Source organism: Sus scrofa, chromosome X, assembly GCF_000003025.6.
Source record: "Sus scrofa isolate TJ Tabasco breed Duroc chromosome X, Sscrofa11.1, whole genome shotgun sequence".
Taxonomy (NCBI): Eukaryota; Metazoa; Chordata; class Mammalia; order Artiodactyla; family Suidae; genus Sus; species Sus scrofa.
In genome coordinates this window covers 89,934,063-90,006,151 of record NC_010461.5, presented here as the reverse complement: position 1 = coordinate 90,006,151, position 72,089 = coordinate 89,934,063, and the positions used below count along the sequence as shown (strand labels likewise).

Below are 72,089 nucleotides of genomic sequence, written 5' to 3'. Positions count from 1 at the left end.
GTTCCTAGTCAGATTCGTATCCGCTGCACCACAAGGCGAACTCCAAAAAGTAATATTTCTGACAAAAGGCCTAAACAATAATATGACAAACACACAGGTACCCAAAACCCAGCTTCACTTTTTTTTTTTTTTTTAACACCTGGCATCAAAATTCTTCTGATGACAAAACCTAACCTGGAGTGACCTCAGGCTATTTCATAATCATGTAGTCCACTAAATGTGACTCATCATATGTGTCACTGCAGAAATAGTAATATGTCGAGTTCCCAACGTGGCTCATGGGAAACGCATCTGGCTGGTATCCTTGAGGACGCAGGTTTGATCCCTGGCCTCGCTCCATGGGTTAAGGATCCAGCCTTGCCAGGGAACTGTGGTGTAGGACACAGATGCAGCTCAGATCCGGTGTGGCTGTGGCTGTGGCTGTGGCTGTGGTGTAGGCCTGTGAGTACAGCTCCGATTGGACCCCTAGCCTGGGAACCTCCATGTGCCGTGGGTGTGGCCCTATAAAGACAAAAAAGAAAAGAAATAATAATATGTTTGATTATGAGGTGTTGCCCCAAGTGATTATCTTACTTTAACGTCAGGTACGTACTTGTGTTATGTTTCTAACATCCACACAATTCTAGATCCCTGAACACACTTGGTCACGGGGCATGTGGGCAGGGCAGGGTAAGTTTGTGGTCTATCGGGCCACAACTTGGGCCTTGGTTACTGAACAGTGTTTCTCCGAGTTCTCCAAAGGAGGGAAGAAGGGAGGGGGTGATGGAATCCAGGTGGGCAGCCCAGAGCGTCTGGTACTGGGCTCATCATGCTCCTCAGCCCCTCAGCCCCCACACACACCTCTTCCGTAGGCTCCCCTTTTCTTTCAGCCTCTGACTTGCCTATAACTCAGCATCGGCCTCACCTTTTGGCTGTTCTTGTTGTTCTGTGGCTGCACCTGCGGCATATGGAAGTTCCCAGACTAGGGGTCGAATTAGAGCTGTAGTTGAAGCCTACACCTCAGCCACAGCAACACCGGATCTGAGCTGCATCTGCCGCCGACAGCATAGCTTGAGGCAATGCTGGATCCTTAATTCACTGAGCGAGGCCAGGGATCGAACCTGCATCATCTCAGAGACAATGTCGGGTTCTTAACCTGCCAAGCCACAATGGGAATTCCAGCCTCATCTTCTATAAACTTCTTATACCAACATTTCTGTATTATCTTAGCTCCTCCCCACCTGCCAGGTTCTATGCATTTGTCTCCCTATCTCTTGCCCAGCTTGTCCCTTCGCTTTTTTTTTTTTTTTTTTTTTTTTTTTTTTTGCTTCTAGGGCTGCACCCACGGTGTACGGAGGTTCCCAGGCTAGGGGTCGAATCAGAGCTACAGCTGCTGTGGCACAGCCACAGCAACGCAGGATCTGACCATCTGACCTGTGCGGTGCCTTTGACCCACACCATAGCTCACGGCAACACCAGATTCTTAACTCACTGAGCGAGGCCAGGGATTGAACCCACAACCTCATGGTTCCTAGTCAGATTCGCTAACCATTGAGCCACGATGGGCACTCCCAAAGAAAACAACTTTAAAAGTGTACAGTACTATGCTGTGATATAGCTAAAATTCGTGATTGCAATACTCAAATAATTGTGGGAAACTTGTTCAATAAACCTTTTTCCAAAGGAAGGATTTTTTTTTTTTTTTTTTTTTTTTTTTTTGAGCGATGGGCCATCTAGTGGCACATGGAGGATGACAATCTTGTTCTGAGAAAATACAGTGGATCTTCAAATGAAAAGCTGGTTTCCACCCTCAACCACGCCAACAGGTACTGCAAAAATATGTGTTATAGGCCAGGTCAAGTCCCAGCTGGAACATAGCTGGGTGTGAGGTATGGCTTTCGTTTGGCATTTTTGAAGAATATAATATGTATGCATGAATGTGTGCTCACATATATGTATATGTTTACGTATATGCATCTCAGATGACTTGATGGCCAAATTTAGAAACTCCCCAAATGCTCTCTATGGGCACCTTAAAGACCCTTGCCCTAGGACAATGTATGTGACTGCCTCGTATCAAACCTTTATTCTGGAAAGTCATATTAAAGAGAATTAGTGCTGTGCAAGAGAGGAAATTGCCATCGGAGAAGAGATGGCTTTCAAATCATATCTCCCAATTTCATAATTCAAGTCTCCAAAGGACCCAGGTCAAGACAGTTTGAGTGGTGGTTAGTTATTCATCCAGCTAACCTTTACTGAGCTAACAAATAGCATCACAAGACCGCTCCAGTCCTGTTAACATCCACCCGCATGTTTATAAAAAGAAATGTATCACTGAATCAAGAAATATATTCAGCAGGGAGTTCCCTTCGTGGCTCAGCAGTTAATGAGCCTGACTAGGATCCATGAGGATGCAGGTTCAATCTCTGGCCTTGCTCAGTGGGTTAAGGATCTGGCATTGCTGTGAGCTGTGCTATAGGTCATAGTCGTGGCTCAGATCCCGTGTTGCAGTGGCTGTGGGGTAGGCCTGCAGCTGCAACTCCAATTAGACCCCTGGCCTGGGAACTTCCATATGCCACCGGTGTGGCCCTAAAAAGCAAAAAAAAAAAAAAAAAAAAAAGAAAGAAAAAAGAAAAAAGAAAAGAAAAGAAAAGAAAGAACAAAAGAGAAATATATACAGTAGAACTGGACACATGCCAGATTCAGGGAATTCAGGGAGCCTAGAAATGAGTTCCATCCCATGTGCTTCTCTCCAAGTTGCCCAAGTTAGAAGTTTTAGCTAGAGTGGCTAATAGATATGCAGACTCTCAGATACCCATCAGTGATTATTCCTGGTTGAATTAGTAAAGTCTCTGAGGCTTGTGATTTACTGTTTACCAGTAAAAATAATGTGTGTAAATAAGCACTTGAGGAGCTCCAATAAGGTCTGCCTTTAGAGTGACTGACTGTTGCGATTTTCCCAAGATTGTCTTGGTTTTAGCACTGAAAGTCATGCATCCACGAAAACCTCTCAGTCCTGGGCAAACGGGTACAGTTGGTCACTCCTTTAGATTCTTCAGAGGACTGAGCCTGAGCAAAGGATCCACCATCCAAACAACCCTGAAAAAGAGGAATAATTTAAGCTGCTTTTGAGTGGTTGCTAAATGGTCCCAAGTCATTGATTAAGGGGAATGTGGAGTTATCAATGATTTCGATATTTTTTAAAACATCTTAGCAGCAAACCTTCAAGAGCTTGGAAGTTTAGACAAGTATTTTTCCAAGTGTGGTTTTTCATCTGATTTTTCATTTGATTCTGAATCACCTTAGGTGCCTACTTAAAAAAGAAATAATGCAGAGGAAAAGAATTTGAGGAGTTCTCTTGTGGCCCAGCCAGGTAATGATCCAGAATTGTCACTGCAGTGGCTCGGGTCGCTGCTGTGATGAGGGTTTAATCCCTGGCCTGGGAATTTCCACATGCCACAGGTGTGGCCAAAAAATCTGAAAAAGGGTGGATATATGTATAACTGAATCACTCTGTCGTGCACCTGAAACTAACAAAACGTTGTTAATAAATAGTACTCCAATATAAAATAAAAATTTTAAAAGAAAAATTTAAAAAGAAAATAAGGAGTTCCCATGGTGGTGCAGTGGAAACGAATCCGACTAGGAACCTTGAGGTTGTGGGTTCGATCCTTGGCCTCGCTCAGTGGGTTAAGGCTCCAGCATTGCCAGGAGCTGTGGTGTAGGTTGCAGATGCAGCTTGGATCCTGTGTTGCTGTGGTGTAGGCCAGTGGCTGTAGCTTCGATTCGACCCCTAGCCTGGGAACCTCCACATGCTGCTAGTGAGGCCCTAAAAAGCAAGAGAAAAAAAAAAAGGCTAAAATAATGAATTTAATGCTCTGTGTTTTTTACCACAATAAATAAGAAAGAAAAGCACAGTTCTGAGTCCCATCCCAGAGCTACTGAATCAAGGGTTGGGGCTGTGACTGTGCATTTTTTAACAAGTTCCCCATGTGATTTTTATCTCCTCTAAATTTTGAGAACCCCTGACAAAAATGTATAGTAAATCCTCTCTCCACTGCAACAAATTTGATAGCATGATCTCAGCCTCCCCCTTTCCCCCGGAATATTTATGTGTGCTTTCAGCTGTTGCCAGCTAGTGTGCTTAGCAAATGTAAATCCATTTTATTATTAGCTAAAGCAGAAAAGAATCCAAAAGGCAATGTGCTGCAGAAGAAAGGCATCCAGTCTATTTCCAAGCCAAACAGGGATGACTTTGGATCCGGCACAGTTTTTGATTACCCGTGACTCTGATCTTGTCCATTAGAGTGAGTAATTGGAAGCTGGCTCTGTGTATGCTTACAGAAATTATTATTTCAAATTGTTCACGTTAGATAAATCTCAGCTTCTGGTGCTGACTGTAAGAAAAGGTGGGAAGCATATTAATGAGCACTTTCCCTAGGATGAGACTTTGTAACTTCTAAGCAACCATGAAGGTTCCTGTTTTCATGGTCACTAATTAGGGAGCTGCTTGTGAAGGGGCTTGTTTATCTGAAGTCAGTGTCAGGCAAGGGATAAGAAATTTAGTTCGGGGTTCCCGTCATGGCGCAGTGGTTAACGAATCCGACTAGAAACCATGAGGTTGCCTTGCTCAGTGAGTTAAGGATCCGGCGTTGCCGTGAGCTGTGGTGTAGGTCGCAGACGCGGCTCGGATCCCGCGTTGCTGTGGCTCTGGCTTAGGCCGGCGGCTACAGCTCCGATTCGACCCCTAGCCTGGGAACCTCCATATGCCGTGGGAGCGGCCCAAGAAATGGCAAAAAGACAAAAAAAAAAAAAAAAAAGAAATTTAGTTCGTATTTATGGGGGGCTTACCATGTGCTGGGCACTGGACTCAAATCTTTCCATAGAGGATCTCATTCTATCTTTTTTTTTTTTTTTTTTTTTTTTGTCTTTTTGCCTTTTCTGGGGCCACTCCCTCGGCATATGGAGGTTCCCAGGCTAGGGGTCCAATCGGAGCTACAGCTGCTGGCCTACACCAGAGCCACAGCAACTCAGGATCCAAGCTGCGTCTGCGACCTACGCCACAGCTCACGGCCACGCCGGATCCTTAACCCACTGAGCAAGGGCAGGGACCGAACCCGCAACCTCATGGTTCCCAGTCGGATTCGTTAACCACTGAGCCACAACGGGAACTCCTCATTCTATCCTTAATCTAGGTGTTATTATTGTCTTCTTCTTTGCAAAAATGGGGGCACAGAGAGTCTTAGCAATTTTCTGAAGACTATACAGCATGGAAGACACAGGACTTTCTGGGAATAAACAAGATCCTACTGTATAACCCAGAGAATTATAGTCAATGTCCTATGATAAACCATAATGGAAAATATTTTTTTAAAGTGTGTGTTGGGAGTTCCCATCGTGGCGCAGTGGTTAACGAATCCGACTAGGAACCATGAGGTTGCGGGTTCGATCCCTGGCCTTGCTCAGTGGGTTAAGGATCCGGCTTTGCCATGAGCTGTGGTGTAGGTTGCAGACGCGACTCGGATCCCGCGTTGCTGTGGCTCTGGCGTAGGCTGGTGGCTACAGCTCCAATTGGACCCCTAGCCTGGGAATCTCCATATGCCGCGGGAGCAGCCCAAGACCAAGAAATAGCAAAAAGACCAAAAAAAAAAAATAATAATAATAATAATAATAAAAAATAATAAAATAAAAAAATAAAGTGTGTGTTGGGAGGTCCCTTCGTGCCTCAGCCATTAACGAACCCAACTAGGATCCATGAGGATGTGGGTTTGATCCCTGGCCTTATTCAGTGGGTTAAAGATCCGGCATTGCCATGAGCTGTGGTATAGTTTGCAGACACAGCTTGGATCCCGTGTTGCTGTGGCTGTGGTCTAGGCCGGCAGCTGTAGCTCTGATTCGATCCCTAGCCTGGGAATGTCCATATGTGGCGGGTGCGGCCCTAAAAAGCAAAAAATAAAAAAAATAAACTGTGTGTGTATATATACATATGTGTGTGTGTATATATATGTAAAAGTATATGAATCACTTTGCTGTATAGCAGAAATTAACACAACATTATAATTCAACTATCCTTCAATAAAAAGTTCGAATTATGTCAGATTTTTTTTTTTTTTTGGTCTTTTTGCCTTTTCTAGGGCTGCACCTGTGGCATATGAAGGTTCCTAGACTAGGGGTCTAATTGGAACTGTAGCCACCGGCCTATGCCACAGCCATAGCAACGCCAGATCCTTAACCCACTTAGTGAGGCCAGGGATCAAACCCGCAGCCTCATGGTTCCTAGTCAGATTTGTTTCCACGACGGGAACTCCAAGACCTGGACACTTTCTGCTGCCCTTAGCATGTTCCACACATACCCCAAGCTAGTCTTACAGGACTAGTGATTTTCAGAAAAGGGGGGTGGTGCTCCTATAGGTTGGATACATGCTGACTGCATGGCCGTCATGTAGGGCTGGTGGTAGCCTCTATGGTACTTTTAGAAATGAGAGATCTCAGGCGACATGGGGCTTTCTAAATTAGGATTAGTAAAAGATGACCCCTTCGGGCAGACAAAGTAGAGAAAAAGATCAACCTCCTGGCGGATGCAGCCCTTTGCAGGGCATAACGCTTGGTGGGGAGAGGACGGGCTGAATTTCAGGCTCACTTCACCTTGGCCTAGCACATTTATGCCCTGCTGCCATTGCTAGCAGAAGCTGTCCTGCCTGCTGTTGTTGCTACCTTGTGGACACCAGGGGGCAGCCAAGTACATAAGTTGCATCTTCCCCTGGGCCCCCATGGCAGGACCTGATGTGCCCAGCCGATGTGGGACAGCCTTCACATCCAGATAAAATCTGTTAGCTCCCAGGAGCGCCTGGGCTCAGCTGATCTGGGTAATTCACTGCACATTGATAATTTGAGACTTTGAAGAATTGGGCTGCCAGTTCATTTTGCCCCACTGGGGGTACCTAGTGCTTCAGGAAGCCACACTAACTCTGTTTCCCACAGACTTGATTATGTCTTAACAGGTGGAGCCACAGAATGTTTCTTTGAGCAGTTTGGAAATCTGAAAAATTCTAGCCTAGGCCACATCGTACAACCAAAATTCCAATATATTTTCTGTTTGCTAAAAAAGGTCTTACCGTATGGCCTTTCTGTCAATAAGGAGACAAAGAATATATATATATATAGTGTGTATGTGTGTGTGTGTGTGTGTGTGTGTGTGTGTGTGTATGTATATAGATATATATTTTTTTGGTAGCACCTACAGCACATGGAAGTCCCCAGGCCAAGGATCAAACCTGTGCCACAGCAGTAACCAGAGCCACAGTAGTGACAACAACCAGATCCTTAACCCCACTGTGCCATGAGGGAACTCCCTGAATATGATTTATGCAGTGTTCCCTTAGAACTTTTAGAACCCAGTGTTTCCAGTCATAATAGCATCTGAGAAGTCTGGGATTTTTTTTTTTTTTGTCTTTTGTCTTTTTAGGGCCACACACGCGGCATATGGAGGTTCCCAGGCTAGGGGTCTAATCACAGCTGTAGCTGCTGTACGCCAGAGCCACAGTAATGCCGGATCCTTAACCCACTGAGCAAGGCCAGGGATCGAACCCACAACCTCATTGTTCCTAGTCGGATTCGTTAACCACTGAACCACCACAGGAACTCCTTGAGAAGTCTGAGTCTAGTGGGTTCCCTTGTTAATCTGAGGTGGTGGCCCCAATGGTGGCGAGCGGAGAGTATAAGCAGTGCTTCTGAGTGGGGACTAGGTGGTCTCTGGCATCTCCAGCCTTAGGGAGCAGGTCAGCTCTGTCTAAGGGGATGGGCAGAAGGTGAGTGTGTGAGGCTGTGGGGAAACTAAGAGAATTTGAGAGCGCTTGCCGACATCCAGATGGGGGGACCTGGCCAAAATGGGGGGTGGAAGCAGGAGCCAACCTGTTGAGTCAATCTGGTCATAGAGAACTAAGGTGGGTGCCAATAAGATTGCTGCAGTGGAGCTGAAAGAGGCAAATAAGAACTCAGGTTGCACTTCCCATTGTGGCTCAGAGGGTAAAGAACCTAGTGTCCCTGAGGATGAGGGTTTGATGCCTGGCCCTGCTCAGCAGATTAAGGATCTGGCGTTGCCACAAGCTGCAGCATGGGTCACAGATGTGGCTCGGGTCCCGCGTTGCTGTGACTGTGGTGTAGACCGGCAGCTGCAGCTCCAATGCAGCCCTTAGCCTGGGAACCTCCATATGCCACGGGTACAGCTCTAAAAAAAGAGAAAAAAAGAAAAAGAAAGAAAGGGAGCATCCAGTACCCCAGCTGGGCTGTTAACACTTATATTCCAATGGACAGACTAAGCCTAGTTAATGGGACCAGGGTGGGGTGAATAACAACGCGTCCTGTACTTTCCCTCCAGGCTGTAATAGGACTCTCTGTCCTGTGTGGAGGGGGTAGCGGACTTGCTCTGCCTTGTGCCCTGACAAGATGTTCTGCACGTTCTACCCCCCAGGATAAATGTCCATGGGTGGGTAGCCTGGCACTCCGAATTGTTCTTATTAAGAACGTGTGTAGGAGTTCCCGTTGTGGCTCAGTGGTTAACGAATCCGACCAGGAACCATGAGGTTGCGGGTTCGATCCCTGGCCTTGCTCAGTGGGTTAAGGATCTGGTGTTGCTGTGAGCTGTGGTGTAGGTCACAGTCGCATCTCGGATCCTGCGTTGCTGTGACTCTGGTGTCGGCCGGTGGCTATAGCCCCGATTCGACCCCTAGCCTGGGAACCTCTCTATGCCACGGGAGCGGCCCTAGAAAAGTCAAAAAGACAAAAAAAAGACCAAAAAAAAAAAAAAAAAAAAAAAGAACGTGTGTAATGGGCTTCAAACCATGAAGACACAAAGGTTTTCTCTGGCTGTGCAGCCTCTGATGAGGTCTGACTTTCCAATAAAGGGCAGCAGCCGCTGGTCATATTTCTCCATCCTGGAAATTCTAGTGACAGTTTTAGGGAAATTTAGGGTGTGGAGGTTGTGGTCCAGGAAGTGAGAAGGAGGGTGGATTTCCTGTTGTGTCACCCCCTCTTACAGCATCATGGTGTATCTGGGGACTTGGCTAGCATTGAGTATTTCTTTGCTCCATTGATTGCAGCGCAAAGCTATAGCGGGTCCAAAGAGGATGAAGGGGACTTGGGCTTCCTTTCCAAAGAAACTTGGGTAAAAGAGTGATCTGCTTCTGCAGGAAGAGTAGCTCCCAAGATTGCTTGTGGTGTGGGTTTGTTTTCCCTCGGTGTGTGAAAACACTGGCTTTATCTATGTTTACTGCCCTCCACCCACCGAAAACGTTCTATCTCAATATGAACTCGTCTTCCTTCCCCTTTCCAAGGAGGCTCTTCTCAAGTTCCCCTCTCAGCAGCTGTCTCACTTCCTTTTAGATGTTCCCACCCAGCAGTGGCCACATTGCACTTTGATGAAAGAAAGAATGGGTAACCTTAACTGACCTCCTCATTGGGGCTCAAAGCTGCCTGGGCCCCCTCCCCCACCAAGGTCAATCAGCAATGTCACCAGGACCTATGTGTCTGCAACTGATGGGAACCCTTGGAGAGAGACTTGCCCAGAACATGGTTCCCTTTTGCACCTGAGAACCCTGACGAGTCTCAACCCCTTGCTGATGACATGACGATGAGCAAGAAGCAGATGTGGTATTTGAACAGAGGTCTTTTGATCAAAAATCTAGGGCTTGTTCTGTGACACTGGAGGCTTTATGAACAAGAGGCACTCAATTAATATTCCTTGAGAGGCAGTATATATAACGCAGTGGTTAAGATCCCCGCTTCTGACAACTGTTTTTATCCTAATGTGTGATAAAATGTACACAATATAAAATTTGCTATTTTAGGGAGTTCCCGTTGTGGCTCAGCGGTGACGAACCTGACTAGTATCCATGAGGACGCGGGTTCTATCCCTGGCTTTACTCAGTGGGTTAAGGATCCAGCTTTGCGGTGAGCTGTGGTGTTGGTCACAGACGTGGCTCGGATCTGGGGTTGCTGTGGCTGTGGGGTAGGCTGGCAGCTGCAGCTCACAATGGACCCCTAGCCTGGGAACTTCCATATGCTGTGGGTGTGGCCCTAAAAGGTTAAAAAAAAATTTGCTATTTTAACCATTTGCAAGTATACAATTCAGTGACATTAAGCATATTTGCAATGCTGTGCAACAATCATGAGGAGCCATTTCCAGAACTTTTCCACCATCCCAGCAGGATCTCTGTACTGCCAACTGGTTTCGAACTTAGGTTCTGCCACTTGGCAACTGTACAAGTTGGTAAACTTGTACCAATTCCTCAGGTGACGTCAATTTCCTCATCTATAAGATGAGGGTAATAATAACGCTTCTTCAAAGTACTGTCGTGTGTGTGTTCGTGTGTGTGTGTGTGTGTAAGACAAATACACATCGTAGTCATCATTGAGATGAATTGGTAATGTCGCTTGAATGGTTAATTCATTCATGTTTATTTCATATTTCTTAGTGGCTTGAGCCACCAGGCGGCAGGGCTAAGACTCAGACTCAAGTTAGCTTGACTTCAGGGCTTCTGTCTCTACTGCTCGTACTGTGAGGATTAACCGAGATAAGGCGGGTTCAGTGCCTGCCACGTCGCAGTGCCTCAACCAGCGGCAGCTATTTTATTGTTATCAGTATTATCTTTACTGTTAATCAAACGGAGATCGAAACTCATGCCTCCTTTACCTCTAAGGTGATGGAAATCTTCCAAACAGCAATAAAATTTTTTCTACCCTGGAGCAGAAGAAAGAGGCGGAGAGCCTCTTTGATATGTATGTACGACTAACCACATACGCCTGCCACCTAGCAACTGTCACCCTGGAGGATGCCCGTTTCCTGCTCCATTTGTCCTGCATGGCAGGCCCAGGGCCTGGAGCCTGGCAGGGTGGGCGGTGACAAGGACCAGCTGCCAACAGATGAAGGAGAATGAAGGGGGAATCCCGTTCAACCACTGCCTCCTGCAGCTGCTCTCGACTCTCCTTGCAGGATCCCCCAACCCCTCCCAACAGTACAGGGCGGTGGACACGTGGCCTTGAAAGAGAGGACAGAGAACCCTATCCTACTCCGCCAGTCCTGCTGGCCCTGGAGTTCCCTCCCCCTCCCCCTCTGGCTGATTCAGGCTTAGTCTCCCAGGCTGGCCGGGGCTGAGGGGACGGAAAGGGGAGAAGGGAGTCAGGATGGGAGAAAGTAGGGGGACTCTGGGCTCAGTTTCTTTCTTCTTGCTCATTTCCCAGCCCTCATCCAGGGCTTTTCCTCTAAATCCACAAGCCTATTTTCTCCCTTAAAATATATTCTTTCTTTCTTTCTTTCTGCCTTTCTTTCTTTCCTTCTTTCTTTCTGCCTTTCTTTCTTTCTTTCTTTCTTTCTGCCTTTCTTTCTTTCTTTCTTTCTTTCTTTCTGCCTTTCTTTCTTTCTTTCTTTCTTTCTTTCTTTCTTTCTGCCTTTCTTTCTGCCTTTCTTTCTTTCTGCCTTCCTTCCTTCCTTCCTTCCTTCCTTCCTTCCTTCCTCCTTCCTTCCTTCCTTCCTTCCTTCTCTTTCTTTCTTTCTTTCTTTCTTTCTCTCTCTTCCTCTCTTCCTCTCTTTCTCCTTCTCTCTTTCCTTTCTTTCAAATTCCCAAGCCAGGGATCAAACACACACCACAGCAGTGACCCGAGTCACGGCAGTGACAAAGTCAAATCCTTAACCTACTGAGCCACCAGGGAACTCCCAGAAACCTATCCCAGGGTCCTTTCCCCAGCTACTTGCAAACTTTCAACCTGTTGGACTCGCCTCTCCATTTTCACCCCCTCACCTGGCCTCGCCTAGGTCATTGTGCAGCTCCAAGCAGGGGCTGGGAGAAGGAGGTGGTCCCTGGACTTGCTCACAAGGAAGGCCTGGAGTCCTCAAGTGACATGTCTGAATTCTTCCCTAACACTCTGGCTCCACAGGAGGGGTTATTTGCCATTTCTGAGCCACATCTTGTGTATTCCTATTTCCATGCCTTTGTTTCTCTTGTCCCATCTCCTCCACACTCTACCCTCGCTACTGGATCCTTCATCTCAAATGTCAATGCTTTTGTGAACTGGAGTTTGGCCCTTGCCAGCAGCCTCTACATGGATTAAATCTTTTTTTTTTTTTTTTTTTTTTTTTGGTCTTTTTGCCATTTCTTGGGCCGTGCCCGCAGCATATGGAGGTTCCCCGGCTAGGGGTCTAATCGGAGCTGTAGCCGCCGGCCTATGCCAGAGCCACAGCAACTCAGGATCTGAGCCGTGTCTGCAACCTACACCACAGCTCACGGCAATGCCAGATCATTAACCCACTGAGCAAGGGCAGGGAGCAAACCCGCAACCTCATGATTCGTTAACCACTGCGCCACGATGGGAACTCCCAACATGGATTAAATCTTGAGCCACTGCAGCTGCCGACCCTCAGCACCCCCTGAGCAGAGCACAGGGTGGAGAGCAGGAGCAAGGTGCTCTGTTGCTCTGGGAAAACTGGAAGAACAGGTCTTCCGAGAGTCAGATATTTTTAGGAGAAGATTTTGTGCGCCCAACACCTGCATCTCCTCCTAGCTAGAAAAACACTAGAACCCTTCATGGTGTTGTCTGCTCCTTGTGACTAGTAGTAACCTTCACCAGACCAGCAACGAATTTTTGTAAAATGCATGCCTGGGAGTTCCCATTGTGGCACAGTAGAAACGAATCTGACTAGGAACCATGAGGTTGCAGGTTCAATCCCTGGCCTCGCTCAGTGGGTTAAGGATCCGGTGTTGTCGTGAGCTGGGGTGTAGGTCGCAGACGCAGCTCAGATCCTGCGTTGCTGTGGCTGTGGTGTAGGCTGGCAGCTGTAGCTCCGATTCAACTCCTAGCCTGGGAACCTCCATATGCCGCGGGTGCGGCCCTAAAAAGAAAAAACAAACAAACAAAAAAAACCAAAAGAAACGTGTGCCGAGCTGCACACAACTCCCTCTCACGTTTATCTTACACACCAATATTATTTCCCCCCGCCTCTTTGGGGCGGTATTTCACAGTCCTCTGTGAATGCAGCCACCTCCAGGGAGTGAACCGGTGAGCCCTCAGGCTGTGAAAACCCAGTTGCATGTCAAAGGAATGCTTTCCTTGAGCCCAGAAGGCTTTTGTTCCAGCTCCCTGCCCTTCGTTGCAAAAACTCCTGTACATCCTAGCTCCCCCCTCGCCTCCTTGGAGTGGTTTCTCAGGGCTACCTGAGATGCCTTCTGACTGGCTTAAGTCCTAATTTTGTCTCAAATTATTACTATTGGCCAAACCCACGGCATATGAAGGATCCCAGGCTAGGGATCGAATTGGAGCTGTAGCCGCCAGCCTACACCACAGCCACAGCAACGCAGGTTTCGAGCCGAGTCTGCGACCTACACCACAGCTCACGGCAATGCAGGATCCCCAACCCAGCGAGCAAGGCCGGGGCTTGAACCTGCAACCTCATGGATGCTAGTCGGATGTGTTTCCACTGAGCCACCACGAGGAACTCCTCAAATTAAACTTAACTCCCAACTTTCAGGTTGTACATTTTTTTTTAGGTCGACACTTCCCTAAAGCCTCTCCCGGTTTCTCCTCCTCAGCTGGAGTATTTAACTGTGTTCATTAATTCTTCACTCCTCTCTGTGTGTATCCGTCCCCCCGCCCCCTTTTTCTAATAGTCTGTCTCTTTAAGTGGCTCATGTTAATGTCTTATCTCCTCTTACAAGATGACGGAGAGGAAGGACTCTGAATCATATTGGTAGCCCCGCATTTCCTTGCACCTAGGAAACAACTGGGTGAACACTTGATCCTAATTGAAAGTATTTTCCACAGAAGCGTGGGTAGGTTTGATTATGTTATGGATTCGGGGGGGATGACGATAGAGGCTCAACTATGATGTGAAAGCGTGCTTTCGTTTATGGGAAAATGCAGGCAAGCTATAAACAACAGATTTCAACATGCGCACCGTGTTTATAAATTGCATATGGCCCGGATTGATAGCCGGCAAAGAATGCAGTCACGGGTCAGCTGCGAGTTGAGTCTTCCACCAGCAGAGGGCAGCATCGGCGGCACCCCAGCTGCGATAACGTTCAGCCCAACCTCTTTTCCGGTATGGCCATCCTTTCTGTCGGTGGAGGAGACAGGGAATTCTCTGGCAACGGGCACCCTATCAGCTAAGTGGAAATTCAGAGTTGAGCTGGGAGGTGGTTGCAGAAGGAAAAGTATTGGCCCCGGAGTTCCCGCCATGGCTCAGCGGTAACCAACCCGACTGGTAACCATGAGGACGCCGGTTCGATCCCAGGCCTCACCCTGTGGGTTGGGGATCCAGCATTGCCGTGAGCTGTGGGGTAGGTCACAGACGTGGCTCGGATTCCACGTTGCTGTGGCTGTGGCGTCGGCCAGCAGCTGCAGCTCTGATTTGACCCCTACCCTGGGAACTTACATATGCTGTGGGTGTGGCCCTAAAAAGACAAAAACAAAACAAAACAAAACAAAACAAAATGAGAGAGAGAGAGAGAGAGAGAGAGAGAGAGAGAGAGAGAGAAGGATTGGCTCCATATACATTCAATTCCCTCTCACTGGATCTGTAGAGAACAGAATTTGTCACCCCAAAGTAAGTCTCTGGCAGAAGGATTGTATTAGGCTGATTATTTTGAAGAAACAGCAGACACAGGAGAAGCTCAAAACGAAGTAGATATCTTTGTGAAAGACATTTATGTTTTCAAGGGAAATCTCCATTTGTAAGTGTGTTTCTGTGCTGTACCAAGAAGAAGAGGATGACAATCTCTAGAAATTCTTATCAATGCAGAAGGCAAGGACCTAAATTTGCACAACGAACTTACACTTGTTTACTGTGCCTTCGTAACTGCCCATCAATGACTCCCTATTTCAAGCATCTTAGGTCTTTAGCTGAAGAAGGTACCTGAGGTGATGGCTTCGGAGAGTTACTCCGTTTGCCTGAGTCTCCCATGTACACGTGCTACTAAACTTTGGTTTTTCTCCTGTTAATCTGTCTTAGGGCAATTTAATTATTAGTCCGACCAAAGAACCTAGAAGAGGAGAGGGGAGCATTTTCCTCCCCTGCAGTTGGCAAGATACTTCACTGGATGAACTCCCCCTTCTCCAGGGCTGTGGCAGCTGAGAGGTCCCGGGACATTTGACGAAAAGCTGCAGAAGGTAAGATTTCGAAACACCTCAGTCCCCTAGATCTCTGCCTGCAGGGTTTAATGGAAGTAAGAGTGGTAAGAATTCTTTTTTTTCCCCCTGGCTTTCGATTAGGAAGAGAAAGTATTTGTGGAAATAGTTCCCGGAGTTCCCGTTGTGGCTCAGCGGTACTGAACCCGACTAGAATCCATGAGGATGAGGGTTCAATCCCTGGCCTCGCTCAATGGGTTAAGGATCTGGCGTTGCCATGAGTTGTGGTGTAGGTTGCAGATGGGGCTGGGATATGGGGTTGCTGTGGCTGTGATGTAGGCTGGCAGCTGCAGCTCCAATTCAACCCCTAGCCTGGGAACTTCTATATGCCGAGGGTACAGCCCTAAAAAGACAAAAAAAAAAAAAAAAAAAAAAAAAGAAAAAGAAAAAGAAATAGTTCCTTAGGCACAAAAATTCTGGTAAAAAATTGGTAAATGAGTACTTTGGGTTTCATCAATTCTTTTCCTCCCAGAGGCAGTCACTTTTTCTCCCCCCCCCCCCCGCCCCGTTGTATCATTGTCATTCCTCTTGCTCTTCATTTCAAAAGCTTGGCTTTATGACCAGCGAGAATATGAGAATATTCTTTCTGGTCTCTGCCAAGCAGAGGCCACAGGTACTGACATGTTATCTGATGGGCAGCCCAACAGACCGTGGATCCGATAGATAGCATAATTTGTCCAGATGTGCCAGCTCTCAGGAGAGTTTGTCACATGGAATCTCAGTCCATAAGGGAACTTTGTTTTCTCAACCTTCATTGTCTCCCCCCACCCCTTGGCCTTGCCCACTGCATGTGCAAGGTCTTGGGCCAGGGATCACCCCCAGACCACTGCAATGATATGAGCCACAGCACTGACAATGCTGGATCCTTGACCCACTAGGCCACCGGGGAGCTCCTCATTGTCTCTTTAGTGCTGAGAAATTCTCATTCTAGAGGCAGCTGTCCGGTGTCACAGTTTAGCACGTCTCTGACTGGAGGCATCTCAAGTTCTCATGGGAAACCAGATACATGTTTTTGCACTTCATCATTCTTATTGCTTGTGACAATGAAAGGCCTTTGCTCTCAGCTATTGCCTTCTCGTTTGTCTCATTTTGGGTCCTGGGAGCTTGACTTGACCACCATCAGATTGGGGGCCCCCCCAAATGTGGACAGAAGGAAACATGTATTGCACCCCATTACAGCTAAATAAGTCTTTCTATTGGTAATCTTTGGGAGCTGGGACAAAAGCAACGCTGTCTCATGGGTCTTACAGATGCTAATAAAAATATAGGGTTATTTAATAAGAGAACGGGAAGAGACCAAGAGTCATAGGACTCTTTCCAACAGAGTGGAAATCTATAGATGGTTCTTAAGAAATGGGGGATGAATAGGAGTTCCTGTTGGGGCTCAGCGGAAACAACCTGACTCATATCCATAGGGACTAGGGTTCGATGCCTGGCCTTCAACAGTGAGTTAGGGATCCAGCGTTGCCATGAGCTGTGGTGTAGGTCGCAGACACAGCCAGTGTCTGTGGCTGTGGCGTAGGCCAGCAGCTACAGCTCCAATTCGAGCCCTAGCCTGGGAACTTATGTATGCTGCATGTACGGCCCTAAAAAGACAAAGGAAAAGGAATAAAACAGACACTGGAAGCTCCCGTCTGGCACAGCCAGTTAAGGAACCAGCATTGCCACAGCTGTGGCTCAGGCCGAATCTGCAGCAGGGTTCAATCCCTGATCTGGGAACTTCTACAGGCAGCAGGTGCAGCAAAAAAAAAAAAAAAAAAAAAAAAACCAAAAACCAAAACCAGACATTAAACAGACATTGATGGGCTTAAAACCCAAGGTTTTAATGCAGCACTACCAAAGGTTGGGCGGGCCAATGAGACCTCCTTCTACTCCTCCAGCATTAAAGGGCCCCTAACAAGTCGCTCTGTTTACCCTGTGAACTGGAGTTTGGCCGAACTGGAGTTTGGCCCTTGCCATCAGCTTCTACATGGATTAAATCTTGAGCCACTACAGCTGCCAACTCCCAGCACCCCCTGAGCAGAGCGCAGGGTGGAGGGCAGGAGCGAGGCACTTTGCGGTCTGGGAAAACTGGAAGAACAGGTCTTCCGAGAGTCAGATATTTTTAGGAGAAGATTTTCTGTGCCCAACACCTGCATCTCCTCCTAGCTAGAAAAACACTCGAACCCTCCATGGTGTTGTCTGCTCCTTGTGACTAGTAGTAACCTTCACCAGACCAGCAACGAATTTTTGTAAAATGCGTGCCTGGGAGTTCCCGTTGTGGCGCAGCAGAAACGAATCTGACTAGGAACCATGAGGTTGCAGGTTCGATCCCTGGCCTCGCTCAGTGGGTTAAGGATCCGGTGTTGTCGTGAGCTGTGGTGTAGGTCAAAGATGCGGCTCCGATCTGGCATTGCTGTGGCTGTGGTGTAGGCCGGCAGCTGCAGCTCCAATTAGACCCCTAGCCTGGGAACCTCCATATGCCGCGGGTGCGGCCCTAAAAAGAAAAAAAGTGTGCCTGGCTGCATGCGCCTCCCCCTCACGTTTATCTTACACACCAATATTATCTCCCCCCCGCCTCTTTGGGGCGGTATTTCACAGTCCTCTGTGAATGCAGCCACCTCCAGGGAGCGAACCGGTGAGCCCTCAGGCTGTGAAAACCCAGTTGCATGTCAAAGGAATGCTTTCCTTGAGCCCAGAAGGCTTTTGTTCCCGCTCCCTGCCCTTCGTTGCAAAAACTCCTCTATATCCTAGCTCCCCCCTCGCCTCCTTGGAGCGGTTTCTCAGGGCTATCTGAGATGCTGTCTGCTGGGCTTCTTAATTTTGCCCCAAAGAGAACTTAACTCTCAACTTCCAGGTGGTGCTTTTTTTTTTTTTTTTTTAAGTCGACAACCCCTATCTGGAAAAATTTAAAAGGCCAGGAAGTGAGTTTATCAAAAGCACCTGAGATGAGTGGTAAGGCTCGCTTTGCTGTCCTTTATAACGCCTCCTGCTTTCCAAGGGCTCTGCAATCTGGCTCTGCTAAATTCAGGGCTTACTAATGCAATGCCCTTTGGGATGTATCCTGAACCTCCATACAAAGAATTCAGTTCTTCGGACAGCATCTGGCCCTTGATGTTCCGGCGGCCACCCAATTCCTTGAAGAATTGGAAGCAACTGTCTTTGTCTTGCAAATCTCTGCGAGGCCAGAGGTGTAGCCCTAGAGGCAACTCCAAGAGCTACCGAGCCCCAAACCTCCCCTATTCATCCCAAAATGCCTTTAGGTGGAATGTTGGAAACAAAATTGTCTTATGCTTAAGAAAAAGAAAAAAAATTATTTTGAATAGTAATTATCCTAGATCTCTGCTAAGAGGCAAATGTGCTCGCAAGACTCCCTCTTGGAGAAAACTTGGATACTTTCTCTGTGCCTTTGTAATGTGGGTTTTTTAACCCATTTGTGCTCTCTAGGACCCAAGAGCCATTCTTTGAAATGCAAACTTTAGGGAGATGCTTCTCAACTAAAGGAAAAAAAAAAAAGGGAACAGTATTTGGAAAATGGGCTAAATGTGTGTTTGTGTGCATGTGTCTATATCTGTATTCTGTAGATGTGTGATATTTTTTTCTACCTCTGAGTGGTATTACCAAAATTAATTTGTAAAAGAGCTCTATTTTGTGGGTTTAAAGGCAAGTGATTGTAAGGATTGGGTACTCTTGAAACTCTCAGGGGCTTGGGGTTAATAGATGCAGACTGTTGCCTTTGGAATGGATTATCAACGAGATCCTGCTGTGTAGCACTGGGAACTATGTCTAGTTACTTATAATGGAGCATGATAATGCAAGAAGAAAGAATGTATGCATGTATGTGTGACTGGGTCACCATGCCGTACAGCAGAAAATTGACAGAACACTGTAAACCAGCTGTAATGGAAAAATAAAAATCATTATATTAAAAATAGAGAAACTAACTCAAATACTTTTTAAAGTTCTCGTGATCTAGGATAACTTTGGTAAATAAAAGCTGGTGGGTTTTTTTTTTTTCTTTTCTTTTCTTCTTTTTAGGGCTGCACCCACGGCATATGGAAGTTCCCAGGCTCGGGGTCGAATCAGAGCTACAGCTGCCAGCCAACACCAGAGCTACAGCAATGCAGGATCTGAGCCAAATCTGCAACCTACACCAAGGCTCATAGCAACGCCTGATCCCCGGCTGACCAAGGCCAGGGATTGAACCCACATCCTCATGGATACTAGTCAGATTCGTTTCTGCAGCACCACAAGGAGAAATCCCTCAAAGCTAGTTTAAGTTTGTTGGTTTAATTAAAATCGGTATGTCTTTAGAGTTGTTGTAACCGAGCAGAGCCCAGCGGGGCTCCCAGGCACACCTGCCTTTCTCTGTCCTCCATTTCTTGTGTTTAGGGAATGAGCCTCAGCCTCTGAGACCGTCCCTGAGTTCCAAAGGGCAGTTGCTCATCAGGGAAGGGAGGGGATGCAGAGACCGGGGAGGAGCAATCAAGAGACAAAGTGCAGCCTCGGGGCAGGATCCTGGTTCCTTCTCAAGGATTATACCTAACAACGTCTTTGGAGCCTCTCTCTGCAAAACTAAAACCCCCAGCAAAAGGAGGATGTTAACTACTCGATGAAGCCTTCTTCATTCTGGGAAGAAGGACGACTGTCAGAACCAGTCCTGGGGGGCCACTAAACACCGGCTTCGAAAGACGATGCAAGCTTGCCTCTGCCCCGACCCTTACCTGCAGCCCTATTTTTCCACTCCCCAAATTATAAAACCACCTCCTAATCTCTCCCAAGGCGGGCACAGTCTTTAAGGCCTTAGGCTGCTGTGGCCTCCTTTGCCTGGCAATGCAATAAAGCTAGCTTTTTTCTCCTTCACGCAAAACTCTGTCTCTGAGTTTCTATTCGCCAATGGCATGCAGAGGCCGAGTTTCGGCAACATTATTAACACGGAATATAACGCAGACGTACAACTTGTATTTCACCTGGGTTTGTTCATCAAATAAGTTCATATTATCTGTTATAAAATTTGGCAGCAAGAAAATTCGCTCGAGATGATTGCTGACTTTGTCTGATGTCTCGTGAAGTTTTCCTGAGTAGTCTAAACATAATTGTTGGGAGCAAATTATTTGATAGGTATAGGTGGGATAAGAGTTTTGTAAGCATTATGTTTCATGGTATGCATAGCTAAAATAAGCTTTAAAATCGATAGGGTACTTACACAAAACTAAAATTTAATTTTCTTTCATCTACTAAAAAGAATATTTTTCTGCTCTTGATAAGATATAATGAAAGAGTTTTTTCTTTTCCTTTTAAGTAGTATCTGCTTCGAAAGCAAATATTTTGTGTTTTATGAAAATAATTTCCTATGCTTTATCAGGCTTTTGGTTTTGCTCATCACTTTGTAGCCTTATGTGTTTGCCTTTGAAAAGTTTGGTGGTTGTTTGCCGAGGCTCGGCCTCTATTCTAGTGCTGAATACAAACACGGAGGCAGAGTTTTGGGTGAAGGAGAAAAAGATAGCTTTGTTGCTTTGCCAGGCAAAGGGGGCCACAGCAGGCAAAGATTATTGCGCCCCCCCCCAAGAGATTGGGAGGTGGTTTTACAGTTTGGCCATTGATAAGGATCAGGGTAAATGAGAGCTTGCATTGCATTTCAAAGCTGGTGTTTAGGTGGTCCCAGGATTGGTTCTGAAGATCCTTCTTTGAGAATGAAGAATGCTCCATCAATTTCTTCCATTTGTTGGGGGTTTCCGTTCTGGGGAAGAACTCAAAGGGATTGTTCTGTACATTCCTTGAGGAGGAACCAGGACCCCAAGGTTGCGCGATTGTCTCTTGACTGCTCCTCCCTGGTCTCTGCAACCCCTCCCTGCCCTGATGAGCAACCTTCTGACCCTGCTTTTTGGAACTCAGGGAGGGTCATGGAGGCTGAAGCCCATTCCTCAAAAACAAGAAATGGGGGGACACAGAAAAGCTTGTGTGCCCAGGAGTCCCGCAGGCCCTGCTTGGTTTCATTATCATTTTGGTTAAATAGATAAACAAGTATTATTTCATAATATGTGATCTTATTCAGTCCAATGTCCAAAATTTTGATATCTTTGTGAAATGTCCCGAAATCGAATTCTAAATGAAGTGCTTTTGACCTCTAGCAAACTTTGTTGTATGCTATGGAAATAACCAAATTTCCTTTTCAATTGCATTGTAATGAATTCTCATTCTAACAATTATCATTTTTAAGTCTTTTGTCATTTACAGTTATTGTTTTACTCTGAGGCTTTTATAAAAGTGCTTCGTCTGGGAGTTCCCATCATGGCTCAGCAGTAATGAACCCGACTAGTATCCATGAGGACACGGGTTCAATCCTTGGTCCGGCTCAGTGGGTTAAGGATCTGGTGTTGCCCTGAGCTGTGGTGTAGGTCACAGACGAGGCTCAAATCTGGTGTTGCTTTGGCTGTGGCATAGGCTGGCAGCTGTAGCTCAGATTCAATCCCTAGCCTGGGAACTTCCATATGCTGCACTCCCTCCCCCACCCCCTTGGTAACCACAAGTCTATTCTCAAAGTCCATGATGTTCTTTCCTGTGGAAAGGTTCATCTGTGCCATATATTAGATTCCAGATATAAGTGATATCATATAGTATTTGACTTTCTCTTTCTGACATAGTTCACTCAGGATGAGAGTCTCTAGTTCCATCCATGTTGCTGCAAATGGCATTACTTCATTCTTTTTTATGGTTGAGTAGTATTCCATTGTGTATATATACCACATCTTCTTAATCCAATCAATTGTCAATGGACAATTTGGGTTTTTTTCATGTCTTGGCTGTTGTGAATAGAGCTGCAATGAACATGCGGGTGCATGTGTCTTTTTCAAGGAAAGTTTTGTCCAGATATATGCCCAAGAGTGGGATTGCTGGGTCATATGGTAGTTCTATGTATAGATTTCTAAGATACCTTCATTCTGTTTTCCACAGTGGTTGTACCAGCTTACATTCCCACCAACAGTGCAGGAGGGTTCCCTTTTCTCCACAGCCCCTCCAGCATTTGTTGTTTGTGGGCTTATGAATGATGGCCATTCTGACTGGTGTGAGGTGGTATCTCATGGTAGTTTTGATTTGCATTTATTTAATAATCAGTGGTGTTGAGCCTTTTTTCATGTGCTTGTTGGCCATCTTTATATCTTCCTTGGAAAAATGTCTATTCAGGTCTTTTGCCTATTTTTCCATTAAATGGTTGGCTTTTTTGCTGTAGAGTTGCTTGCATATTTTAGAGATTAAGCCCTTGTCCATTGCATCATTTGAAACTATTTTCTCCCATTCTGTAAGTTGTCTTTTTGTTTTCTTTTTGGTTTCCTTTGCTGTGCAGAAGCTTGTCAGTTTGTTTAGGTCCCATTGGTTTATTTTTTATTTTTTTATTTTTTGTCTTTTTTTTTTTTTTTTTTTTTTTGCTATTTCTTGGGCCGCTCACACAGCATATGGAGGTTCCCAGGCTAGGGGTTGAATCGGAGCTGTAGCCACCGGCCTACGCCAGAGCCACAGCAACGCTGGATCTGAGCCGCGTCTGCAACCTACACCACAGCTCACGGCAACGCTGGATTGTCAACCCACTGAGCAAGGGCAGGGACTGAACCCGCAACCTCATGGTTCCTAGTCGGATTCGTTAACCACTGCGCCACCACGGGAACTCCCCATTGGTTTATTTTTGCTTTTATTTCTGTTGCTTTGGGAGAATGACCTGAGAAAATATTCATAAGCTTGATGTCAGAGAATGTTTTGCCTATGTTCTCTTCCAGGAGTTTGATGGTGTCTTGTCTTATATTTAAGTCTTTCAGCCATTTTGAGTTTATTTTTGTGCATGGTGTGAGGGTATGTTTTAATTTCACTGATTTGCATGCAGCTGTCCAGGTTTCCCAGCAAGACTTGCTGAAAAGACTGGCTTTTTCCCATTTTATGTTCTTGCCTCCTTTGTCAAAGATTAATTGACCATAAGTGTCTGGATTTATTTCTGGGTTCTCTATTTTGTTCCATTGGTCTGTCTGTCTGTTTTGGTACCAGTACTGCACTGTCTTGATGACTGTGGCTTTGTAATAGTGTCTGAAGCCTGGGAGAGTTATGCCTCCTGCTTGGTTTTTGTTCCTCAGAATTGCTTTGGCAATTCTGGGTCTTTTGTGGTTCCATATAAATTTTTGGATTGTTTGTTCTAGTTTTGTGAAAAATGTTCTGGGTAATTTGATAGGGATTGCATTGAATCTGTAGATTGCTTTGGGTAGTATGGCCATTTTTACAGTATTAATTTTTCCAACCCAGGAGCATGGACTATCTTTCCATTTCTTTACATCTTCTTTAACCTCCTTGATTAATGTTTTATAGTTCATGGCATATAAGGCCTTTACCTCCTTGGTCAGGTGTATTCCTAGGTATTTGATTTTTTGGGGATGCAATTTTATCCTTTTTTTTTTTTTTTTTTTGTCTTTTGTTGTTGTTGTTGCTATTTCTTGGGCCGCTCCTGCGGCATATGGAGGTTCCCAGGCTAGGGGTTGAATCGGAGCTGTAGCCACCGGCCTACGCCAGAGCCACAGCAACGTGGGATCCGAGCCGCGTCTGCAACCTACACCACAGCTCACGGCAACGCCGGATCGTTAACCCACTGAGCAAGGGCAGGGACCGAACCCGCATCCTCATGGTTCTTAGTCAGATTCATTAACCACTGCGCCACGACGGGAACTCCTGGGGGTGCAATTTTAAAAGGTATTTTTGTATTCCTTTTCTAATGTTTCATTGTTAGTATACAGAAGTGCGATCAATTTCTGAATGTTAATATTATATCCTGCCACTTTGCTGAATTGTTGATCAGTTCAAGTAGTTTCTGGGTTGAGTCCTTAGGGTTTTCTATATATAGTATCATGTCATCTGCATACAGTGACAGTTTTACCTCTTCTCTTCCTATTTGGATGCCTTTTATTTCTTTTGTTTGTCTGATTGCTGTGGTTAAGACTTCCAGTACTATGTTAAATAACAGTGGTGAGAGTGGGCATCCTCGTCTTGCTCCAGATTTTAGTGGGAAGGCTTTCAGCTTTTCTCCATTGAGTATTATATTTGCTGTGGGTTTGTCATAAATGGCTTTGATTCTGTTAAGGGATGTTCCCTCTCTACCCACTTTGGTAAGAGTTTTGATCATGAATGGATGTTGCACTTTGTCAAATGCTTTCTCTGCATCTATTGAGATGATCATGTGGTTTTTGACTTTTCTTTTGTTAATGTGGTGTATGACGTTGATTGATTTGTGTATGTTGAACTATCCTTGTGCACCTGGGATGAATCCCACCTGGTCATTATGTATGATCTTTTTGATGTTGTTGGATTCAGATGACTCAAATTTTGTTGAGAATTTTTGCATCTATATTCACCAAAGATATTGGCCTATAGTTTTCTTTTTTGGTGGTATCTTTAGTTTTGGAATTAGGGTGATGGTGGTGTCATAGAATGTCTTTGGGAGTGTTCCTTCTTCTTCAACCTTTTGAAAAAGTTTAGGGAGGATGGGTATAACTTCCTCTTTGTATGTTTGGTAGAATTCACCTGTGAAGCCATCTGATCCTGGACTTTTATTTGTAGGGAGTGTTTTTATGACATATTCAATTTCATTTCTAGTGATTGGTCCATTCAGCTGATCTGTTTGTTCTTGATTCAGTTTTGGCAGGCTGTAAGTCTAGAGAAAGTTGTCCATTTCTTCTAGGTTATCAAATTTGTTGGCATATAATTGTGCATAGTATTCTCTCATGGTTTTTGGTATTTCTGTAGTATCCATTGTGACTTCTTTTCCATTTCTGGTTTTGTTTATTTGGGTTTTTTCTCTCCTCTTCCTGGTGAGTCTAGCCAGAGCTTTGTCAACTTTGTTTACCTTTTCAAAGAACCAGCTCTTTGTTTTATTGATTTCTTCTATTGTTTTTTTAATCTCTATTTTATTGATTTTCTCTTTGATCTTTATGATTTCCTTCCTTCTGCTGACTTTAGGTTTTGTTTGTTCTTCTTTTTCTAATTCATTTAGGTGGTGGGTGAAGTAGTCAGTTTGAGATTTTTCTTCTTTTTTGAGGAAGGCCTGTATTGCTATGAATTTCCCTCTGAGCACTGCTTTTGCAGCATCCCATAGATTTTGAGCGGGTGTGTCTTCATTATCATTTGTCTCGAGGTATTTTTAAATTTCCTTCTTGATTTCCTCATTGACCCATTGGTTTTTTAGTAGCATGTTGTTTAGTCTCCATGTAGTAGGTTTTTTCTCATTTCTTTTCCTGTGGTTGATTTCTAGTTTCATGCCATTGTGGTCAGCGAAAATACTTGAAATATTTCTATATTCTTTTTTTTTTTTTTTGTCTTTTTGTCTTTTGTTGTTGTTGTTGCTATTTCTTGGGCTGCTCCCGCAGCATATGGAGGTTCCCAGGCTAGGGGTGAATCGGAGCTGTAGCCACCGGCCTACGCCAGAGCCACAGCAACACGTGATCCGAGCTGCATCTGCAACCTACACTACAGCTCATGGCAACGCCGGATCCTTAACCCACTGAGCAAGGGCAGGGACCGAACCCGCAACTTCATGGTTCCTAGTCGGATTCGTTAACCACTGCGCCACGACGGGAACTCCCTCTATATTCTTAAATTTGTTGAGGTTAGCTTTGTGCCCCAGTATGTGATCAACTCTTGAGAATGTTCCATGTGCACTTGAGAAGAATGTATGTTCTGATTTTTTTGGATGTAATGTCCTGAAAATGTCAATTAAGTCTAACTTTTCTATTGTGTCCTTTAGGATCTCTGTTGCCTTATTGATTTGCTCTCTAGGGGATCTGTGCATTGTTGTGAGTGGGGTGTTAACATCTCCTACTATGATTGTATTCCCATCAATTTCTCCTTTTATGTCTGTTAGTATTTGTTGTAGGTATCTGGGTGCTCCTATATTAGGGACATATATATTGACGATTGTAATATTATCTTCTTGGATGGATCCTTTAACCATTAAATAGTGTCCTTCTTTGTCTTTCTTTATGGTCTTCATTTTAAAGTCTATTTTGTCTGATATGAGTATTGCAACTCCTGCTTTCCTGTCTTGCCCATTGGCATGAAATATCTTTTCCCATCCCAGTATAATTTTTTTATAACTTTTTGTTTGAAATATTGCTGGTTCTTTAATCTTTCATTTTCCAGATATAAGGAAACCTTTACAGCAAGTTGGTAAATTACACCTTTGTAAGCAAAATTAAAACTTTTTTTTTCCTCCCTACCTGATCCCTCCAGAATTTAGAAAGTCGTAGTGAGTATTCTTTTTTTCATGCAAATACAATTATTTAACTAAGTTCAATAAACATCTGCTCTCCTTGTAACAGGACACAATTGGAAACTGGTTATATTACCAAGGCTCTGACTACAATGTCATATTTGAGAGAGACATACATAGACTCAGATATGGCCAGACAGCTTAAAGAAACTAAGATTGACTTTACGGAGCCAATAAAGACTCTTAGAATTATTGGCCTGGTACCTTGCTTACAGGGTTCCCAATAGCCTAACCAGGTGAGTAAAGGTTACTTCCTGGCAGGTGCAGGAAACTGAGAACATTTGGGGGACCTCCAGAAGAGGGATTCACCCAAATCCATAGGTATTGCAGGTAAAGTCTGATGGTCATTGATTGGCTTGGCTTCCTAGCCTCAAGAGGCTATTAAAAGTTCAATCTTGAGAATCCTTATGACAAGTTCCACCAAAGCAGATTTAAAATAGCCTATATGATTACTCTCTATTTTTGCTTCACTTATGTAAATATTTGGGCTAAGTTTATCGAAATTAGACGTATTTTACAAACAGATTAATTTTGGGAGTTCCTGTTGTGGCTCAGCAGAAATGATCCCTGACCTCACTCCGTGGGTTAACAATCTGGCATTGCTGTGAGCTGTGGTGTAGTTTGAAGATGGGCCTCAGCTCTGGCATTGCTGTGGCTGTGGTGTAGGCCAGCAGCTGTAGCTTTGATTCGACCCCTAGCCTGAGAACTTCTATATGCAGCAAGTGTGGCTCTAAAAAGCAAAAAAAAAAAAAAAAAAAAAAAAAAAAAGCAAGAAAGAAAAAAGTTTAATTTGTCTATATTACTAAATGGACACAGAAGTTTTAGAGAGAAAAATTGTATTTCAGTCATATACTTTGTGAATACATTCTAGTGCTGTTCATTATCATTAAGTTTTCATTTTTCTGAATTCTTCTAGTGTCCTCATGTCTGTCTACAAGTATCCAAACTCACATTTCCGATTTTCTCCTATCCTTTTGACTTGGAATCAGTCATAACTAAATTGCTCTTCTCCCTGAAGCCCTGCAAACTGGGGTTAGACAACTTGATATGAACTGCAGAGAAATTACCACAATAGCTCAGGTTTAGACAATCTTTTTTGTGCCTGTTGCTGTATGGGCCCTTCAGAAAGTTTACCTGATGACCTTTTCAGGGACATTCAAGCTACAAAGCAGGAAAGTTTGTCATATTGCCACTGCTGGTCCTCATTCCATCTGAAGATGTGCCCGGGGGTGGGGGGGAGAGAAATTTTCCTCTGCTTTTCTAGGTTATTCTGGCTGGTCTAAGAATTAAATTGATATGAGACCAATTAACAGGAGAAAATCAAACTAAAGTTTAGTAACAAGTATAAAAGGGAGAGACTTGGGAAAACTGAGGAACTCACCAAAATGGCTGAAATCCTCAGTTTAAATACCATATATAGTTAAAGACACAAGAGGATGTTGAGGATAGGGGTTTGGGACCTCAAAGGGGAAGAAGGCAATTGGCATGGAGATGAAAAAGCAGATGTTTGCTAAATAAATGTTCACTAGGCCAGGTATAGACAATGGGAAACAAAGTGTGCTCTGTGCATACGGGTTGGAAGAAGAATTTTCAAAGCAAGGTGAAGAAAAGACAAGTTTATTGAGGAATTCCCTTCGTGGCACAGTGGTTAACGAATCTGACTAGGAACCATGAGGTTGCACGTTTGATCCCTGGCCTTGCTCAGTGTGTTAACGTTCCGGCATTGCCATGAGCTGTGGTGTAGATTGCAGATGCAGCTGGGATCCTGAGTTGCTGTGGCTGTGGTATAGGCTGGTGGCTATAGCGCCAATTAGACCCCTAGCCTGGGAACCTCCCTATGCCGTGGGAAGCGGCCCTAGAAAAGACAAAAAAAAAAAAAAAGACAAGTTTATTGAGACAAGAGATGCTGTTAACACAGTAGATTGACTTCCTGATAATCCTTGACTTGGAATCAGTAATAATAATCAGTAATAATCAGGGAGAGCCAACCCTGGGCACATTGTCGTGTCTGTTTTTATAGCAAAGACAAAGGAGAGATTTCTTTTTTCTCTGTTTTTGGCCATGCTCACAGCATGCAGACGTTCCTGGCCCAGGGATCAAACCTGCACCATAGCAGTGACCCCAGCTGCTGCAGTGACAATGCAGATCCTTAACCTACTGAGCCACACGGGAACTCCAAAATACCAGATTTCTTGCACTATACAGGCCTAACTTTGGGAGCCCAGATACCTCAGCCACCTTCTGAAACTGACTTGTTCAATGAGATGGAGCAATTTAGCTTCTGGATTGTGAAATTTTATGGGGACTTTTCAAAGATGGGGCTATAGGGGAGCAAAATTTGTTACTCCAGAATATGTCTCTTTGGCATAAGAGTTATTTTAGGCTAATTAGTTTTCAGAAACAGCTGATATGGAAGGAACTCTGAAAACCGACTAAAAGTTAACCCTTTGTAAAAGATATTTTCATTTGTAAGGGAAATCTCCACTTGTAGGTCCCTGCTGTATTAGGAAGGGAGGAATGACTCAATCTCCAGAAACTCTTAGTGCAGAAGGAAAGGACTTAAATTTGCATACACCCTTACACTAATTTACTATACCCTGGTAACTGCCCATAACTGACTTTCTATTTCCAAAATCTCCTGTCTCTAGCTGAAATGGTATGTAAGGTAATGGTGTGATATTTCAGAGAGTTATCAGTCTTCCTGGGTCTTTCCCATCTATAGGTGTTATTGTACTTTTGTTTTTTACCTGTTAATCTTTCTTAAGTCCATTTAATTATTAGGCCAGCCAAAAAAATCTCAAAGAGGAAAAGGAAATTTTTTCCTTCCTTACAGATCCAATTTTTTTTTTTTTTTGTCTTTTTGCCTTTTCTAGGGCCACTTCTGCGGCATATGGAGGTTCCCAGGCTAGGGGTCGAATCGCAGCTATAGCCACTGGCCTACACCACAGCCACAGCAGCGCAGGATCCGAGCCGTGTCTGCAACCTACACCACAGCTCACGGCAACGCTGGATTCTTAACCCACTGAGCGAGGCCAGGGATCGAACCCGCCTCCTCCTCGATGGTAGTTGGGTTCGTTACCACTGAGCCACAACAGGAACTTCTGCATCTCAATTTTTAAAAGTTCTCTACCCTCAAATGGGGGCACATGAGGGCAAATTGAAGTGAGTGAGGAAAACATTTTGCATATAAATCCTGATCTCATTTTTCTATTGAGACCCAAGAGAAAAAACCCTCAGGTAATACCCCTCTCTCCTCTCCAATACTTGTACAATATATTTTATGCAAAATGACTGATGAATAGGTTCAGATCAGGTTTTCATATTCTCTGGCATCCCCAGATAATGATGTAACAGACTAATAATGTCCTTTGAGAAAGGTTTGCAGTTTAGAAACATGTGAGTAGGGCAAAATATGTTTTAATTTTTACTTACGGGTTGAAGGTCCAGGTATTTTGCAGGGTACCTCATTTTGCAAAGGAGAAACACTCAATTTCTCTGCAATGTAGGGCATCTCACTTGTTTTACTCACCAGGATTTCCTTTCCTTCAACACCCGTGTTTATTGCAATCTGAGGGAGCTGCCATTAAAGGCATATGGCTTTGATCCTGCAACTTTTGGGGCAGGGGTAAGGGGCGAGATAGGTACAAATCGAGGCCAAATTATCTATACATTCTTTGCTATAGACACTTCTTCCTCTAATTTTTTTTTTTTTTTAGGGCTGCACCTGCCACATATGGAAGTTCCCAGGCTAGGGGTCAAATCAGAGCTGCAGCTCCCGGCCTATACCATAGCAACAGCAACTCTGGATCCAAGCTGCATCTGTGACCTATGCCGAAGCTCGCAGCAACGCTGGATCCTTAACCCACTGAGGGAGACCAGGGAACAAACCCATATCCTCATGGATACTAGTTGGATTCTTAACTTGCTAAGACCACAACAAGAACTCCCTCTTCCTATAGTTTAAAGGGGTGTCTTTCACTTTTCCCAAAGAAGGATTAAGAAAATAGAAAAGCACTGAAATAGTCATATTAGTAGATTTGTGGATTGGCCCCATAGTGGAAAAAACAGACAAACATTTCTGCCATAGATGCGTTCGTGTCATCAATAAATACTTTTTGCAGTTCCCACGGTGTGCCAATCACTGTCCTGGGTGCCGAAGGAGCTCCGTGGGGTGAGTATTTTAGATGAAGTGGTGTGGAAGGTCAACAAAACACAGAGTTGCCTTATGACTAGGCAAGGTGACTCCTCTATATATAGCTGAGAGAAGTGAAAACGAATGTCCACACAAAAACTCGCACAGATATTCACAGCAGCATTATTGATGAGCGCTGAAAAGGGGACAGTGCCCAAAGTCCATGAGCTGATGAATGCATGAACAAAAGGTGGTCCGTTCATACAAGAGGATACCATTTGACCATAAAGAAGACAGAGGCACTCTTACACCATGATTAAACTCTGGAACTTTTATGCTACTTGAAAGAAGCCAGAGAGTTCCCGTCGTGGCTCAGCAGAGGCAAATCCAACTAGTATCCATGAGGATGCGGGTTCGGTCCCTGGCCTCGCTCAGTGGGTTAAGGATCTGGCATTGCCGTGAGCTGTGGTGTAGGTCGCAGACATGGCTTGGATCCCACATGTCTGTGACTGTGGTGTAGGCCGGCAGCTACAGCTCTGATTCGACCCCTAGCCTGGGAACCTCCATATGCCATGGGTGTGGCCCTAAAAAAATAAAAGGGGAAAAGAAAGAAGCCAGTCAGAAAAGGCCACATGTCATATGATTCTGTTTATATAAAGTGTTCAGAAGAGACAAATTTATGGAGACAGTACATTAATGGTTCCTTACGGTTGGGGAGGAGACGGCACATGGTGGGTAATAGCTAAAGGGTACAGGCTTTCTTTTTGGGGTGATGAAAATGGTATAAAATTAGTGGTAATGGTTGCTCAATTCCGTGAATATACTACAAACCATGGAACTGCATGCATTAAAATGGGTGAATTTTATGGTATGTGAATTATAGCTCATTTTTTTTTTGTCTTTTTAGGGCTACACCCGTGGCATATGGGGGTTCCCAGACTAGGAGTCTAATCAGAGTTGTTGCCGCCGGCCTACACCAGAGCCACAGCAAGCCAGATCCAAGCTGCATCTGCGACCTACACCACAGCTCACAACAATGCTGGATCCTTAACCCCCTGAGCGAGGCCAGGGATCAAACCCGCAACCTCATGGTTCCTAGTCGGATTCGTTTCCGCTGCGCCACGACGGGAACTCTTAGCTCAATTTTTGAAAAGGAATTTGATCACAAGTGCTTGAGAAACAATACTCTGCCCCTCATTTCAACGTCAGAGTAAAACATTTAAAAAGAAGAAAAAAAAGTGAATGAGTGAGTCAGTTACATGGCTTATAAGGAAAAAGGATTTCACATGGAGAGAATAGCAGGTGCAGAGGTTCTAAGAGAGGGGACATGTGGGTTTTTTTGAGGAACAGAAAGAAGGCCATATGGCTGCTGTTTAGCAGGAGAGGAAGAGAGGGACTAGAGATCAGTGGCAGAAGTAGGTAGAAATAAAATAGCTTAGTTTCTTTTTTTTTGTTTTTTTTTTTTGGTCTTTCTGCTATTTCTTGGGCTGCTCCGTTGACATATGGAGGTTCCCAAGCTAGGGGTCCAATCGGAGCTGTACCCACCAGTCTACCCCAGAGCCACAGCAACTCGGGATCTGAGCCTTGTCTGCAACCTACACCACAGCTCACGGCAACGCCGGATCCTTAACCCACTGAGCAAGGCCAGGGATCGAACCCGCAACATCATGGTTCCTAGTCGGATTTGTCAACCATCAAGTCACGACGGGAACTCCTAGCTTAGTTTCTTTTTGCCATTTTCTTGAATTTGGATTTTTTTTTTCCCTTAAACACGATGAGAAAGCATTGGAGGGTTTTAGGCAAGTGAATTACACAATCTGGTTGGAATTTTGCAAAGATGCCTCTGGCTAGCAGATGAATAGTTTGTGAACTGAGCTATGAGGAGAGGCAGGGGGGCAAGTTAGAAGGCCGCTGCCAAGAGTCCAAGTGAGAGGTGATGGTGGTCTGGACTAAGAGAAGATGGAGAGAAGTGGGCAGATTCAGAACGTATTTTGTAGGCAGAAATATCAGGACATACTAATTTAGTGAGTGTAGGGACAAGGAGAGATTAGATATAACTCCTGGATTTTTCATCTGAAATACAACGAAATAATTGTCTTTGTTTCTGATCGCTCTAGAGATCTTTCGGACAATGGGCAAACATATGACTGTATCTAGTTCTAACTCAAAAAAGCCATGTGTGGATCAGTTCTTATTTCCTTGGTCATTCACGCACTATTATATTCAGTTTTCACCCTTTGCTCTTTCAAATAATCCAGCTCCCATCAATAGCTGTGTGATCATAACAGTGAAGACTCTTTGAATTTTACGCTTCGTCGTTGTTATGTTATGACTTCCTCCCACTGTTTCTGCTTACCTCCTACTTCTAAACTTAGACTTTCTAGAACATAAACTTGCTATGGAGGTCGCCCCCTGACCATTTGTATCTGCCAGTGAGGTCACCTCAGGGTTCCAAAGAACTACAGGAGGCCACATTTTTCTTAGGAGTTGCCCATGGAGCTTTGATTTGTCTGTGGTTTTCAATTACATGTACTATTCTTCTTTCCATCAGCATAGCTAATTGAGTTGGCTCTAAGCCTTTGGGGGAAAAGAAGGCTTTATAATGAAGGGTGAATGGCTGGCGGACTGACTTCATGCAATTCAGCTAAAAAGCTCTACAGGAGAAATTTAATAAGGTCACGAGAGTGTTTTCCCCCCCCCCCTTGCATGCATTCAAGTTTTAGAAAAGCTTTGGTTTCTAAAATTGCTTTTTAAATTAATGAAGATTTAGAAATACAATAGACCTCTCACCGAGAAATCAAATAATCGGTATTAACTTAATCTTCAATTTTATTAGCCATACAGAACCTTGCAATTTCTCATTAAGCCACTTGGAAGGCAGTCACCTTTCCGTCAGGAGCTGTTTATCTAATAGAACGTGAAAGAGACACTTTTGCACCCAATACGCCCAAAATGTATCTCATTACTTTTCCCTCAAGCCTGATTTCTCCTGTGTCCCCTGTTCTAATAAACAGCACTGCCATCCAGCCGATCAACTGAGTCAGAAACCTTCCTCATGACTCTCAGTTAATCAGTTACTAAGCCTTGTCCCCTGCCTCCTAAATAACCCCCTCATGGGCCCATCCATCCATCCCTCTCCATCCCTGCTGGAGATGCCATCCACCGCGTTGGCTCAGGCCTCTTTCTCTTTTACCCAGAATATTGTAATGGTGTTCTGAACACTTACCAGTTGTCATCCTTTCCAAGGAATTAACTACTTAATTCTTTTTTTTTTTTTTTGTCTTTTTAGGGCTGCACCCATGGCATATGGAGGTTCCCAGGTGAGGGGTTGAATTGGAGCTGTAGCAGCTGGCCTACACCACAGCCACAGCAATGCGGGATCCGAGCCGTGTTTGCGACCTACACCACAGCTCACAACAACGCCGGATCCTTAACCCACTGAGCGAGGCCAGGGATTGAACTTGCACCCTCATGGATACTAGTTGGATTCATTTCTGCTGCGCCGCAGTGGGAACTCCCTAAATGCCCTCAATGGCTCCCTATAACCTGTTGGATAAAATCCAAACCCTCAGCATGGCATACGGGACCCTTCATCATGTGTCCTCTGATCACTTTTCCAACATCACTTCCAATCCTCTCCCCATGCCCTAGATGTCCCGAGTTACTTATAGGGCCCCTGCTTATGTTGTGAGTTTTATGCCGCATTGATTTTTTTACACGTTGTTTCTCTGCCCAGAATAGTGCTTCCTTACTGTTCCCCCAGCCTACCCCAGCACACTCCTATTCTCCTTCAAGATCTAGCCCCAAATCTAGCCAAATATCTTTTTTTTTTTTTTTTTTTTGCCTTTTCTAGGGCCGCTCCCACGGCATATGGAGGTTCCCAGGCTAGGGGTCGAATCAGAGCTGTAGCCACCGGCCTACACCACAGCCACAGCAACGCAGGATCTGAGCTGTACCTGCGACCTACACCATAGCTCACGGCAACCCCAGATCCTTAACCCACTGAGCGAGGCTAGGGATGGAACCCACAACCTCATGGTTCATAGTCGGATTCGTTTCTGCTGTGCCAAGACGGGAGCTCCACAAATATCTTCTCTATGAAGCTTTCCGAGATGCATTTCTTGGTCCTGGGCCCTGATCGAAAGCGGGTACTTAGTAAATGCGGATGAATGGGTGAGTGCATTGAGTGGAGGACAGGTAGTTCATGGGGCCAAGTGTTGGCAGGGTCAGGAATGAGGACCCTGGAGCATTGACATATGTGAGAAGCTGAGCCGGAGAGGTTGGATTATGGATGAGAAAGGAAGGAAGGTTGCAGAGAATGGAGGGAGAAGCAAAGGCAGATTTGTGGTTTCCCTGGGCCAGGATGACCTTCCTGTACTTAAGCAACTCTTTCATAAGAAGGGAAATTACAGGAGTTCTCCTGTGGTGCAGCAGGTTAAGGATCTGGCACTGTCACTGCAATGGCTTGGATTGCTGCTGTGACTCAGGTTCCATCCCTGGCCTGGAAACGACGTCCAGGTGCTGCCAGTGTTGCAAAAACAAAAAACCTAAAGAAGGGGGGAGGAGGAATACGGTAACTGCTGAAGTGAAGCTGCCTGCAGAGGAAAGGAACTGATATGAGGTTTTGTAGAAAGGGGAAGGGGAATAAGGTCACAGCGAGATACATATTGTTTTTGTTTTTAACCGTTGTTACAAATAGGAGTCATATATTTTCAAACCCAGTTCAAAAGAAACACACACACCGCAAGCAACCCTCATCCATTTATTGATTATCTCCTCTTCCTGCTAACATCCTGTGGAAATATTACTCCTCTCTCCCTCCTCCTCACCCCGCCCAGAGGAACTTTGGAAAGAAAACCAAAAGTCCCCGAGAGCCTGTATAGATTCCACTATAACTGTTAACCCACATTCAAGGTAGGGAAGAGATGTGTTTACTAGCTCAGCCCCCAGATACCCCATGACCCTAAATGAAGAAATGCTTTAGAGTAACCAGGCCAGAAACGCTCTTGACGGTCATTGGGTCCAACCCTCAGGTGTCACAGGTGAGGAAACTAAAGCCCAGAGATATCAGGTTAGTCGCAGGTTTGGGACTAGAACCCAAGTTTTATGGCTCTCTTTCCGGTAAACTTTTCATTACAGCAAATTCTTATTCATTCAACCGAGCTGATGCCCAGCTGTGTGCCAGACATTGTTCAACGTCCTAGAGATACAGAGATGAATAAGCCATGGTTTTGGCTCTTAAAACACTCACCATCTAGTGGGGGAGGCCGAGAAATAGCCCATTTACAGTAGGACACAGCATGAATGAGAGTATTATGCCTGGGTTATTATGGGAGAACAGAGGAGAGAGATGGAATAGGGCTTAGGGTTGGGATGGAGAGAGGTATCAAGGAACGGAGTTCCCATTGTGGCTCCGTGGAAGTGAACCTGAGTAGCATCCATGAGGACTTGGGTACAATCCCTGGCCTCACTCAGTGCGTCGGGGGAATCCAGCGTTGCCTTGAGTGGTGTAGGTCACAGACATGGCTCAGATCCCGTGTTGTGATGACTGTGGTGTAGGCCGGCAGCTGTGGCTCTGATCTGACCCCTATCAGAGGGAACTTCCATATGCTGGAAAAAAAAAATTTAAATTTAAAAAAAAAAGGAAGAATGTCTTCCTTGAGGAGGCCAAACCTGAGGTGTCTTAGAGAAAAAGAAAAGTTAGCTAGAAGTTAGATCAGAAGAAGCTCTCTTTTGATTGCTTCTAGCCTATATTTTTTCCCCCTGGTTTAATGCAGATTGTGTCACAGATTCATGAAATTTTTCTTACCTTCCCAATGAGATTGTAAGTTTTTTGAAAGAAGGACCCTGTCTTTGCTCTGTTATATTATCCTATAGGGCCTAGCTCCTTTCCGTGTACAGACATGGTAGGTGGTAAGCAAATACTTGTTAAGTAAATGGACAAATGAGTGACTACCTAATTATATTTACTGAGTGCTTACATGTTTTAACACATTGAAGCCTCACATAAACTCTATGAAGAAGGAACTATCATTATTTCACTTCCTAGACAAGAAAACTAAGGCAGAATGAGGTTACTTATTTTGTAATAGAAAGAATAAAGAATACGAAGATTTGAGTTCAGGTCTCCAGTAGGAATTAGACTGACAACTATTTGTAGTCAATGGCTTAAGCTGTTTCATGTCTCTTTCTCCCTGATTAGCATCATAATCAAACTGGACTAAATTAAATAGTACTTCGCTGGCAATGGTAGAAATGACTGGCCTGAGAAACAGCTTGACTGGGGAATTGTAGGGTAGCAAGGTTCTTTGCACGTAACTTTGAATCGTACTATCTAATTTTCATGTTCCCATCAGTTAGGGAGTCAGCCTGCCTTCTCCTTCCTCATGTAGTCAATGACTTTCAGCTGCTATCAAAGCTCTACGAACTTAAGTGTTGCCCAAATCTCACCTGTCATCACCCAGGCTGACTGGAGCCCGCCCCAGGTGCTGGCTCCAGCGGAGGTGTCTCAGGAATCCTGCTTTTTTTAAGCAGGTGGTCCAAGTTTGGTCCCAGGTCACCAGAGCAGGTGCATTTCTTTTGGGTTAATACCACAATGAGGCAAAAAGCTGAAATCTTGTAAACATTTCATGGAGATAGTTGTCCAAAGAAAAGATATAGAAATCCAACGTCTAGTAGGATTTTATTTTACATTTCTATTTGATCATGGGTTGGCCTGGAGGTTTGTTAATTTACTTGTTTGCTTGCTTAGAGTTAGTATGAAAAAATCAAATTCCTCTGCCAGAATAGCTGGCACTGTGTTCTCTGCCCACTTAAAATCTCACACATTCTCCAACATGAATCCTGAGCTCTAGCTATACTGATCTTTACACAGAATTCCTGCAGGACATGTTCGGCCTGGCTCTTCCTGGACCATTTCCTTGACTTTTTTTTTTAATAGCCATGCCTGTGGCATATGGAAGTTACCGGGCCAGGGATCAAGTCCAAGACCTACGCCACAGTTGTGGAAATGCTGGATTCTTTTAACCCACTGTGCTGAGCTGGATCCTTTTAACCCACATGCCACCACAGAGACAACACCTGATCCTTAACCTTCTTGCCACAGTGGGAACTTCCCCTTGATTTCTGAGCCCACCTGCCCACTCTCCAGCAATCCCTTATTAGCTGCTATTAGAGCTTTTGCTAGTAATCCACTTGGCACTTCTATACCGCATCTGGTCTGCTCCCCACCATGTCCCTCTTTTTTTTTTTTTTTTTTGTCTTTTGTCTTTTTAGGGCCTCATTTGCAGCATATGGAGGTTCCCAGGTAGGGAACCTACACCACAGCTCGGGGCAACGCCAGATCCTTAACCCTCTTAGTGAGGCCAGGGATTGAACCTGCATCCTCATGGATGCTAATTGGGTTTGTTAACCACTGAGCCATGACGGGAACTCCTTTTTTTTTTTTTTTTGACGATGTCCCTCTGGTTTTCATGGGCAAGGGTGTGCCACTGATTCAAGAAATGCTGGAATCCTGAGCAAGTGTCAGCAAAGTTCCCAAGCGTCTGTATGCTGAAGCAGTGTGTGCTTGGAAGAGGAGGACATGTGTACAGACAGAGACGTTGGAATGTTCATTGGCTTTAATGCATGAATAGGAGGTTGTAAAAGTCATCTAAGGAGTTCCCGTCGTGGCGCAGTGGTGAACGAATCCGACTAGGAACCATGAGGTTGCGGGTTCGGTCCCTGCCCTTGCTCAGTGGGTTAACGATCCGGCGTTGCCGTGAGCTGTGGTGTAGGTTGCAGCCGCGGCTCGGATCCCGCGTTGCTGTGGCTCTGGCGTAGGCCGGTGGCTACAGCTCCGATTCAACCCCTAGCCTGGGAACCTCCATATGCCGCGGGATCGGCCCAAGAAATAGCAACAACAACAACAACAACAAAAAAAGACAAAAGACAAAAAAAAAAAAAAAAGTCACCTAAGCTAGTTAATAATCAGCTCTGGCATTAATTCGCTGTCTAACCTTCAGTTAGAATATATACAGCAACCGTGATTTCTAAAATCATGATCCTATTTCTCATGGTTGTCTTCCTCACCCTAAAATAGAAAGCAATGACTGTCCCCTCAGATGGAAAGGGGAGACGTTAGGAAAGAGAATTAGCAGTGGTAAGTGGAGAGTAGAAAATGAAGAAAACCACAGAGAAGGTTAAAAGAGCACTGGACAGTGGATCCAGAAACCTGGGTTCTGGTCACAGCTCTTTCATTAACGGGTGTATGACCTTGGGCAAGGCATGCCACCCCTCAGAACCTCCAATTCCTCATTTCAAACGTCTCTTCTGAAACATCTTGTCAATCAGGGAAAATTGAAATTGGATTAGGTATGAACTGATATGTTTTTAAATGAGTTGATTTATTTTTTTAAATTTAAACCTTTTTTTTTTTTTTTTTTTTTTAATTTCAGCCATGCCCGTGGCATGTGGAATTTCTCAGACAAGGGACCGAATCTGAGCCACAATAGTGACAAACCATACCAGTGACAATGCCAAATCCTCAACCACTAGGCCACCAGGGAATTCCATGATTATGTTTTTTTATTCCAGTATTACTGAGACATAATTGACAAATAACATGGTATAAGTTTAAGGTGGACAACGATTTGATAGATGTATATATTGCCAAATGATCATCGTAATAAGTCTAACATCCATCACCTCACACAGTTACAACTTTTTTCTTGTGATGAGAATTTCAACATGTAGTTTCTTAGCAGCTTTCAAATATAAAACAAATACATTTGTTGTTCAATCTCTGGTGGATTGTTTCTAGGAACCCCCTTAGATACCAACATCCATGGATGCTCAAGTCCATACAGCGGGCCCTCCACAGCCACAGGTTCCACATCCACAGAAAGAGAGGGCCAACTGTATTGTTTTATTTTTTTCATTTTTTATTTTTTGTCTTGTGTCTTTTTTAGGGCTGCATGTGGAGGGTCCCAGGCTAGGGGTCTAATCAGAGCTGCAGCTGCTGGCCTACACCACAATCACAGCAATGCAGGATCTAAGCCATGTCTGCAACCTACACCACAGCTCATGGCAATGCCAGATCCTCAACCCACTGAGCGAGGCCAGGGATTGAACCCGCGACCTCATGATTCCTAGTTGGACTCGTTTCTGCTGTGCCACAACGGGAACTCCCAACTGTATTGTAAATTATGGTCATTATGCGGTACATTACATCTCCAGAACTTAGTTTACTTATAACTGGAAATTTTCTACGTTTTAGAAAAATACTGCCATATTTTTGAGTGAAATGACATAATGTCTGAGATTTACTTTAAAATACTTTCTCCTTCCAATTTTTTTTTGTCTTAAATTTAGAGAGAGTGGGAGTTCCCATTGTGGTGCAGCAGAAACATATCCGACTAGGAACCATGAGGTTGTGAGTTTGATCCCTGGCCTTGATCAGTGGGTAAGGATCCCGAGTTGCCGTGAGCTGTGGTGTAGGTCGCAAACGTGGCTCGGATCCTGTGTTGCCGTGGCTCTGGCGTAGGCCGGCAGCTGTAGCTCCAATTAGATCCCTACCCTGGGAACCTCCATATACCATGGGTGCAGCCCTAAAAAGCAAAAAAAAAAAAAAAAAAAAAAAAAAATTTAGAGAGAGCGTTGGCTAGATGAAACAAGAATGACAAAATGTTAATGACTGGTAAAAATGGGTGATGAGTACAGAGGAGTTCATAATACTAGTTTCTTTTCTTGTATATTCAAAAGTTTCTTTGTTTTTGGCCACATCCGTGGCATACGGAAATTCCTGGGCCAGAGATTGAATCTGAGCCACAGCTGTGACCTACAGACAGCTATGGAGACGCTGCCTCTTTAACCCACTGTGCTGGGCCGGGGATCAAACCTGCACTGCTGCAGAGACAACACCAGGTCCTTAACCCGCTGGGCCACAGCAGGAACTCCCTATTTGAAATGTTCAATAATCAAATGTTAAATGAGAAAGAACTTTGTTTCAAAGGAAGAGGAGGAAGAACATAGAAAATGCATGAGGGATAAAATGAGTTAACGTAGGAGTTGTATGTTTTCTACCTACATTCAGGCATCGAATTAGCCTCATGACCAATACTATATGAAGAAAAGTATTAGGTGAGTAAGATGTGGGTTTTGCATGATATTTTATTTGGACACCACGAGTTATCAGCACTGACACTTTTTACATGTCATCAGGCACAACTTCCTTTTACCAGACAACAGCGAGCACTCTTTTATATCCTGCCCAGGCCAGCATCTGGAAACAGCTGTTTTCCACTTATTGAATGACAGCATCCATTCTGGCAGTGTGAGCCACTGGAATGAAGAATGCTAAACCTCAACGTTTGTTAAATGTCACCACAGGGACCAAACAGTGCGGTCATTACTGACTCAGGCATAGAACTTGAGCAACGAAAGGACCAAATCTGTCCAGGAGGTTATTGATTACAAGGCAAACTCCTGACTCACTCTCCCACTCAGGTTTATTCAAAATGTTGCAAGTTTGGAAGATCCACCCCAGCAATGTGAACTAGGATTTGCGGTGGGCAAAGCTTACGTCTTTTCAAGGGCACCTTTGGGACTTGCCTTTGGGTGGGCGTGCTGGTATCTTGGTTCTGCGCTCACTCTGGCTAAAGGTTTCTTTTACCACCTGCTGCCTCCAGGCCAGGCTTGCTTGAGACAGGGCCTTGCCAAAGTCAGGCGAGGGGTGGTGGAGAGGAGGATGCAGGTGAAACTGGGTCAGCATGTTGACTCAGTCACATGGGTTTTTTTTTTTTATCTCATCATCATGTCCTGTAGCTATTGTAGTAGACCTCTTAGAGTTTGGTATTTATAAGGGGGCAGGACCCTTTAGCTTAGGGATCCTGGTCCACTGTAAGCCCCAAGCTTTCCCAGGCCTGATTTCTTCCAGACTTCCCTCTATCTTAGCACAATAGAAGAAAGATATTTCTCTTATAAGTGAGAGAGAATGAGGGGAAAAGAATAATCACTAACATGTATCTGGCACTAACTCTGCCAAGAATTACTCAGGTAATCCTTACAGCCATCGTATGAAGTAGGAATGATTATTGCACCCATTCTACAGATGAGCAAATGGAGGCTTGGAGAGGATAAGTGACAATGGTATGGCTGACGTTACATTGGGCTCTAAGCTGTAGAGCCAGGATGTGAATCAAGTCTAGTTCATGCTCGAGCCTATGCTTTAAACCACCTCAGTGTATACTACCCTCTGGAAGAGTCACCCACCAACTGCCATTTATTGAACTACATGGCAATTGTTCCTGGTGAAGAAGTTTCACCATTTGAATGTCCAGACCATGGCTGCTTTTGCTTTTGCTTTTTTTAAATTGAAGGATAGCTGGTTTACAGTGTTGTGGTTGTTTTAGATGTATTGCAAAGTGATTCAGTTATGCACACACACACACATACACACACCCATTTCGGATTCTTTTTTTTCTCAGTTTCTTTTCCTATATTATAGGTGATTACAAGACATTGAGTACAGGTCCCTGTGCTATACAGGAAGTCCTCGTTGTTTACCTATTTTACATATATAATCGTGTGTATCTGTTAATACCAAGCTCCTGATTTATTCCTCTTCCTCCTTTCCCCTTTGGTAACCGCACGTTTGTTTTTATGTATATGAGTCTGTTTCTGTTTCGTAAATGTTTTTGTGTGTTGCCACCACCTGCAACCCAGTTCCTTGTGCAATACATGTGTTATTAGTTCATTAGAAGGAGTAAGAAGAAGAGATTTTCCTCTAAGTCACAGTTGGGTAACTCTTCTTTAGAGCGGCTGAGCATTTCTGGGGTTTAGGAGCAGTGTAGAGGCCGAAGATGCACTTTACTCTGTGGGATCTCACATCAGGAGTCAGTGAGTTAGAAGCGACTCCTTATTTGGGGAAAATGTTTATAAACCAGAAAGAGCAATGGGAGTGAAAGCTGAAACAGACCTAGAGATGGAATGCTTCTCTGAAAGACTCGCTATTTGCATGGGAGGCGGGTTTTGGAAGGGAATGTTGTCTCCAGGGCTCTGGGAGACAGAATCACTGTAGGGGAGCCCATGGTAGCCCAGGGGAAGGCAAGCAAAAGAAAGGAGCAGAGTTCGGTGAAACTCATGATAAAAGTCTTCCTGGAAGAGGCAACTGAAGGTGGAAATGGAAAGAAACAATATATAAAAATAAAAGAAAGGGGTGTTCCCCTTGTGGCACAGTGGAAACGAATCTGACTAGTAACCATGAGGATGAAGGTTCAATCCCTGGCCTCTCTCAATGGGTGAAGGATCTGGTGTTGCTGTGAGCTGTGGTGTAGGTCACAGACACGGCTTGGATCCAGCGTTGCTGTGGCTGTGGTGTAGGCAGACAGCTGTAGCTCTGATTCGACCCCTAGCCTGGGAACTTCCATATGCCAAGGATGCGGCTCCCCCCCACCAAAAAAAATGAAAGAAAGAAGTGGGAAATAAAGTCAAGGAGAATGGAGTTCCCGCTCTGTTGCAGCAGGTTAAGTGTCTGGCATTGTCACTACGGTGGCTTGGTTGCTACTGTGTTGCAGTTTCCATCCCTGGCCCTGGGAACTTCCACATGCTATAGGCATGGCCAAAAAATAAAACACAAGAGGAATGGCCCATGCAAAGCCTTAGAGCTATGTGTTTGAAATTAGTTTGGCACATTCGACTATATTGTAGAATAAGAAGAGATTAAACTGCAATCACTTATCGAGCACCTACTGTATATCAGGCATCGTGCTAGGTATTGAGAATGCAAAGGAGGACCCAGTAGGGTCCCCAGTAGCCTCTGGGGACCTCTCCATCCAGCAGGAGGGCGGGGGCGCACACAAATCCTCATGGTCCAAGGATGCTGCAGTCGAGGACCATAGCGGCGTCATGGCGGCGCTGATGGTAAAATGACCTGGTATCGAGAAGCTGGGCAGGCTTCTCGGATGAAGCCCTTTGAGCTGGACCCTGGAGGGTGGAGGAGGCTTTTGCTGGGAGGAGCAGCAAGGGAGGGAAGGAGAAGCACTTGCATGAAAGCGCCTGGTCTGGAAGGTGGGACCATGGCTGGTGGGGTGCAAGGGTGGTAGCAGCAGAGGGGGCAGAAAAGGGGGTGGGGAGCAGCTTAGTCAAGGCTTTGGTGGCCAGCCTGAGAGTTTTGCCCTCCGTCCTGTGAGCCGTAAATCTATAGCAACAAGTTAGCCACGAGAGTTTCAGTTGCCCTCTGAATGCCGGTCTATCTAAGGGGGTAGGAAATGTTTCTTACACCCACTCAAAGGTGCTGCTTTAACTGAGATTTGCCGTAGTCACCATCACCTGAGTTGGGGACCTAGAAACTAGTAACATACCTACACACACACACACACACACACACACACACACATTCTTGGTCACTTCGGTGTCTACTGTATTTGGTCTCAAACATGTCCTGGGCTGGAAACTAACACTGGGACTGGGTTTCTTAGGGTTTAGCACAGGATCTAGTCACCTCGAGGCCTCTTCCCCACCATCTCCTTTTTTCCTTTTAGGAGCAGTACACCTACTTGGGGTCCGCTCCCTAGGTACAATCTGAAGGCAACCCAGAAGTTCTGGAAATCCTGCCGCTGGAAACCATAGCTGCTCATCCCCCAACACCGCAGATATCCGCTAGCTTCCCACTGCCCATCCTTCCTACGCTGGTCCCTCAGAAGGGCTGTCCCAGAACAAACCGAGACTCATACTTAGCCCTGACAGCAACGTGGAGGCCATGGCTGGCTATGGCCAGCCGCTTTCAGCATGAATGACGGGGCCTCAAGAGAGAGGAATATCAGGGAACCGAAGGTTAGCTCCCAGGCCCCAAAGCGCCAAAAGAATTCTCTGCTGCTGAAGATAACCATCCGAAAGTGAGCTGTACCCTCTCTGAGGTCCCCCAAAGCTGGCAAAGAGCCCCTAGGAAACTCCAATTTAGTTTTAGCCCTCTGATGCTTGACCCTGGCTTACAACCCTTGACCTAATCTGGTTTTCAGAATGCCCTTTCCAGAATGGCCTTAGTCTCCCAATGATTTCTTGGTTCAGTCCCAGAGGTCCCAAAACCAATTACTAAGAACTTGGTCAGGGGGGTAGGACAGACCCCAGTTACCTCCAAGTCTCAAGAACCCCTTCCCTTGCATGGACTTTTTATTTTTGTTGTTGCTTTTTAGGGCCACACCCAGGGCATATGGAAGTTCCCAGGCTAGGGATCGAATCAGAGCTATAATTACCAACCTAGGCCACAGCCACAGCAAGCCCAGATCCGAGACGTGGCTGTGACCTACACCCCAGCTCATGGCAACACTGGATCCTTAACCCACGGAGCAAGGCCAAGGATCGAACCCACATCCTCATGGATACTAGTTGGGTTCGTAACCTGCTGAGCCACAATGGGAACTCTGCATTGGCTCTTATATGCAGTCAGCCAGTCCCCTAGATCCATGGGACTAATTCAGCTTTTGCTTCTGAATCTACAGAGAGGGTGGTTATGGGTAGGTGCAGCCTCGGCTAATGCCCAGGTCAGAGCAAATCTGACCCGTTGCATCCCATAAGTCAGAGGGGCTTCTTCTCCCATCCCTGTTAAAGCCAGTCTCTGTACCTGCTTGTTTCCAGAGCCCAGGAAGTGAGCTGCTGTGGACATTCTTGCTCCCCAAGCATGAGTGTTCTCAGAACTCCTGAAACATTCTCCTACAGGCTCTCAGATCTCCTGGTTCCCAGAAGCAGTTTTCCAAGGAGCCCTTGAGGGCTGGCTAGCAGGGCAGGGGCCTTGCAGCCAGGACACCCAGCACTCGTTTTGTGGCCCTGACCAACAGAAAAGGTGCCATGGTCATGGCCAGAGATGGGAGAGGATTCCCCATGCCCAGTGGAGTTATTCCTTCCCTGCCCAGGAGAAAGGCACCAGCAACCATTCTTACCCTGAGAAGGGATGTGCTACCTGCCCACAGACTGATGCTGTAGAGCAAATGTCTTCTCGCCCACCCTGCTTTGTGTGCCCCCTGGGCGATGGGGGGCCCTGGCCACTAGGGTGCTGTCAGAGCTAATTATGAGTCTCAGCGTGTTCCAAGAACAAATAGTTAACCAAGGTGGAGAACCCAAGACTATTCATTCTTGGCTATCTCACAGCCAGATGCTGCTACACTTGAATGGCCCGAGGTCTCAAGAATGTCATTATTCCAGGGAGCAGGTCCAGCGATGGGGGCCTTTGGGACTCCAGGGAGAGTTGAGAGGCTACTCTGGGGCCTTGCATCCTGTCCCCATAATCAGCCCAAGAGGCAGGATTTAGGAGACTGAGCCATTCCTATCTAACGGGCCTACAGGAGGGCTGAGATCCAGCTGAGGGCAGCTACCCTACTGTGGGGAACCTGGAAGCTAGAATATATAAAACGCTCCCCCAGTTGTAGCTGGTGGTAGCCTCAGTGGTGAAGGCCTTTGCCAAAGGGGACAAGTGGTACCATCTTGTCTATACAAATAATCTAGTGCTTATGGTCTCAGTCTGTGGAGTCAGACAGACTTGGGTTTGAGGCCAAGTTCCGCTACTTTCTAACTCTGTGACCTGGGGCAAGCTAACTCAACCTCTCTGAACCTTAGTTTTCTCATGTATAAAATGGAAACTATAGGTATGCTTAGTTTACAAGGTTATTGCAAGTATAGAATGAGCTGATGCAAGATTAGTCTTTTTTTCTTTTCTTTTCTTTTCTTTTTTTTTTTTTTTTTGTCTTTTTTTTAGGGCTGCAATCATGGCATATGGAAGTCCCAGGCTAGGGGTTGGATTGGAGCTACAGCTGCCGGCCTATACCACAGCCACAGCCACATGGCATCCAAGCTGCCTCTGCGACCTACACCACTGCTCACGGCAACCCTGGATCCTTAACCCACTGAGCAAGGTCGGGGATTGAACATCCATCCTCATGGATACTAGTTGAGTTTGTTACTGCCGAATCGTGATGGGAACTCCCATGATAAGTCTTTCACACAGAACTTGACTGTAGCAAGTGTCCAGAAATGGTGCTTGAAATTATTGCTGTCACAGATCTCATCACCCTACTCACTAGGATATAGTAGAGAAAGAAACAGCCATGGGCCAACTAGTAAACAGGCCAAAATGCCTGGTACAGGTGCATCATGCCATGCTTGAGAACATTGATTTTCAGATACTGCTTCTAACAGAGCCCTTGTCTTCTCCGATGTTCCATGAGACCCGAGTGCCTTCAGAACTCTGGTAGGATGTATATAGACCATTCTTTTATATGCTTTACTCCCACCCTGCCATTATTGAATTTTGTCACTTGTTGCCTAAGAGCTTTCCCCAAAAGCCGGGCCATTGTTCTCTCTCCTAGTGCATGTGACTGAGGTGTGAGTGGGTTCCTCTAGGACCGATAAGATCCGGGATCCGTGGTATAAGTACTGTTTTCCAAGTGAGCGGATTAGGACAGGACAGGTGGGTGGCACAAGCCAAGGACGTGATATGTATTAGCCTAGTGACATTACCTAGCCTAGTCAGACTGGTCCTCAGGAAACTGCATCAGAACTAACTAGGAAGCCTTAACAATGCAGATTCCGTGAGCCATCCTCAGAGACTCTGGAGTAGAACAGAGGTTTGAATAAACACGAGATGAGTCTGATGCATAGGCAGGCTGAAGGAGCCAGGCCAGCCTGAGCAGCAATAATTCTGACATTTCAGTGAACATTGGATTCACTTGGTGGGGTGGCACTTGTTAAAAGTGCAGGAGTTCCCGTAAAAAAAGGGCCTGATTGTTAGAATCAGATTGGCCTATGTTTCTTTGCTCCCTGATTTGTAAAATCGAGGAAGTGACATCAAATCTGAAGGATCGTTTTATCTAAAGCTCTCAAAAGGCACTCGGATGTGGCTTCCCTTTCTTGTGATTCACATACCTCTCTTTATGCTCCATGAAAGCTGTGAAGATGAACTGTAGGTGGTGGCTGGGTTCCTTTGAGGGCCAAGGTTGGATGTTGCCAGAAAGAAGGGAAAATTACAATCCATGGGCTTCTGAAGTGAAATTTATAAGATTTATATATTTATGAATATACATTGATTAAATACCCCTAAAGCATGTATTTAAAAAAAAAAAAACAAAAAAAAAACCTTTGCAGGAGTTCCCCTTGTGGCTCAGCGGAAACAAATCTGACTAGTATCCATAAGGACACAGGTTCAATCCCTGGCTTTACGCAGTGGGTTAAGGATCTGGCATGGCTGTGAGCTGTGGTGTAGTTTGCAAACGCAGCTTGGATCCCGTGTTACGGTGGCTGTGGTGTAGGCCAGTGGCTACAGCTCCGATTCAACCCCTAGCCTAGGAACCTCCATATGCCGTGGGTGTGGCCCTAAAAACACACACACAAAAGGGCAGATTTCTAGGCCCAGCCCACTAGATCTTCTGATCTAAGTAGTTCCCTGTAGGCCTCAGAAATCTGCATTTTTCATTAGTACCCCCAGGTAACACTGGTCTAGGGGAAATGATCACTCCCTTTTGTAAAACCATTCCTCGCCAGTTCAACCCAAAGATTCTCCAGGGAAGAAAGGCATTGCCTAATTGATTACAAGTTTCTATATCCCTTTCACACTAATATGTAATCTCCTAAATCCCTTTCAGAAATTGTTGAAACATTTTCTCATTCTCGTGACAATATGTAATAAAAATAAAAAAAAATGGGGGGAGTTCCATCGTGGTGCAGCGGAAATGAATACGACTAGGAACCATGAGGTTGCAGGTTCGATCCCTGGTCTTGCTCAGTGGGTTAAGGATCCGGCGTTGCCATGAACTGTGTGTAGGTTGCAGACGCGGCTCTGATCTGGCGTTGTTGTGGCTGTGGCATAGGCCGGTGGCTACAGCTCCGATTCGACCCCTAGCCTGGGAACCTCCATATGTTGCGGGTGCAGCCCTAAAAAAAGACCAAAAAAAATTTTTTTTTTATTATCATTGAAGATTGTTTTTAGTTATCTATTGCTTCAAAATAAATTATCCCCCAATTAACAGCTAAAACATTTGTTATTTCAAGAGTTTCCATCATGGCTCAGTAGTTAACAAACCCGACTAGTATCCATGAGGATGCAGGTTTGATCCCTGGCCTCCCTCAGTGGGTTAAGGATCCGGCATTGCTGTGAGCTGTGGCGTAGGTCACAGACCGGGCTCAGATCTGGCATTGCTGTGACTGTGGCATAGGCCAGCAGCTATAGCTCCGATTCAACCCCTAGCCTGGGAACCTCCATATGCCATGGGTGCGGTCCTAAAAAGACCAAAAAAAAAAAAAAATTGTTATTTTACAGTGTCTGTGGGTTAGGGATCTGGGCCTGGATTGATTGGTGGCCTCTGGCTCAGGGTCGCTCACAAGATTGCAATCAAGGCCTTGGCCATGGCCTGTGGTCTTCTTTGAAAGCTCAAAAAGAGGAGAGTCTGCTTCCCAACTCACCCACATGATTGTTAGAAGGATTCTGACTGTTGGCCAGAGATATCAGTTCCTTGCCAAGTGGATCTTTTCATAAGGCAACTCACAGCACCCCACAAGGAAGCTGGCTTCCTTCAGTGTGAGCAAGGAAGAGAGACAGAGGGGAGGGGGAGAGAGAGGGAGACAGAGACAGGGGCTGAAACAGAAACAGAGACAGAAATGCAGCGAGAGTAAGCAAGGCAAAAGCCAGACCCTTTTTGAAGCCTGACCTTGGAAGTGAAATCCCATCATGTTGGCCACACTCTGTTAGAAACAAGTCATTGGGTGCAGCCCACACTCAAGGGGAATGGATTACATGAGCATCTGAATACCAGGACGCACGGCTCACTGGGGGCATTTCAGAGGTTTCCTACCACAAAGATTTCATATATATTTGTCTTTTTAGGGCTGTACCCGCGGCATTTGGCAGTTCCCAGGCTAGGGGTCCAATCGGAGCTGTAGCCACCCGCCATAGCCACAGCCACAGCAACTTAGGATCTGAGCCACGTCTGTGGCCTACACCACAGCTCGCAGTAACGCAGGATCCTTAACCTGCTGAGCAAGGTCAGGGATCGAACCCTCAACCTCATGGTTCCTAGTCAGATTCGTTTCTGCTGCACCATGATGGGAACTCCACATGAAGATCATATTATAAAGCACTATTTACTATTATTCAAAATACAGGAAAATGATGTACCTTACTTGTGGGATGAATGCTGTTTAAAGTATGCAAAACATGACTTATTGACAAATGCTTTTAAACTCGACGTTACAGTAGAATGTTTGGAGACTGTATATTAAAATGTCAAAAGCAATTTAACTATGTCTGAGGCATCAAAAAATAGAAACTGCTTTCATGCAGTTTGACATTCTTACTTTTTGTACTATAAAAATGCATTCACTTATTTACATACTTTTCGCATTGTGTTTCTAAGTGATGACATTAGAAAATTGTGCTGTTATTTCTCCACACCTACATAGCAAATGTGTTTAATATTTTCCTCAATAAATGTAGAGCCCAATTGCCTATAATTGTCACTATACTTTCAGTTTCGCTATTGATTTTTGAAGTCTGAGAGATAGCTTCATGTACTAGGTAAATTTTTTGGATCAGATGTTGTCACTTAAGAATCTTGGAGTTCCCGTCGTGGCTCAGTGGTTAATGAATCCAACTAAGAACCATGAGGTTGCGGGTTCGATCCCTGCCCTTGCTCAGTGGGTTAACGATCCGGCGTTGTCATGAGCTGTGGTGTAAGTCGCAGACGCGGCTCAGATCCTGCGTTGCTGTGTCTCTGGTGTAGGCTGGCAGCTACAGCTCCGATTTGACCCCTAGCCTGGGAACCTCCATATGCCGCGGAAGCAGCCCAAGAAAAGGCAAAAAGACCAAAAAAAAAAAAAAAAAAAGAATCTAGTAAAAAAGAACAGCTTCAAACAATGTATTAGTTGACTAGGGCTGTCAAAACAAAGTGCCATACACTGGTGGCTTCAACAACAGACATTTATTGTGTCACAGTTCTGAGGGCTAAAAGTCTAAGATCAAGGTGTTGGCAGGATTGAATTCTGAGTCCTTCTCCTTGGCTTGTGGATGGTCATTTTCTACCTGTGTCTTCAGATGACCGTCTCTTTCTGTGTCCCAATTTCCTCTTTTTATAAGGATACCCATCCTATTGGACTAGGGGCCACCCTAGTGGCCTCATTTTAATTTAATTATCTCTTGAAAAGACCTTGTCTCCAAATATAGTTGCCTTCTGACGGGGTTAGGGCTTCAATATATGAATTTGGGCGGAACACCATTAGCTCATAAAGGACACATTTTCAAAATTGCTGTCATTCTTATCATCCTTATTCACTTATATTTCAAGGGCAGTCTTTCTTTTTTTTTTTTTTGTCTTTTAAGGGCAGTCTTTCTTAAGCTTCTTGTCTATTAGCCAGCAACCCACTGTAGGCATAAATGGAACAATACACGACTATAAACAAAAATAATTTAAAACCATAAAATGATGAAACCACCAGGCTCGCCTACAGCGAGTAGCGAAGTGATAGATTAGCTCAGCAATGGGTTGGATCCATTGTTGTTCAAGATCCACTAACTGCCACGTGGGCTCATTAGCTATGTCCTTGAGGTTATCAAATTGTTCTCATTTTAAGGGAACAATTTTAAACACTTTTTTTTTTTTTTTTGCCTTTTTAGGGCTGCACCCTGGAGGTTCCCAGGCTAGGGGTTGAATCCGAGCTACAGCTGCTGGCCTAGGCCACAGCCACAGCCACACAGGGTCTGAGCCACGTCTGCGACCCACACCACAGCTCATGGCAACGCCGGATCCCCAACCCACTTGTTTGAGATCTGGGATCGAACCCGCGTCCTCATGGATACTAGTCGGATTCATTCCCGCTGAGCCCTGAAGGGATCTCCCAGTTTTAAGCACTTTTAAATATTGACTTCACCCATAGACATTGAAAAAAAAAAAAAAAGATGCCACTAATGCCTTTGATGAGGTTAAACCCTGAGGTTTGTGAAATGCTGCCCAAATCCAGACTTCTTATCTGTTCCATAGCTCGGAGCCACACAGTGTACAGGAATTGTGTTCCACCTGCCCAGGCTCCGGACCTGGTGCTGTGCAAGACTCCTTCACTTATGTCATCTCGTTTAGCTGCTCTAACAAAGAATTGGGTCAATTCGTGGTACCATGAACCTCGCTCTGAACATCCTACAGGCAGGTGAATGACAAAACACAATACGGCATGAAGGTTGGCAAGTGCCATTGCCCCTCAAAAAGCCCAGAAGCTTCCCCATTTAAGTTTCTACAAAAATCACCTATTTCCTCATCCTTCTATAATTAGACTTGCTGTTCTTCAAGCATTACCATTTGAGGGGAAAAAAAAAAAGAAAAATAATTATTCAATTTTCGTTCTGCTTGATTTAATTATTGGTTTTGCTGCAACCACTTTCTGCAGTTTTCTTTGGCTGAGATTCAGCATTTCACCAACATGAAAGGTTGAATAAGCTCTTGTGGGCTGAACTTGGAACCTAGTCATCATTTATGTCATTGATTCCTGGGAAAATAGGATCTGAGTTCAAAATTACTATTTACTAAGACATTTTTTGGAACCGGCTCTATTTGTAAGCTTGGCACTGCTTGTGTCCTGAATGACAATTACCAACTTAAAAAGAATAGAAAGGCTGGAGTTCCTGTTGTAGCTCTGCAGTAACGAAACCGACTAGTATGCATGGGGACGCGGGTTCGATCCCTGGCCCCAATCAGTGGGTTAAGGATCCGGCATTGCCGTGAGCTGGGGTGTAGGCCACAGATGCTGCTCAGATCCCCACGTTGCTGTGGCTGTGGTATAGGCCGGCAGCTGTAGCTCCAATGTGACCCCTAGCCTGGGAACTTCCATACGCTACAGGTGTGGCCCTAAAACGACAAAAAAAAAAAAAAAAGAATAGAGAGGCAATAAAGAATATTTAACATTAATGTTCTACTAAGCATGGGTGATTCTCTGAGAGTTCAGAAAGCCCTTCAGGATCTTGCTCTTGTGTGTGTGTGCGGTCTACACCACAGCTCACGGCAACGCCAGATCCTCAACCCACTGAGCAAGGCCAGGGATCGAACCCGAATCCTCATGGTTCCTAGTAGAATTCGTTAACCACTGCACCACCACAGGAACTCTGCTTGCTCTTGTTTTAAATAGCAGTTGAGATGCTGCAGAAGTTCTAGGAAAGTGGGCTGACCTCCGCACTTCCCTACAACTGGGTAACTTCTCAGCCCCAAATGGGCTGAACCTGGTCCCAGCATTCCTCCATCATTTCAGAAGCTGCTACTTTTCCTTAAACTAAGAGAGTGCAAATCGAGATCACATGCTTGTTCACTTGCATTGGTTTCCAGAACTTTCCTGACCATGGGTGAGGATACCAAACACTCAGAAGACAGTGAAGAGAGAATTTCTGCTCAAGATGTTATCTTTCATGAGGAAGCTTTGATTTTTTTACAACAGGTAAGTTTTATACCTTTCTATCCTCTAGGCCTTTTTTTTTTTTTTTCTCTCCAATGTATTTGGGAGACCTAGGATCTGTTTCTATGTTGGTCTTTCCTGTTTTAGTTGTGTGTGGCATCATTATGATCCATGGCAGGCAGAGTAGCAGGGCATTTTGGTAGGGCTTTGGCAGGCTCATACTTTAAATGGCAAAACCAGTAACAACAGAAGTTAGTTCATTAATTGAAGGTTTTCCCAGACATGGAGTTCCCATCGTGGTTCAGTGGATAACGAATCCTACTGGTATCCATGAGGACTTGGGTTCGATCCCTGGCCTCAATCAGTTGGTCGGGGATCTGGCGTTGCCATGAGCTGTGGTGTAGGTTGCAGACGCGGCTCGGATCTGGCGTTGCTGTGGCTGTGGTGTAGGCTGGCAGCTACAGCTCTGATTCTACTCCTAGCCTGGGAACCTCCATGTGCCATGGGTGTGGCCCTAAAAAGACAAAAAAAAAAAAAAAAAAAGATTTTCCCAGGCAATCCCCAGTGCTAAAATGTGTCTTCTGTGCCTCATTAAAACTCTCTACTGCGTTCTGTGCTCAGCAAGCGATGGGTACAGGACACTACTTACTGGTACTTTTTTTTTGTCATTTTTGTCTTTTAGGGCCACACCAGTGGCACATGGAGGGGTCTAGGCACTATGGCAGCTGCAGTGAGTATGGGGTAAACCACATTGTCTAATAGACAAAGGGAAAGCAAAATCCGGCTCGTTTGGGAATCTATTTCACTAGCCAAGAAAGGCAACTCCCTCCCTCTGAAACCATGGCAACTTTGCTGATTTAGTCACATTTTCTGGAATCTACTATTTAGTAATGATTTTAATTAAGTGGTATGTGGGGGTGGTATCTCAGGAAACTTGGACTCCGACTCCTAAACCCAGCTCTTGTGAAATAAAGCAGAATTGGTTTGAGGGATGTGTAGGAAAAGGAGTGGCAAGAGATATAGAGACAGACACAAGGAAGGAAAATACTAGAAGGAAGAAATAGAGACATACATGAAGCAACATGGGGGGGTCATTCTTCTTGATTAAAAATTTAATAGAATTTTTACACAGTGAATTACTTATGCCACTGGAATAATAAATCTCCTTTTCTTTTTCCTCTGACTGGATGTTGTCTGGTGATCCAAATTAGGTTTTGTGATTGTCTTTTAATTGAAAATGTTTCGACCTCTTTGAAATCTTTCTCAAGCATTCAGTTAGAGCCAAAGTAAGTGACTTTGTTTTAAAACAAAATATAAAGGCGTTCCCGTCATTGCTCAGTGATTAACGAATCCGACTAGGAACCATAAGGTTGCCGGTTCGATCCCTGGCCTTGCTCAGTGGGTTAAGGATCTGGCGTTGCCGTGAGCTGTGGTGTAGGTTGCAGACGCGGCTCGGATCCTGTGTTACTGTGGCTCTGGTGTAGGCTGGTGGCTACAGCTTCGATTAGACCCCTAGCCTGGGAACCTCCATATGCCGCGGGAATGGCCTTAGAAAAGGCAAAAAGACAAAAATAAAAATAAATAAAAAATAAAATATAAAAATAATTTGCTGAATAATTAATACAATTTGGCTCTTCTCAGAAGTCCTTAAGTACAGGCTATAAAATATTCTTTCCTGCATCGGTCATTCATGAGCTGTGGGGGCCAATGTGCCATCTGAGTTTCACAGCCCTTGTGTGGATCCCATGGATGCAGCCTGGCACTTTCTGAAGTTGCAACTGCTGACACTTTTGTCACTTCTTTCTAAGGTCATCTTGTATTTTTATCTCTGTCTACAGAGAGAATCCCCATCTAAAGCACGTTCACAGACAAGAGTTTTACAGACAAACGCACCTAAATTATGTGGCACCCTGATTTGAGTCGCCGTTTAAAAAACAAACCCACCACCAGGACAGTTTAAAGACTTATCTCCCACCTCAAATTTAGGGTTAACAAAAATCTGAGAAATGTGGAGGCATTTCATGCATTTTGCCGCTAGTAGGCGCTAGAGGAACAGTGACCAACCACGGATGAATTTATTTATTTATTTAATTTTTTTTATTACAGTTGATTTACAATGCTCTGTCAATTTCTGCTGTAAAGTGACCCAGTTATACATGTATATATATACATTTTTTTCTCACATTATCCTCCATCATGTTCTATCACAAGTGATTAGACATAGTTCCCTCGCTGTACATGCAGCAGGATCTCATGGCTTATCCACTCATAGATGAATTTTTGAAAGCCATTTTCCTTTGACCCGGTTGGAGAAATGAAAAGTATGTTTGATAAGTTTGGGGATTCCTTTAGATTTGGTGTATTTCCAGTTTGGATGATAAAGTGGAAACTGTAGGCTTAAGTAACTTTTCGATTTCCAGATCTCATCTGGAAAGGAGCAGGTTCTCTTCCCGAGAAGGCATGATGAATAGATGAGTGCTTAGCGTTTTCCAAAGTGCTTACTATGCCCCAAGTGCCGTGTGAGGTGATTTAGCTCTTGTGAGAATCTTAGAGAATGGATGTTGTCATTCCCACTTGCTAGTTGAGAAATTAAGGCATATGGAGGTTAAGCAGCTTGCTTAATGTGACAGTGAAATGATAAAATTGAGGCAAACCCAGGTTCATCTGACCCAGAGTCAGGGCTTTTATCAGACACCACACGACCTAGGCTCTCTCTTTTATTCTACCAACTTTCTACTAGGTTGTGGTACGAGAAAGGTTATCCTGGAATTCCTATTGTGGCTCAGTGGTAATGAACCCAAACCCGACTGGTATCCATGAGGATCCGGGTTTGATCCCTAGCCTTGCTCAGTGGGTTAAGGATCAGACTTTGCCATGAGCTGTGGTGTCAGATCTGGCCTTGTGGCTGTGATATAGGCTGGCAGCTGCTGCTCCAATTCAACCCCTAGCCTGAGAACTTCCATGTGCTGCAGGTGCGGCCCTAAAAAGAAAAAAAGTTATCCTGACTATGGTGTGACGAGACCTTTAATCAAAATCAGACTGTCTCAAAACATGGTTCTAGTGTGCAATTAAATGGGAGGAAGAAAAAACCCAAACAACAAAGAAAACAGAGTTAGACGCTTTCAAGCTGGGGGGAGTCTGGGAGAATAAAACTTCCCCAGCTACACTTCCAGATGTGAAGACCCTACGATATTCTTAAGCTGTTCATTCAGCTTCCATTCTCTTTGCCTGAGAGTCCAGAGACCTGATGGCTCCAGTAGCAGGGAGAGTCATTGTCTTCAGGGCTAGAGGCACCAGTACCTTTGCGATGCTGGAGAAAAGTCCATCCAGCCTGAGATTTTTTTTTTCCTTTAAAGAAACCAGGTCTCGTGGGCTCTACAAAAGAAAGCCACGGCATTTATTGTGCTGTTCCTCACCTCACATCTGGGGCTAGATGTCAGAGGTGCCCAAACGTAGATCTCTTTCTTGGCTCCCAGCAGTGGAGGAGATGGAATAGCGGAAGTAAAAGCTCTCCATTTTGCGTGTGAGTAGAAGATAGGAAGTAGCCTTAAAGTTCCAAAGTGTCTGAGACACCAAGAATCACATGACTTTGAACACACTATACGGCTGATTGACCTTCCTGATTACAGCTCTCTGTAGCTGGTGTTATAACAACTTGGCACTTTAAACAGTTTTCGTGCCTATTATGTAACAAGGACTTTCAATAACACGTACACTCCAAGGGCTACGCTGCGAGCTTTACTTGCATTCTGTTCTTTAAACCCCACAGAAACCCTTCTCAGCAGTTACTAGTATTGTCCAAGCAATCCGTGCACATAGTTGAATGGATAGTACCAGGAGTCCTGGTATTGAAAAGAAAAAACAAACCCAGAAATCTCCACACTTCCCATTTCCTGTGTCCTTCTTTTAAGAGGGAACCACTCTCACTTCTCTTGGTTGGTTTGGGGGTTTGCTTTGGTATTTCAGTTCCTGACTTACAGTTGATACTGCTCTCTCTTGATGTTTTAATTTTAAGCATTTTCTATTTCCCTTTCTATATGAATTATCATGATTTTGTTCCCTTTCAACCCTCCCCCCTGCAACATACACATATACAAATGTCCTGTTTGGCTTGGAGTTGATAATAGTTTCCTTTTAGTTCACTCAGTTTTTTTTTTTTTTTTCTGGTCTTTTTAGGGCCACACCTGTGGCATAGGGGATTTTTCCCAGGCTAGGGGTTGAATCAGAGCTACAGCTACTGATCTACGCCACAGCCACAGCAGCACCAGATCCGAGCCACATCTGCGACCTACACCACAGCTCATGGCAACTCCGGGTCCTTGACCCACTGAGTGAGGCCAGGGATCGAACCCACATTCTCATGGATACTAGTCAGGCTCATTACTGCTGGGCCACAGTGGGAACTCCTCACTCACTTAGTTTTTATATGGTTATCATTACTAATCCAACCCCAGACTTCCCCAAATGATCTAATACTCTTCTCAATAAAGTCAACACATCAGATAATCTGATTTTTTTTTTTTTATGGAGACATCCTCTCAGAACCTTCCATCTACCTGTCTCTAGCCTACAGCATGGCTGTCTTCCCTTTACCTTCATCCTGGGACTTTTTGTCATCAGTCTCTTGTGTTGGACCCTTTGTTTCCTGGATCCCATGTCATCTTCTGGCCACTCCCTTGTCATGGTGATGCACACACTCCAATGGCTTCCTGCAAAGTGTTCATGGGAGGTAATTTTTTGAAGAGGTTATCCTTCAAATTCTGAAATTTTATGACCATGTGCCTCAGCATGTGTCTTATAGTCATTGTACTGGATACTTAGCCCTTAGGTAACTCATTTCCTTCTGCTGGGGGATATACTTCCATTATTCTGTTCGATTATTTCGGCTCCATTTTTCCCCTCTTCTCTCTCTGGGAGCTCACAATGGATAATGGTTCTTTAATTCTTATATCCTGTCTTTATTTCCTAACCTCATAGCCATTTAATTCTGCACTCTAGAGATTTTTAAAATATACGTTCTTTCTGCTGAATTAAAAACAATTCTACTCTAGTCGTTCGACTTTTTAAGAGCTCGTTCTTTTTTGGTCTTTTTGTCTTTTTAGGGCCACACCCTCGGCACATGGTAGTTCCCAGGCTAGGCGTCGAATCTGAAGTGGTAGCCACCGGCCTACGCCAGAGCCACAGCAGCGTGGGATCTGAGCCGTGTCTGTGACCTACACCATAGCTCACGGCAACGCCGGATCCTTAACCCACTGAGTGAGGCCAGGGATCGAACCCATGACCTCATGGTTCCTAGTTGGATTCGTTTCCGCCGCGCCGCGATGGGAACTCCTCTCTGAAAATCTTAATTACAGGGTTTATCTTATGGCTCCTTCTGCTCCCTGCATTGTTTCTATTTCTCCCCAGTTTCTTTTTCAATGTTTGTTTTAGTTTCTTTTTTTCTATTAAAGATATTTTTTCTCCAGCATTTGATTATCTTTAATTATTCGTTTGTATTTAGGAGTGAGGCAACTGAAAAGCTGTGTGTGTGTGTGTGTGTGTGTGTGTGTGTGTGTGTGTGTGTGTGTGTGGTGGGTCTTATATCCTTAGGTGCACCTGGCCATTTCATTTGTATATCAGTATTTGTGGGTCTTTTAGGCCAATCAAATTCCCCAGAAAGGAAGTTTTGAATTTCCTTCCTTGGGTGGGGTGGGAGGGGGTGGTTGTGGTAAGTAGCCTGACTGCCAGCATTAATGATGTTGATGGGAAAGAGAGAGGGGGAGGGGCTCTTTATTATCACTCTTGCTCTGAGCTGAGCCTGATAACTCCACTTCAAAATCATCATCTGGAGTTCCCCTCGTGGCACAGTGGTTAATGAATCCGACTAGGAACCATGAGGTTGCGGGTTCGATCCCTGGCCTTGCTCAGTGGGTAAAGGATCCGGTGTTGCTGTGGCTCTGGCGCAGGCCCACAGCTATAGCTCCCATTCGACCCCTAGGCTGGGAACCTCCACATGCCGTGGGCGGGAGCGGCCCAAGAAATGGCAAAAAAAAAAAAAAAAAAAAATCATCATCTGGAGTTCCCGTCGTGGCGCTGTGGTTAACGAATCCGACTAGGAACCATGAGGTTGCGGGTTCAATCCCTGGCCTTGCTCAGTGGGTGAAGGATCCGGCATTGCCGTGAGCTGTGGTGTAGGTCGCAGATGCGGCTCGGATCCCACGTTGCTGTGGCTCTGGTGTAGGCCCACAGCTATATCTCTGATTGGACTCCTAGCCTGGGAACCTCCATATGCCATGGGAAACGGCCCTAGAAAAGGCAAAAAGACAAAACGAAACAAAACAAAATCATCATCTTTGGGAGTTCCTGTCATGGCTCAGCAGAAAACGGATCTGAGTAGTATCCATGAGGACGCAGGTTCTATCCCTGGCCCCGCTCAGGGAGTTAAGGATCCAGCATTGCTGTGAGCTGTGGTGTAGGTCTCAGGTGCAGCTCAGATCCTGCGTTGCTGTGGCTGTGATGTAGGCCGGTGGCTACAGCTCTAATTTGACCCCTAGCCAGGGAACCTCCGTATGCTGTGGGTGCGGCCCTAAAAAAGACAAAAAAACCAATCATCATCATCACCATCATGATCATCATAACAACAGCCAACATTTATGGAGGGCAAACACAAAGATTTCTGTACAAGTACGTTCTTTACATGATTGTATAACATAGTGAAAAATTAGAGATAATCTAAATGTCTAAAATGAGACTGATTGCAAAAATCATGGTGTAATGATACAATGAAGTGGCAGGCAGCCTTTATGAAAACAATGTAATGGTCCCGGTTGCTGAGGCCAGCCGCCTCCCACAGGACAACTTAATAGAAGTCCCGTTTCAGCTGAACTGGTCCTATCAACCCTTCCATTCTTGCCACCCACCTAGAGTTGAATGGAAAGGAAAACAGAGGTTGCTTTGGGGAACTGCAGTGATGGAGAGAGACTTTCCCCACTTCCCACCTCCCCTCCCCTTGGCGGAAAGGAGGCAATGGTATGCCGGTGAATGTTTAATAGCCCACTGGAGGCATCTCCGGAGTGTAAACACCTCCACCATGACCGGTTTCAAGCTACCAGCATGCCGTCAACTGGCTAACATATTTTCTGAAAATGCAACAAGCCACTTTTGTGAGGGGGGATGAGCTGGCTCCAGCACACCACTGGAGGGAGGCCGCAGAGAAGCACAGTGCTTAGATGTTTGTTTTGTGGGCCAGGCCTGGTGCCCCCGGAGAGGAATTAAGACCTGTGGAATCTAAAGAGAGATGGGGCTGCCAGGTGAAGAGGAAGCAAATATACTTTCTTGAATCGCTTCTTCCCAACAGGTATGGGAGCCAGGGCCTTGGAAGAGATTGGGAGCTACAGTTCCCCCAAGACACACACACACACACACACACACACACACACACACACACACACGCATGCATGCACGCACGCGCGCACGCACGTACAGCATGGAGTCAAGAGGCATAATATGCATCAGAGGAATGCAGAGAAGGATCACCAGCTGGAAGATGCCAGGGACCCAACTGCAGGCTTGCTGAGGGGTGGTATCAAGTGGTAGCATCCACAGCAGTCAATTATTTTCTCTCTTTCTTCTTCTAATCCCAACCCTAGAAGGGTAAGCACCAGAAAGAGGGCAGGACAGGGAGCCCTTGGAAGAGAGTGAGCAAGAGGCGAGCTTAGAATCAAATAGAAGGTTAAAGTTGCAAAACGAATGGAACAAGTAAGAAGAAAAATGGGCCTGTTTTCATGACCAGAAGTTACTAAAATATTACGGATCAGATTGAGATGACATTAGGGGTCTTACCACCCCATGGACAAAAGAAGCAGAAAGGGCATAGTTGGTAATTTTGGAAAAATTAAGACCACTGCCTGGTACGTGGTGGTAATCATGGAGGGGTGAATGTGCAGCTATTTAGAAATTTTTTGGCCCTGCCCACAGCATGTGGACATTTCCATGCCATAGCAGTGACAATGCTTGATCCTTAACCCACTAAGCCACCAGGGAACTCCTAGAATTTTCTTCTTTATGCTTTTGTTGTACCTTTGTGTGTGTGTGTGTACCTATTTTTTGCACAACTAATATGTAATAACACACACATATATATATATATATATATATTTGTCTTTTTGCCTTTTCTAGGGCCACACTCGTGGCATATGGAGGTTCTCAGGCTAGGGGTCTCATCGGAGCTATAGCTGTGGACCTATGCCACAGCCACAACAACGTGGGATCCGAGCCATGTGTGTTGGACCTACAGCATAGCTCGCAGCAATGCTGGATCCTTAACCCACTGAGCAAGGCCAGGGATCGAACCCGCAACCTCATGGTTCCTAGTCGGATTCGTTAACCACTGTGCCACGACGGGAACTCCATATATTTTTAAAATTTAAGGATCCACGTTACTAATGATAAGGATGTCAGGAACAGATGCAAAGACATGAAGTTAACAAAAATGCATTTTCTGGTACATACAGAGCTCCAGGTAATGCAAAGTGCTGGTGTTAACCAAACTTGGGTCCACTCGCCCATTCACAGTAAAGCCAATCTAACTGACATGGGGTTGTGGTGAAGGAAAATTTAGCATTTATTGTAAAGGCACCAATACAAGGAGGATGGGTGGCCCGTGCTCTACAACCCCAAACTCCTTGCAGGGTTTCAGCAAAAAGCATTTTTAAAGGCCAGGTGAAGGAGGGGCATCCCAGAGTATGTGATTGGCTGGTGCACAGTTCTCTGATTGATTGATTGATGGTGATCAGTCCTTAGGTGCCCGATGATCTGGGGGCTACATGCTCACGATCATCAAGTAGGTAACGTCTTCCATTTGATGAGGGCTTGAGCATCTGTAAAGCAGCTCAGGAGATGCGCATCAGATACTATCATCTAGGTACCTTAGAGAGGAACTACCCCAGAGGACATAGGGGAGGCGTCTGTTCCGGCAAGGCCCCATAGGGTCCTGCTCTGTTGATTACACTGGCTGGCTTCGAGAAGTCCCAGGGAGGAGTTCCTGTTGTGGCTCAGTGGAAACGAATCCGACTAGTAGCCATGAGGGTGTGGGTTGGATCCCTGGCCTTGGTCAGTGGGTGGAGGATCCATCCAGCCCTGCCGTGAACTGTGGCGTAGGGTACAGATGCGGCTGGGATTCAGTGTTGCTGTGGCTGTGGTGTAGGCTGGCAGCTCTGATTGGACCCCTAGCCTGGGAACATTCGTGAAGAACGAGGACTCTCTTCTGGAGAGAGAAAGTACCTAGAGAGCAGCTTCTTAACAGCTTTGATCCAAAGATGTTTCTGATAAATACGGTATTAGATCTTTTTTTTTTTTTTTTTTTTTTTGTCTTTTTGCCTTTTTCTAGGCCCGCACCTGCAGCATATGGAGGTTCTCAGACTAGGGGTCCAATCAGAGCTGTAGCTGCCAGCCTACGCCAGAGCCACAGCAACGTGGGATCCGAGCCGCATCTGCAACCTACACCACAGCTCGAGGCAACTCAGGATCCTTACTACACTGAGCAAGGTCAGGGACTGAACCCACGACCTCATGGTTCCTAGTCGGATTCGTTAACCACTGTGCCACGACAGAAACTCCACAGTATTAGATCTTTAATGGACAATTTAAAGCAGCTTGAAGAGAACAAAGACCTCATGGCCTGTTGATTTTATTACATCATTGGAGAGGCAACATTTGGCCTGGAAAAAGTAGATTTTTCTTCTGTGATTTGTACATCACCCAGAAACCTCTTGGCTCCCTGGAATTCTTAATAAAAACTCTATTTTCTCAGCATAGAGGAGCAGAATTTGGCACCCTAAAATATATCTCTTTGGCATATTATGTTAAACTGGTTACTTTCTGAGAAACAGTAGACTTGGGAAGTGTTTTGAAAACCAAGAGTAGTTCTTAAAAAGAAACATTTAGGAGTTCCCTGGTGGCTCAGTGGGTTAAGGACCTGATGTTATCTGCTGTGGTGTGGGTTTGATCTCTGGCCTGGGAACTTCTGCATGTGAGAGGAAGAAAGAAACATTGACATTTGTAATGGAAAGCTTCATTTGTAAGGATGCTCAGCTTTTCTAGGTCTCTCCCATGTATGCATCTTACTAAACTTTTGTTCCATTTCCCCCTCTTACTCTGTCTCATGTCAACTTAATTCTTAGGCTATCCAGAAGACCCTAGAAGGCTAGAGGACATTTTCTTCCTCCCCAAGAGCAGCAACAATGTTCAGGCATTGTTCCTAATAGCTGGCTTGGCCTCAGTCACTGAAACCAGCTGGTTTTGCCCCAGCAAAGGTAATGGCATTGCCTTTGGCTATAAATCTGAAGAGCAAAGTAAAGTTGACCTTTCAACAGGCTCCCTGCCAGTTCCGTAAAAATCACCCCAAACTATCCATCCATTTTTAATGGCTCCTTTGGCAGCTACTTAAAAAAAAAATGTCTTAGTCTAAAAGCTCCCCAGGAAAATACTCAAATTCTTCTGTAACACCTAAAAGGCGTTAGAATGCAGTCAACCTAAAAAGGCATGATAAACATCTTGTATGTATCATTTTGAAGTTTGACTGCCATCTGGTTGACTGGTTGACATATTTCTGGGATTACCTGTGACAAGGGTGAATTTTGTTAAGTAGTCAGCCCCTCACTGAATATTGGCTCACATTATTCCTGCATGCTAAGCACTGAATGTGTATGAGTGTGTGTGTGTGTGTGTGTGTGTGTGTGTAAAAGGGACAGAGACAAAGACAGAGGCAAGGTGAGAACACAACTCTCTCTCGTCTTCCCATCTGCTCCTCACCAGCCTGTGACCTGTAGAAATGACAATGTCCCGAGGAGGACAGCTCAGCTTCTGAATCGGCCTTGTTCACATTTGCCCGTGGAGTTTTCCAACGAGCCAGGTAATTGCCCCGATCCTTCCCCCCCACTTGAGCAAAAGTCAAGTGTGTTGAAGATTTCCACTTGTTTCCACTTTCTAGGTCTTGGAGTCTAATTTCATGTTCATGTTAGGCCCAGACTAATTACTTTTACAACCTAGGCCAGGATGTTTGTATAACTGATGTTTATGGCTCCAAGTTATTTATAACCTGGCAAATTGGAGAAATTTTATTTGGAAAAACTTTAGTTTTCAGTTGCTAGATTCCTCTCCAGTGGAAGATCATCGCTGTTTTGCCTAAGAACCTAAGAATTTGGAAAAGGCTAGGCCAGCCCCCTTCTTCCGTCCAGGGGTCTTAGCTCTCATAGGGGCTTCCGCGGGTGGGTAGAAGGAGGCCTTTTTAAATGGCACCCCCTTTCCTGTAATAATCCATCGTGGGTTTGTTAAGTGTGAATCTTTCTTTGGCGCTTGGGGGATGTGACTTAATTGCCAGCTTGGGCCATTTCTCATGATAATGGATTGTCGAAATTTCCTCCCCACTGTGTAAAATCAGGCTTCCCTCCATTCGCCTTAAATTCGCCTCCTAAACCTAAAGGGGAGCCTGACTTTTTCTTTTCTCTCTCTTTTGGAATTCCTTGTCCGCTCCACGAGGCTTTTGGTGATTTTTACAGCTTTCTAAGGCATCTCCTCCCGACCCGTGCCCCGCCTTTCTGATTGAAGGGCAGCTCATCTTTTAAATCATGCCTCCTCTCTGCCATATGGCAGCCCCTCCCCCTCCAGTGCCCTTAATCACTTTCTACGGTCTTCTCTAGCTCTCTCTCCACCCCTTCCCCCTCTGTTAGGTTGGCCTTTCTGAAAGGGCAGTGACCCAAACTGTCCCAAGGGCATGGCTAATGGGGTGATTGCCCCGACCCCTGCGCTCTGGGAGTTCCCACCCTGCAGCAGAGACCAGGTGGCTGATGGGATGGGAGTGGGGCGGGGGTGGAGTGAGGGTGGGGTGAGGGTGCCAGTGAGGGGCTGGTAAAGAACCTGGCGGCTTCACCAGCTGGAGGTTAAAAAAAAAAAAAAAACAGTGTGCTCATGAATACAATTAGTCACTAAGTTGAGGTTGACTGCCTAGTTAGGACACCCTCCCCACTCTTGGAGTCTTCCCTCCTCTCCTTCCTTGAGACCCCTTCATGAAAGCCCATCACTTTCTTTGGCTTCCGAGGTTCCTCTTTATGTTTATTGGCCACCTTCGATTTGAATCAACGTACTTCCTTCTGAGGAGGGCTAGATGGTTCCCCACTCCACTGGGGGGTGATACGACAATGAAGAAATATCCTGGCACAGATGCTAATTGTTCTGGACAAAAAGAAGAGGATGCTGGGCTCCATCCCTGGGCTCTGTCCCTGGCCTCTGATGGCTAGCGAACACGAGGAATCCTGTGACTTCCTTTGACTTCCTCCGTCGGGCCCATGGACCCGAGCTTCGGGGCCTCAGGCCATGAACATTATCTGCCCAAGGAAGATGTGAGTCAGGAGGCCTTGCAAACTTTTCTAAATTAGTCATGATTCTGAAGATAAAGACTTAACTGGTTTGAGCCACAGAGAGCCTTAAGGATCCCCTAAATGGCTGCTTTTCACGGTGTCTCATGGTTTTACTCCTTGATGGCCTGCTGGTTTTACTCCTTGATTGTCTGCGTTAGGCTTGGACCTGAGGATGGAGTCAGTGAGAACAGACAAAAAGGAGGAAAGGAGGTGCTTCACAGAGATACATGGCGTACATCTTTCAAGGGCATCTCTTTCTGACTGCTTCCCAATCTTTATACCAAGGAGTCACCAAAAATAAATAAATAAATAAATAAAAAGTGAAAAAAAAAAAAAACCTGCCAGCGCAGGGAGTGCTGCAGTAGCATCTACTGCACACTGGTTTATGATTTACTTTACCCTCCGAAGCCGAAGGCTAGGCTTAACATGTTAATAGAATTCCATTGAGTAATGGCAGCTTTCCTTCCTGGAATTTGAGCTGGATACACAAAGTGGAACTCCCACACATAAACACTCAAGTCAGGCCCTATGACATTTCTCCAACAACCGCCCCTCCTGAATGATGAGGTTGCCCAATGCGTTTGCAAAAGTAAAGAGCGTGGCCAAAAATGAACTTCTAAAGGAACTTTTTACCCAGAAGTCTTGTAACCTTTCCCCTGATTTTCTTTTTTCTTCTTTCCTTCCTTCCTCTCTTCCTTTCTTTCCTTCTTTCGTTTCCTTTTTTCTTTTCTTTTTTTTTTTTTTTTGGCTACCATACTTTATTTGGTGGGATCATGGGTAATAAAACAATAGGATACTTTGTGTCCCCTGGTTTTCCAAAAAGGCCTTTATCTTGGCAAAATAGTAGGATGAGGTAAGGTGGGTACCTCCTTATCCCACTAGGGTTTTCTACCTGAAAGATACTTGCAGTCTCTGGTGTTAAAAAACAAAATTCAACGGAGTAACATTTGAAGGCCTGATTGGCTTTATTAGGCAATTCATGAATGGGCAGCATCCTGTTTGCAAATAGAAAGGGCTTGAACAAAATCGAAGGTTTTTATGGGAAGAAGGATGAGGTCAGGTACTTTTTAGCAAAGGAAAAGGAAGGATTATTTTTAGGTCAAGACATCTTTTGGGGGTAGAGGAAGGTAAGGGTTTTGTGCAGATGGCCTCTTCTCCTTTTGGGGGCCAGGGTGGAGAGGGCTCACCCACGTAGTAGATGATCCCATTGGTGCCGGCCGGAAAACTCCATTCTGGCTGATGAAGATTACATTTCTAGTGACAGTCAAACCTACAGTTAGATTAGGTACTAAATCTAGGTTTGGTATAATGGGCTTTGGTGCAAATGACACCATTTTGGGCCTGTGGTTTTTTTTTTTTTCTTTAACAAGGATGTATTCAGAGTTCCTCAACTCTTCACTTTCAACTCTTAATTTCTGCTTGTCACCTGAGCCAGTGATGTGAATTGCAACTTTAAGGTTCACATTTTATTTCTATTTGTCTTTTGTCTTTTTAGGGCCATACCCATGGCATATGGAGGTTCCCAGGCTAAGGGTCCAATCGGAGCTGTAGCCGCCAGCCTACACCACAGCCACAGCAATGCCGGATCCTGAACCCACTGAGCGAGGGCAGGGATCGAACCCGCATCATCATGGATGCTAGTCAGGTTCATTAAGCACTGAGCCTAATGGGAACTCCAAGGTTCACAATTTCTAGTGAAATGCCCCCAGGGTCTTTGACAAGTATGTATTAGTATTGGCTTCATTATTAAGAATTACCACTTAGTGTTCAAATATTTAATTATCTGAGGAGAAAAAAATCACTATTCTTGGAGTTCCCATTGTGGCATAGTGGAAATGAATGCAACTAGGAACCATGAGGTTTTGGGTAAGATCCCTGGCCTCACTCATAGGGTTAAGGATCCAGCATTGCCGTGAGCTGTGTTATAGGCCGCAGACACAGCTTGCATCTGATGTTGCTGTGGCTGTGGTGTAGACTGGCAGCTGTAGCTCCGATTAGACCCCTAGCCTGGGAACATCCATATGCCACTAGTGTGGCCCTAAAAAGCAAAAAAAAAAAAAAAAAAAAAAAAAAAAAAAAATCACTACCCTTGCCTTTGGTGGGTGAATGATAAAGTATTATCAGAGTCGATAGATAAAAATATTCTCCTATATCTGAGTTTGGAAAATCCTGGCTTCCCAGACATAACATACTTGTTTATACTTACTGAACTATTTAACTAAAAAATCTTCTATGAACTAGACCCAGTTCCACCTTTTCCATGAGAGTGGGTAATTTTCACGAAATGTTCTCGAAGTCACATGCTAAATAAAATGTGCAGATGGATTTTCCTTGCACATAGTAGAAATCATCCTCTATCTATTTTGGCTTGGTTTTGAGAAAGAACAAATAGAGAAAGAGAGATTACCAAAAGAAAAAAAAAAGGTGGAAAAACAATGTTTGTAGACAGTATTTAGCAATGTGCCATGCCTTGGGCTCAGAAGACACAAAATGAGTGTGTGTTCACTTAAAGAATGGGGGTCTAGACAATGGAACTTGGTTCTATTTACCAGCCATTGGAATCTTCAGTTAGCCACCAGGATGAAATGGAAGTCTAGATCTCAGACATATTGAAAAAAATCTCCAGAGCATCAAAGATATCATATCTTTTTTTTTTTTTTTTGTCTTTTTGTCTTTTGAGGACCGCACTGTGGCATATGGAGGTTCCCAGGCTAGGGGTCTAATCGGAGCAGTTGTTGCCAGCCTACGCCACAGTGGTAGCAACACCAGCATCTGCAACCTACACTACAGCTCACGGCAACACCGGATCCTTAACCCACTGAGCAAGGCCAGGGACCAAACCCGCAACCTCATGGTTCCTAGTCTGATTCATTTTCACTGAGCCACACCGGGAACTCCCAACATATCATATCTAAATCCTCCCACCCCCATTATCTCTGCAGCAAACATTGCTTTGGAGAAGTACAGATTGGAGGACTAGCTGGTTTCTCTCAAAAAATGAAAGATATGGGTTCCATTTTTCTATAAGTTTCTTCTTTTTTTTTTTTTTTGCTATTTCTTTGGGCCGCTCCTGCGGCATATGGAGGTTCCCAGGCTAGGGGTCTAATCGGAGCTGTAGCCACTGGCCTACGCCAGAGCCACACAACGCAGGATCCGAGCCGCGTCTGCAACCTACACCACAGGTCATGGCAACGCCAGATCCTTAACCCACTGAGCAAGGCCAGGGATCAAACCCGTGTCCTCATGGATACTAGTCGGGTTCGTTAGCCACTGAGCCATGACAGGAACTCCAGTTTCTTCTAACATCTAATTTTAAAATGAGGGCCTGGTCTCATGATGTGTATATTGTTTTGACAACCAGGTGCTCTAGGCAGTCCTATAACCACGGGGGCTGGGGTAGAGGGGCTTGGAGTCTGTTACCACTGGAAAACCAAAAGCACTAACCACATCCAGAGTGAAACCTTCTGGTAGAATTGGTTTCCAGAAATAGATAATCTTGGATTTTTCAAGGTCATCATTTAGCAAAGGATGTACTTGGGTAGTTCAGGCTTCCAAGGAAGTATCCCCAGTGGTTCCATAAATAGAGTGGTGATTCTGAGAAATCTTAAGAGTCAAAAGGGATACGCTATAATAAACACGGTATTCTTCTCTTGATGGTAATGATATTGTAAGTGGTCAACCCTGGCATTCCAAAGGGTGCCAATAATGCCCTCAGCCCAGGAAATGTCTAAGTCCTGCCTGTTTGGTTATTTGCCTTGTGATTTAGAACCTTCTTGGAGGTCAAGATCACTCTTTTGGAGGTACATGGCCCTGGGCAAACTAGCTGTAGATGTCGCTCAATAACCCCCCCGCTATTTCTATTTCATTCTAAGGAGCGGACAAGCCAGAGTTCCTTTCTATATTTTCCTGGAATCTTGTTTGGGCAACTGATCCAGGAGACTCCAAGGAACCGTACAAGCAAAGGACTAACAGTGGGCAAATCAGGAGCGCTATTCTGTGTAAGAGACAGAAGAGTGTCAGTGCCCCCCCTGTTGTCATGGAAACAGTAGAAGCGTAGGTGTGAGTGTGGGCATGCGACTCAGATCCTAAGACAATCTGATTGCCCTGTCAAGTCTTTCACCATTAACCTCTGGAAGGTGGGGCTAACAGCTCTGTCTGATCTCTGAAGCAGTATATAGCTCCTATATTCTCAGGGAGCTTCTGAAGCAATTTTTTTTTTTTCTATTTCCTTTACATGAGAGCTTCTGGGTCCTAATGAACGCCATCAGAGCTTTGATCTTCAAGGCCAATATCCTTTAACAGATCTGGTGTGAGGAGGAGGGACTTGGACAAAAAGCAGCCCTAATTTAAGAAACAGATATAAAATACTGTCTAAGGTTTCCACGGGCAGCTAAAGGGGCGAGACTAGAGCAATTGCAAATGAGGAATGGCTAGCCAAAAGCTAGATTCTTTCACCACAAGCTGGTGGTAGGCCAAAATATGAAGTCAAACAATAGTGTTACCAAGAGCTGACTCTTTGGAGTCCGCCCTGTGAGGAAAGTCTGCCTCGGAGGATTCCGTAAGGCAGCTGGCAGGTTGAAAAAGCCATTTGTCACTTCATCCAGGGAAGCCTGTAATCTAATATCATCGCTTCTGCTGGAAACAAGAGCATACGGGCATGGCTGCTCTGGAGAAGGCAGCCCGAGCAGTGCCAAGGTTCTTGGCGGAGCCCCAGAGATAGGTCATAGGTGCTGGCTCCTCAGATGGTCTTACCCAGAGAACAAAAGCCTGGAGTACTTTCCACCACTTTGTTACTTGTGACATCTGGTCAACCATTTCGCCTGGCTAGGCCTCAGTGTTTTCACTAGTGTGGGATTAAGGCTAGCAACTCATGCTTCGAGTCCAAGAAGGCCAGGGTTCTTGGCCTTCTTCCACTTTTACATTTCCTGTTTGACCTTGAGCAATTAATTAACCTCTCGGAACTTTCAGTTTCTCATCCCTAAAATATGGGAAATAATCCTTATTGTGTGGGGTTTAGGAAAGAAAAAAATTGTGTAAACATACCAAGCAGTCAATAAATATTTGCCGGATCAGTAAGTGACTGGTGGTGCCTGGCACATAATAGGTGGTTTTTAGGTGTAGGTTCATCTTCTTTCTTCCCCAACCGTATATGACATGGAACCATATAGTAAGATAAATTATTCTCGCTGAGCCGCAAGATCCAAATATCAGCCTAATATTCTAGAATTAAGTCTACATCTTCTATGTATTTTTCTCCATGTGTACTATTCTGTCCAGAAATGTGTATCTTTTTTTTCCCCTTCCAATTTCATTGAACTATAATTGACATAGAGCACTGTATATGTTTAAGGTGTAGCATAATAGTTTGGCTTGCATACATCATGAAATGATTACTGCAGTAGGTTTAGTGAATATCCATCATCTCGGAGTTCCCGTCATGGCTCACCGGTTAATGACCCTGACTAGTATCCATGAGAATGTGGGTTTGATCCCTGGCCTCACTCAGTGGGTTGAGGATCCAGCATTGCTGTGGCTGTGGTGTAAGCTGGCAGCTACAGCTCCGATTCGACCCCTGGCCTGGGAACCTCCATATGCTGTGGATGTGGCCCTGAAAAGACAAAAAAAAAAAAAAAAAAAAAAAAGCATCATTTCATATAGATACAACATTAAAGAAACAGAAAAACATTTTTTTTTCCTTGTGAAAACTCTTAGGATTTGCTCTCTTAACAACTTTCATATATAACATACAGCTGTGTATCTTTACACCCCTAGAACTTATTATTTATTTATCTTATAACTGGAAGTCTGTATGTTTTGACCGCCTTCATCTGATGCCTCTTGACTCCTAGCCCCTCCTCTGGTAGCCAAAAATCTCATATCTTTTTCGATGAGTTTGTTGGGTTTTTTTGGAAATATAACTGACACATAACACTATGTAGTGATTTGATATTTCTGTACATTTCAAAATGATCACCATGATAAGTTTAGTTGTCTTCTGTCACCATATGAAGATATTATCTAATTATTGACCATTTTTCCCACACTGTACATTTCATACCTTTGACTCATTCATCTTTTAATTTATCTTTGTACCTCTCAATCTCCCTCATCTATTTCTCTGCTCTCCCAGTCTGCCTCCTCTCTGGCAACCACCTCTTTATTCTCTGTATCTATAACTCTATGTCTCTTTGTTCCTTTATTTTGTTTTTTACATTCCACATATAAGTGAAATCATGTGGTATTTGTCTTTATCTGACCTAGTTCACTTAGAATATAACCCCCTGTTCCACCCACGTTGTCACAAGTGGTGAGATTTCATTCTTTTTCATTCTTTTTTTTATTTTTTTGCTTTTTTAGGGCCTTATTCTCAGCATATGGAAGTGCCTAGGCTAGGGGTCCAATTGGAGCTACAGCAGCCAGCCTACACCACAGCCACAGCAACATGGGATCCGAGCCATGTCTGCGACCTACACCACAGCTCACGGCAATGCTGGATCCTTAACCCACCGAGTGAGGCCAGGGATCGAACCCACATCTTCATGGATATTAGTTGGATTCGTTTCTGCTGCGCCACAATGGGAGCTCCTCATTCTTTTTTTATGGCCGAGTAACATTTCATTGGGTATGTGTGTGTTTCTCACATCTTTATCCAGTCATCAACTGCTTGGCACTTGGGTTGCTTTCACATCTTAGCTATTGTAAATAATCCTGCAATGAACATAGGGGTTCATACATCTTT

General features: G+C 44.9%; 1 long non-coding RNA gene across 2 annotated transcripts; it reads left to right on the top strand.

The window, feature by feature from the left end:
• LOC110257796 lies at nucleotides 14,098-65,668 on the top strand. 2 transcript variants are annotated; one of them, XR_002340782.1, is made up of 7 exons: nucleotides 14,098-14,306; nucleotides 14,978-15,135; nucleotides 52,889-52,997; nucleotides 53,638-53,685; nucleotides 63,116-63,247; nucleotides 63,750-63,846; nucleotides 65,032-65,668. It is a non-coding gene; the product is annotated as an uncharacterized LOC110257796 (long non-coding RNA). The 2 variants fall into 2 exon arrangements; XR_002340783.1 differs by lacking the exon at nucleotides 53,638-53,685.